At 33.5% G+C, this 72,089-nt stretch overlaps 1 protein-coding gene and 1 pseudogene across 1 annotated transcript; one reads left to right on the top strand and one right to left on the bottom strand.

Annotated features, from left to right (window-relative positions):
* Positions 1-21,459: 21,459 nt before the first annotated feature.
* On the bottom strand, positions 21,460-22,423 carry LOC148943912 (protein CFDP2-like). The gene is made up of 2 exons (XM_089101280.1): positions 22,174-22,423; positions 21,460-22,130 (listed from the first exon to the last, which is right to left on the bottom strand). Exons 1-2 carry the CDS (start codon positions 22,421-22,423, stop codon positions 21,460-21,462), a joined length of 921 nt encoding a protein of 306 aa, XP_088957406.1.
* Positions 22,424-41,512: 19,089 nt separating this feature from the next.
* Positions 41,513-63,650, top strand: LOC148943911 (long-chain-fatty-acid--CoA ligase 1 pseudogene; annotated as a pseudogene).
* Positions 63,651-72,089: the final 8,439 nt, after the last annotated feature.

Raw genomic sequence — 72,089 nt, 5'->3', positions numbered from 1 at the left:
TGCACATTCGATTTATCAATTGGATTTTTGGCAAGTGTTAACAATGACCTGTTTCGGAGCATTTTGATGGCATCATCGTGAGAATATGCATACAACGTTGATTTGAGATGCAAACCAGACAGACAATTTCTTCTGATGCTTGGGCCCTAAGTCCTTCCCCTATCCCTATACCCCTCCCTCTCTTAAACCCTCCCCCACCCTTCATACCCTCCCTCTCTCCTTTTACCCCCCACTCCACCCCAACTTTTTTTTAACATGATATTTTTTCAACTTTTTTTTACATCTCTTAGAATGACATGAAACATACTTTAAAAATAAAAAAATCATATTTAATATTTTCCAAATTCAAAATGAGAATTATATAGAAATGTTAGTCGTGACTTTTACTATAAGAAAAATATCGTTTGTAGTAGCACTTTTTTTTGGACTAAATTTTTTTTGGGACTTCGAAATTATTCAACTTTTTTCTATCGACATCATTTGTCGGATAACATGGACAAAATATATGTATTAGAATGAATAAATTCTTTATCAACATCTTTGGTCGGATACGTCGGTGGGTGTTACTTTATGACTGATTATACATATTGTAATATGGTTGGTGTTTTATTTAATTTTTTTTTTGTATGGATGTTTTATTGTATGGATATACGGTTGTATGACAAAAAAATCTCCATTTTTCATGATAGTTTTCAAGGCACCTGACAGATAAAACGGTCACCACTGACGACGACCACTAAGGATTGATCAAGGAACCAAATTTGCCTCTAGTCAAAGCATTCACTAAGCCCGCCTCCCTAGAATTGCCCCCACTCTAGTCTTCCTTGGGAAAATCGAGTTGCCGCGTATTAGAAAACTGTTTTTGAAGCATTCACTGCAGGTTGTCTCGTCTTGGCAATAATACGATAGTTAACCTTCAGTATTTCATTTTCTAAAAATTAGGTGGATTAACCTGTTGTTACATGGTGAGGAATAATAGACCAAAAAGTTTTAAAGTTTGATAGAAAATAATGTCACGAGCGTTTTCCACTTCTATTTCTGAAGGAGATCTTCTCTGGAAATTAGATGATCGATAGAAGAGAAGAGTGTGAGGCTAAAAAAGGCATTTCCTTGAAGGAAATTATAGGAAACTCTAAGCGTAGAGGAACTCTTGCGGGGGCACCAATTCACAAGAGTAGGAGGGAAGATTTTTTTCGGTCTAAAATGAAGATGCAACGATTATCTTTTTAAATGAAGGAAAGCGGGGCATTTTCGTTTATTTGAAATGAAAAGATTAAAAAAAAAATGTTCAACATCTAGGAAAAAGGAGTAACATGGAATTCTTGAATAAACCTCTAAGAATAGAGAAATGGAGAATATCTTGTAGAATTATAGGAAGTTCCAGGAGCGCCAATTCTTAGGCGATTTGATGTCGAGGAGGAAAGGGAATATTACCAATTTAGGTAGGAATTTAGGTGGCGAGTGATATTGATCTCTTTGTGCATATATTTTTCTTTATTTGAATTGTCTTGTTTCTTGCTCTCTTGACTATTCTTCATTTATTTCTCTCGTGACCTCATCCTTTTTAAAGTATCTATAGAAAATTGTATAACTGCCAGAAATACTATGTACTACTACAAATAGCTCTCTGCAGCACCAACCCGCTTGAGGCCAGCATAGCTACACACGCCCCTCCTACATCTAAGTCTAATTAGAGCTTCACTCTCTACCCCTTCCATGAAGTTACAGTTTCCTTCAAGTTCTTCCGTATGACCTCTCCTCACCAAATTCAAGGATGACGTGCTTTTCATTTAGCTCTATATGGATGTCCAAAAGCACTATATTTGGCAATGAACCATTTTTCATCCGTAAAACATGGCCTAGCCATCTTAACCTTTCTTTCATTACAAGCCTAGGAAGTGGGATCGGATCATATTTTTAATACAGCCTACTGTTTGGTATACGGTCAGTCAAAGGAGCATAATATTCTATGAAAATCCAAAGAACAGTGCTTATTTTAAAAAATATTTTATTTGCCTCTGAAAATCCTATGGAAACAGTATTAAGGCGAAGGAAGCGCGAGCAATACGGAATCAAGCTAAGTGGCAAAATACCTTAAGAAACATTATCTTTTTTGAATGTTTCCGCTTTTTTAACTTTAATACATAAAAAATTGTCAAGATTTTAAGGAATAAATATCCTTACATAAATATATATATATATATATATATATATATATATACATATATATATATATATATATATATATATATATATATATATATATATATATATATATATATATATATATATATATATATATATATATATATATATATATATATATATATATATATATATATATATATATATATATATATATATATATATATATATATATATATATATATATATATATATATATATATATATATATATATATATATATATATATATATATATATATATATATATATATATATATATATATATATATATATATTAAACCGTCAACCATATTCATTAGGATTCTTTTTCAATAATGTGCGAATTACGTTTTGCTCTTCAGAAGCCATGGGGGTTGTCAGCCATACTCATGGGAATTTGCACTCCTTTTGAGTTTGACTCGGTTATTTATTGTAATTTCTGTTAGTTTTGGGTTTCGTTTATTTGTTGATGGTGTGGTAGTTTTACACTTGGAAGATTATTTCACTTTATTTTTACTAATTTTTGGTTTAATGGAGCTCTTTAATTTTCTTTGAAAAAAACTTATTTCGTGGAAAAAGTTTTTAAAATAAATTATATAACAAGATATTTCAAGCAAAACCTGCAAGATGACTCCTAACAGCTGAAGCAAAAGACAAGGAACAAGCGATAACGAGAATCAAAAGAATTGCAAATAAAATCTGCGGTTAAAAGACAAGTCAAATGGAATGAAGGAAAGTATTATTTTAGCGTCTGTGAAGCATAAATAAGAAGTAAGAGTTGATTCCACGCCAGAATTTCTTAATTCAATTGAAATGGCTGATTTGACACCACATGACTTAAAGCCAAAGTACAACACGATAATTATACTAATGCGTAATTTAGATCTTTCAGAAATTACAACAAAATGTAGGAACGTGGTTTTTAGCGTCTGTGAAGGACAAACAGGAAGGAGAAATTTAATTAAAGCCAGGATTTCTTAATCCAATTGAAATTGCTGATTATCCACCCTATGACTTAAAATTAAAAGAATAAAACAATAACAATGCTAATGCATAATAGCAAAGTAACAACGTAATTGAAGCAAAAATATAATTACTGGGAAAAACTTGAAAAGTTTTTTGGGTATCTATGACGTCATGCGAAACTAGACATGCTGATAGAGGAATTCCAACAGCTATAGCAAAAGGCAAGGAAAAATGCCTGAAGCAATAATAAACAAAAATGAAGCACAATGAGATCTGCGGTTAAAAGACAAACAACAACGAACATTATATCGTATCGTACACGAAATCTGCGGTTAGAAAAGAAGCAACAGCGAGAATCACAACAAATCCCAGGAGAATACAAATCCTATAAAATGTATGCTTATGTGAAGCATAAATAGGAAAGAGGAGAAATTGAATTCATACTAGTTTCTTAATTCAACTGAAATTGCAGATTTGCCACCTCATGACTTAAAACTAAAGAACAACGCAATAATTATGCTAATCTATGATTGGAAATCACAATATACAATCCTGTCACGCACTGAGTGCCAGGGCCCGAGCGACGCTAGGGTTCCTGGTAGGCCTATTTATCTACTAACAACAACAAAATAAATAGCGAAGTAGAAAAAAAACACTAAAAAAGAAAACACTATTACAAAAAGCATATAGTTTCAGGCGAAGCCATGTCCAGGATTTTCGTTCAGATGGAGAGAATAAAAAAAAACTTTACAAAGCGCATCAAAAAGTTCTTTATATACAATTCGTTTCCTTTTTTTTACCAGACAGACAAATATTTTAGGTGGGGGGGGGGTCAATCCCAGCACTCCCTTGGTTAAGACATTGGGTTCTAGATAGTAGAACGGTGGAAATTTATTATTGCTGAAACCCGAAAGCTTTTTGCTTACAACAATAACTTCACTAAAAACATTATTCGTCTCAAATTGTGATAATATCTTTCTATTCCGGTACTATGGAGTGAGAAACAGAATGAATTTACAATACTCAAAATACTTAACGCAAAGAAGAGATATCTTTCTTTTTATCAGTGCCTTTTTTCTGTCAGTGTATTCTAATTTCGTTTTGTAGAGTCACGATTTCAATATCACAGAAAAGAACTGAGAGATAATCATGCCACAAGTGGCTAATTCTAAAATCAGAATTCATGTTCCTGAAGTCAGTGGATTTTAGTTCTGTCTTGTCTAATTTATTTTTCAGTGTCATTGAAGAGAATTTGAAGATAATCCAGCTACAACCACCGAATTCTGAAGTTACAACTCGTCTTCGTAACGTCTATGGGTAATAAACGTAGAACGTAAATAGAAAACGTAAACGTAAAAACGCAAACTTAAAAACGCAATAGAAAACGTAGACGAAACGTAAAACATAAACGAAACGTAAACTAAATCTAAACGTAAATCGAAAATGAAACTTAAAACGTAGATGAAACGGAAACGAAAAAGTAGACGAAAACGTAAAAACGTAAATAAACGTAAAATGGTAATAGAAGTAAAAACGTCTATGGGGATTAATTTTGTTTTTTTCGAGTCCTTGATTCTGCATGTGCTTTGCCTAATCCTGCGTACAATACTATTGAAAATATTTAATTATGCCACAAGTAGCTAATTCTGAAGCCAGAATTCATGTTCCTCAAGTCAGTGGATTTTAATTATGTGCTGTCAAGTCCAACTTTTAATGTACTGAAGAGAACTTGAAGACAATTTAGCTATAAGAGCTAATTTTGAATTTACAATTCTTCTTCGTAACGTCTATGGATATAATTTTGTGTTTTTGAGTCCTTCATTCCAATTATATTTTATGGAGTCCTACTTTCAATACAATTGAAAATATTTTGAAGTTGAAATTTTTGGTATATTAAAAATATACCAAAAATAGTTGGTAGTATTGAAAATACTACCAAAAGTAGCTTATCTGAAATCAGAATTCATGCTTCTCAAGTCAGTGGATTGCAGTTTTTTGTCCTGATCGCAACACTCTTGAAAAAAAAAATTAAATACCATCTTCCTTAAGGCAGATAGTTCTTACATACCCTGAACTAAAATATAAGCTCACAGAGGTCACAAGGATCCAAAAAATTATTGGAATTAATAATCTTTTATTCATCTTAATTTTAAAATAAGAGCTCATAATAAGTTTCAAAAGAGCTCGTCTGCATTAACAGCATTTGCTACTAACATTCATATGGCAAAGTAAGACGAGAGTTGGGATAGAAATGCTGAAGGGATTGTAAGGACTAATTTTAGCAAAAATTATACATTCAGGATGTCAGTGTCAGAGATACATTAATTCATGAGTAGAATCAATGGTGACAAGCACCCACTTGATGACCATACATATCATGTCTTGAGTCGTCCAACTGACTCTAACACAACGAATCTTTTTAGTAACCTTGTAGGAACTAATTTCACCAATAATTATTCATTCAGAATGTCATTGTCAAAGATATTCTCATGAATGTCATTGTCAGCCATATTCTCATGCCACCTCCCCGCCATTTTATACATTGCCTTAAACTTGTTTACATAAAAGTATCCTAATCAATCATTTTCTTCAGGTTGAGTTTAACTCGCTTAGCTAACTTAATATAGACAATGATTAGCTCACTTAACAATAATTCCTCAAGATTAAAAAAATTCCTTTCTCGGTATTTCAACCGAAAAATATGTTTTTCGATACTTCAATTGAACGAATTGAATATAAACAAAATTAACGACCCTAGATTTTGGAAAAAGATTTACCCCCTCCCCCTTATTTTCCCCAATTGACACTCCCTGAACCTATTCCAACAAATCACTAAATTATTCACCTCCACATCCCTAACGATCCAAATACTTTGGAAATCCATCAAACCATCATTAGGTAGTATTTTAGTAAAGATGGTGATTTCCAAAGAATATTTACACGATTTTCAACGACAAAGATTTTAAAAATCATATTAGCCAAGATGCAGGGTGTTTCGAAACTAAAAAAAAACTGAGGAACAGAAAAACAGGTCTTCAAACTACGATTAGGATATTGGATGCAAATAAATTGCTAGTTATCAAGCAGATATTTAACAGAAGGAATGTCTAAGGATTGTTTTTTTTTTTTTGTACTTAATTGACTGATGATACATCAAACATTAAGCGACCAAAAAAATATGACTGGTCAAACATAAAAATGCGATTCTATTCAACTTTGTAGGAGTACAATGAAAGATAAGTTAAGCTAGGTGGGGTTGTACGGTAGGAAATGTTTCCAAAACTTTTGGTCATCTAACTGGGGCTAAATAAAACCAGTACGGGTACTTGTTAAATAACCCAGCTACCACTATAGAGAAGAGAGAATGCTTGCAGTCAGGGTTGTGAAAGAAAACTTTTAGTGCATTTTGTCACTTTTTCATCTTGGGGAGACTGGGACACTATAAGGTCTGAAAAAGCCTAATAGACTGAACACAATAAGAACAATAAGTGTCAAAAATGGTACTTGTTAATTACACAGATCACACTCAAGAAGCGAAGTTAGGTTAATCATAATGAAATAAACCAAAATATGATGAAAATATAATATAAAATTATGGAAACTACAACAGAGAATCATGGAAATCAGGCCGTTCAGGACGTATTATGTTAAATACCTAACCTAATTACCTCTATATATTAAATATTTAGCAAAAATATACTTGCATCGTAGTTTCCGTCAATGAGACTAAGCTATTTATAACCTACTGCAGACAGACAAACAGGTTTTTCCCAGATCCTACAGATCAAAATTCTTGAGTGGGTCGGGATATTTAACAAATACTCCAGTACGTCCTCCTATGGGGTGTGAACCTGACAAATGAAACGATTTAAAGGAGTGTGAGGGAAACTTTTAAAAGATTGGGGTGAAGGAGGAGTGTGCACAGCTGAGTTGACCCGATAAGATTTGGTACTGCAATTAGTTGTTGGTAGTAGTAGTAGAATTATAAGGCAAATTCTACACCGTTTTTCAAGCCAACAGATTCTTCTACCAGTGAACTTACTAAAATCCCAACAACATCATGTTAGAACATAATGCAACATTACAGCTTTTAGATAGTACTAGATGATTATATTTCAAGCATAAAAACTTAGCATGGTTCCCATTGAATCTAATGAAGATTTCTCCATTGATTCTTTTTTTTTGTTTAAATTTTTGGAATTTGTTGCTTCAGTGCCTCCTAAAATAAGTTGCAGGCTCCATTATTATTGATTAATAGCTCTTTTATTCAGCAAGTCAAACGCATTAACAGTTGAAAATAATAGTCAAATAAAAAAAAACATAAATCGCTTCATGTGAGACTCTTGAACATCTTTTTTACCACTTAAATTTTGTATTCTATGTGTATGTTATTTTTTGGCATGTTGCATGTCATTAGTATGTTCTATGTTATTGATAGGTTATACCAAATTTTGGTATGTTCTTTCTTTGCAGTAGAAGATTATTAATGTGCCAACGCGAGACGATGGCTTTGTCATCAAATAACAGCTGAGATTACGCTTCTATTAAGCCACATTTTTGAAATTTACTTCTTTTTTTCGATTCACAAAAATATTATAAAAAGGTTACAAAAACAAATGAAAACTGAAAAATGTTCAAATATTTCAAATGTACCAAATGATCTAGGTATCCTATCGTTTCCGTTAAAGTTTCAAATCGTCACAAAATGCTTAGCCAAAAAAAGACAATAAAATTGTCGAGTTTTTTCGTAGCATTTAGGAAAAACTTTGTGGCTCTATTAAGCCATATTTTTGAAATTTGGTTCTTTTTTTTCGATTTTCAAAAAAATTTTGAAACGGTTACAGAAACAAATGAAAACTGAAAAATGTTCAAATATTTCAAATGTATCAAATGATCTAGGTATCTTAAATGTTCCGTCAAAGTTTCAGGTCGTCACGAAATGCTTAGCCAAAAAAAGACGATAAAATTGTCGAGTTTTCTCGTAGTATTTAGGAAAAACTTTGTGGCTCTATTAAGCCATATTTTTGAAATTTGGTTCTTTTTTTTTATTTTCAAAAACATTTTGAAACGGTTACAGAAACAAATGAAAACTGAAAAATGTTCAAATATTTCAAATGTATCAAATGATCTAGATATTCTATTGGTTCCGTTAAAGTTTCAGGTTGTCACGAAATGCTTAGCCAAAAAAAGACCATAAAATTGTCGATTTTTCTCGTAGTATCTAGGAAAAACTTTGTGGCTCTATTAAGCCACATTTTTGAAATTTGGTTCTTTTTTTCGATTTTCAAAAAACACTGATAAGGTTACAGACACAAATGAAAACTGAAAAATGTTCAAATATTTCAAAGGTATCAAATGATCTAGGTATCCTATCGTTTCCGTTAAAGTTTCAAATCGTCAAGAAATGCTTAGGCAAAAAAAAGAAGACAATAAAATTGTCGAGTTTTCTCTTAGAATTTAGGAAAAACTTTGTGGCTCTATTAAGACATATTTTATAAATTTGGTTTTTTTTTCGATTTTCAAAAACATTTTGAAACGGTTACAGAAACAAATGAAAATTGAAAAAGGTTCAAATATTTCAAATATATGAAATGATCTAGGTAACCTATCGTTTCCGTTAAAGTTTCAAATCGTCACGAAATGCTTAGTAAAAAAAAAACAATAAAATTGTCGAATTTTATCGTATTATATATGAAAAACTTTGTGGCTCTATTAAGCCACATTTTTGAAATTTGGTTCTTTTTTTAGATTTTAAAAAAACAATTAAAAAAGGTTACATAAACAAATGAAAACTGACAAATGTTCAAATATTTCAAATGCATCAAATGATCTAGGTATCCTATCGTGTCCGTTAAAGTTTCAAATCGTCACGAAATGCTTAGCCAAAAAAAGACAATAAAATTGTCGAATTTTTTCGTAGTATTTAGGAACAACTTTGTGGCTCTATTAAGCCATATTTTTGAGATTTGGTTCTTTTTTTGATTTTCAAAAACCGTTAAAGTTCCAAATCGTCACGAAATTTTTAGTCAAAAAAAAGACAATAAAATTGTCGAGTTTTCTCGTAGTATCTAGGAAAAACTTTGTGGCTCTATTAAGCCACATTTTTGAAATTTGGTTCTTTTTTTTAGATTTTCAAAAAACACTTCGAAAAGGTTACAGGAACAAATGAAAACTTACAAATGTTCAAATATTTCAAATGTATCAAATGATCTAGGTATCTTGTCGGTTCCGTCAAAGTTTCAGGTCGTCACGAAATGCTTAGCCAAAAAAAAGACAATAAAATTTTCGAATTTTCTCGTAGTATTTAGGAAAAACTTTGTGGCTCTATTAAGCCATATTTTTGAAATTTGGTTCTTTTTTTTTATTTTCAAAAACATTTTGAAACGGTTACAGAAACAAACGAAAACTGAAAATGTTCAAATATTTCATATGTATCAAATGATCTAGATATTCTATTGGTTCCGTTAAAGTTTCAGGTCGTCACGAAATGCTTAGCCAAAAAAAGACCTTAAAATTGTCGAGTTTTCTCGTAGTATCTAGGAAAAACTTTGTGGCTCTATTAAGCCACATTTTTGAAATTTGGTTCTTTTTTTCGATTTTCAAAAAACACTGATAAGGTTACAGACACAAATCAAAACTGAAAAATGTTCAAATATTTCAAAGGTATCAAATGATCTAGGTATCCTGTCGCTTCCGCTAAAGTTTCAAATCGTCAAGAAATGCTTATGCAAAAAAAAAATAAGACAATAAAATTGTCGAGTTTTCTCTTAGAATTTAGGAAAAACTTTGTGGCTCTATTAAGACATATTTTAGAAATTTGGTTTTTTTTTCGATTTTCAAAAACATTTTGAAACGGTTACAGAAACAAATGAAAATTGAAAAAGGTTCAAATATTTCAAATGTATAAAATGATCTAGGTAACCGATCGTTTCCGTTAAAGTTTCAAATCGTCACGAAATGCTTAGTAAAAAAAAAAGACAATAAAATTGTCGAATTTTCTCGTAGTATCTAGAAAAAACTTTGTGGCTCTATTAAGACACATTTTTGAAATTTGTTTTTTTTTTTATATTTTCAAAAAACACTTAGAAAAGGTTACAGAAACAAATGAAAACTGACAAATAATCAAATATTTCAAATGCATCAAATGATCTAGGTATCCTATCGTGTCCGTTAAAGTTTCAAATCGTCACGAAATGCTTAGCCAAAAAAAGACCATAAAATTGTCGAATTTTTTCGTAGTATTTAGGAAAAACTTTGTGGCTCTATTAAGCCATATTTTGAGATTTGTCTCTTTTTTTTCGATTTTCAAAAACATTTTGAATCGGTTACAGAAACAAATGAAAACTGAAAAATGTTCAAATATTTCAAAAGTATCAAATGATCTAGATATTCTATCGGTTCCGTTAAAGTTTCAGGTCGTCACGAAATGCTTAGCCAAAAAAGATACACTAAAATTGTCGAGTTTTCTCGTAGTATCTAGGAAAAACTTTGTGGATCTATTAAGCCACATTTTGAAATTTGGTTCTTTTTTTCGATTTTCAAAAAACACTTTGAAAAGGTTACAGACACAAATGAAAACTGAAAAATATTCAAATATTTCAAATGTATCAAATGATCTAGGTATCCTGTCGTTTGCGTTAAAGTTTCAGGTCGTCACGAAATGCTTAGCCACAAAAAAGACAATAAAATTGTCGAGTTTTATCGTAGTATTTAGGAAAAACTTTGTGGCTCTATTAAGCCACATTTTTTAAATTTGGTTTTTTTTTTTCGATTTTCAAAAACACTGAAAATTTACAGAAACCAATGAAAACTGAAAAATGTTCAAATAGTTCAAATGTATCAAATGATCTAGGAATCCTATCGTTTCTGTTAAAGTTTCAAGTCGTCACAAAATGCTTCGTAAAAAAAAGAAGATAAAATTGTCGAGTTTTCTCGTAGTATTTAGGAAAAACTTTGTGGCTCTATTAAGCCATATTTTTGAAATTTGGTTCTTTTTTTTTATTTTCAAAAACATTTTGAAACGGTTACAGAAACAAATGAAAACTGAAAAATGTTCAAATATTTCAAATGTATCAAATGATCTCGATATTCTATTGGTTCCGTTAAAGTTTCAGGTCGTCACGAAATGTTTAGCCAAAAAAAGACCATAAAATTGTCGAGTTTTCTCGTAGTATCTAGGGAAAACTTTGTGGCTCTATTAAGCCACATTTTTTAAATTTGGTTCTTTTTTTCGATTTTCAAAAAACACTGATAAGGTTACAGACACAAATGAAAACTGAAAAATGTTCAAATATTTCAAAGGTATCAAATGATCTAGGTATCCTATCGTTTCCGTTAATGCTTCAAATCGTCAAGAAATGCTTAGGCAAAAAAAAAGAAGACAATAAAATTGTCGAGTTTTCTCGTAGAATTTAGGAAAAACTTTGTGGCTCTATTAAGCCATATTTTTGAAATTTGTTTTTTTTTTTCGATTTTCAAAAACATTTTGAAACGGTTACAGAAACAAATGAAAATTGAAAAAGGTTAAAATATTTCAAATGTATGAAATGATCTAGGTAACCTATCGTTTCCGTTAAAGTTTCAAATCGTCACGAAATGCTTAGTAAAAAAAAATACAATAAAATTGTCGAATTTTCTCGTAGTATCTAGGAAAAACTTTGTGGCTCTATTAAGCCACATTTTTGAAATTTGGTTTCTTTTTTTAGATTTTCAAAAAACACTTAGAAAAGGTTACAGAAACAAATGAAAACTGACAAATGTTCAAATATTTCAAATGCATCAAATGATCTAGGTATCCTATCGTGTCCGTTAAAGTTTCAAATCGTCACGAAATGCTTAGCCAAAATAAGACAATAAAATTGTCGAATTTTTTCGTAGTATTTAGGAACAACTTTGTGGCTCTATTAAGCCATATTTTTGAGATTTGGTTCTTTTTTTTATTTTCAAAAACCGTTAAAGTTCCAAATCGTCACGAAATGTTTAGTCAAAAAACGACAATAAAATTGTCGAGTTTTCTCGTAGTATCTAGGAAAAACTTTGTTGCTCTATTAAGCCACATTTTTGAAATTTGGTTCTTTTTTTTAGATTTTCAAAAAACACTTAGAAAAGGTTACAGAAAAAAATGAAAACTGACAAATGTTCAAATATTTCAAATGTATCAAATGATCTAGGTATCTTATCGGTTCCGTCAAAGTTTCAGGTCGTCACGAGATGCTTAGCCAAAAAAAAGACAATAAAATTTTCGAGTTTTCTCGTAGTATTTAGGAAAAACTTTGTGGCTCTATTAAGCCATATTTTTGAAATTTGGTTCTTTTTTTTGATTTTCAAAAATATTTTGAAACGGTTACAGAAACAAATGAAAACTGTAAAATGTTCAAATATTTCAAATGTATCAAATGATCTAGATATTCTATTGGTTCCGTTAAAGTTTCAGGTCGTCACGAAATTCTTAGCCAAAAAAAGACCATAAAATTGTCGAGTTTACTCGTAGTATCTAGGAAAAACTTTGTGGCTCTATTAAGCCACATTTTTGAAATTTGGTTCTTTTTTTCGATTTTCAAAAAACACTGATAAGGTTACAGACACAAATGAAAACTGAAAAATGTTCAAATATTTCAAAAGTATCAAATGATCTAGATATTCTAACGGTTCCGTTAAAGTTTCAGGTCGTCACGAAATGCTTAGCCAAAAAAGATACACTAAAATTGTCGAGTTTTCTCGTAGTATCTAGGAAAAACTTTGTGGATCTATTAAGACACATTTTGAAATTTGGTTCTTTTTTTCGATTTTCAAAAAACACTTTGAAAAGGTTACAGACACAAATGAAAACTGAAAAATATTCAAATATTTCAAATGTATCAAATGATCTAGGTATCCTGTCGTTTTCGTTAAAGTTTCAGGTCGTCACGAAATTCTTATCCAAAAAAAATACAAAAAAATTTTAGAGTTTTATCGTAGTATTTATGAAAAACTTTTTTGCTCTATTAAGCCACATTTTTTAAATTTGGTTGTTTTTTTTCGATTTTCAAAAACACTGAAAAGTTACAGAAACCAATGAAAACTGAAAAATGTTCAAACATTTCAAATGTATCAAATGATCTAGGAATCCTATCGTTTCTGTTAAAGCTTCAAGTCGTCACAAAATGCTTAGTAAAAGAAAGAAGATAAAATTGTCGAGTTTTCTTGTAGTATTTAGGAAAAACTTTGTGGCTCTATTAAGCCATATTTTTGAAATTTGGTTCTTTTTTTTATTTTCAAAAACATTTTGAAACGGTTACAGAAACAAATGAAAACTGAAAAATGTTCAAATATTTCAAATGTATCAAATGATCTAGATATTCTATTGGTTCCGTTAAAGTTTCAGGTCGTCACGAAATGTTTAGCCAAAAAAGACCATAAAATTGTCGATTTTTCTCGTAGTATCTAGGAAAAACTTTGTGGCTCTATTAAGCCATATTTTTGAAATTTGGTTCTTTTTTTCGATTTTCAAAAAACACTGATAAGGTTACAGACACAAATGAAAACTGAAAAATGTTCAAATATTTCAAAGGTATCAAATGATCTAGGTATGCTATCGTTTCCTTTAATGCTTCAAATCGTCAAGAAATGCTTAGGCAAAAAAAAATAAGACAATAAAATTGTCGAGTTTTCTCGTAGAATTTAGGAAAAACTTTGTGGCTCTATTAAGCCATATTTTTGAAATTTGTTTTTTTTTTTCGATTTTCAAAAACATTTTGAAACGGTTACAGAAACAAATGAAAATTGAAAAAGGTTAAAATATTTCAAATATATGAAATGATCTAGGTAACCTATCGTTTCCGTTAAAGTTTCAAATCGTCACGAAATGCTTAGTAAAAAAAAGACAATAAAATTGTCGAATTTTCTCGTAGTATCTAGGAAAAACTTTGTGGCTCTATTAAGCCACATTTTTGAAATTTGGTTTCTTTTTTTAGATTTTCAAAAAACACTTAAAAAAGGTTACAGAAACAAAAGAAAACTGACAAATGTTCAAATATTTCAAATGCATCAAAGGATCTAGGTATCCTATCGTGTCCGTTAAAGTTTCAAATCGTCACGAAATGCTTAGCCAAAAAAAGACAATAAAATTGTCGAATTTTTTCGTAGTATTTAGGAACAACTTTGTGGCTCTATTAAGCCATATTTTTGAGATTTGGTTCTTTTTTTTATTTTCAAAAACCGTTAAAGTTCCAAATCGTCACGAAATGTTTAGTCAAAAAACGACAATAAAATTGTAGAGTTTTCTCGTAGTATCTAGGAAAAACTTTGTGGCTCTATTAAGCCACATTTTTGAAATTTGGTTCTTTTTTTTAGATTTTCAAAAAACACTTAGAAAAGGTTACAGAAACAAATGAAAACTGACAAATGTTCAAATATTTCAAATGTATCAAATGATCTAGGTATCTTATCGGTTCCGTCAAAGTTTCAGGTCGTCACGAGATGCTTAGCCAAAAAAAAGACAATAAAATTTTCGAGTTTTCTCGTAGTATTTAGGAAAAACTTTGTGGCTCTATTAAGCCATATTTTTGAAATTTGGTTCTTTTTTTTGATTTTCAAAAATATTTTGAAACGGTTACAGAAACAAATGAAAACTGAAAAATGTTCAAATATTTCAAATGTATCAAATGATCTAGATATTCTATTGGTTCCGTTAAAGTTTCAGGTTGTCACGAAATGCTTAGCCAAAAAAAGACCTTAAAATTGTCGATTTTTCTCGTAGTATCTAGGAAAAACTTTGTGGCTCTATTAAGCCACATTTTTGAAATTTGGTTCTTTTTTTCGATTTTCAAAAAACACTGATAAGGTTACAGACACAAATGAAAACTGAAAAATGTTCAAATATTTCAAAAGTATCATATGATCTAGATATTCTATCGGTTCCGTTAAAGTTTCAGGTCGTCACGAAATGCTTAGCCAAAAAAGATACACTAAAATTGTCGAGTTTTCTCGTAGTATCTAGGAAAAACTTTGTGGATCTATTAAGCCACATTTTGAAATTTGGTTCTTTTTTTCGATTTTCAAAAAACACTTTGAAAAGGTTACAGACACAAATGAAAACTGAAAAATATTCAAATATTTCAAATGTATCAAATGATCTAGGTATCCTGTCGTTTTCGTTAAAGTTTAAGGTCGTCACAAAATGCTTATCCACAAAAAATACAAAAAAAATGTCGAGTTTTATCGTAGTATTTAGGAAAAAATTTTTGGCTCTATTAAGCCACATTTTTTAAATTTGGTTGTTTTTTTTCGATTTTCAAAAACACTGAAAATTTACAGAAACCAATGAAAACTGAAAAATGTTCAAACATTTCAAATGTATCAAATGATCTAGGAATCCTATCGTTTCTGTTAAAGCTTCAAGTCGTCACAAAATGCTTAGTAAAAGAAAGAAGATAAAATTGTCGAGTTTTCTTGTAGTATTTAGGAAAAACTTTGTGGCTCTATTAAGCCATATTTTTGAAATTTGGTTCTTTTTTTTTATTTTCAAAAACATTTTGAAACGGTTACAGAAACAAATGAAAACTGAAAAATGTTCAAATATTTCAAATGTATCAAATGATCTCGATATTCTATTGGTTCCGTTAAAGTTTCAGGTTGTCACGAAATGTTTAGCCAAAAAAAGACCATAAAATTGTCGAGTTTTCTCATAGTATCTAGGAAAAACTTTGTGGCTCTATTAAGCCACATTTTTGAAATTTGGTTCTTTTTTTCGATTTTCAAAAAACACTGATAAGGTTACAGACACAAATGAAAACTGAAAAATGTTCAAATATTTCAAAGGTATCAAATGATCTAGGTATCCTATCGTTTCCGTTAAAGTTTCAAATCGTCAAGAAATTCTTAGGCAAAAAAAAGAAGACAATAAAATTGTCGAGTTTTCTCGTAGAATTTAGGAAAAACTTTGTGGCTCTATTAAGCCATATTTTTGAAATTTTGGGTTTTTTTTCGATTTTCAAAAACATTTTGAAACGGTTACAGAAACAAATGAAAATTGAAATAGTTTAAAATATTTCAAATATATGAAATGATCTAGGTAACCTATCGTTTCTGTTAAAGTTTCAAATCGTCACGAAATGCTTAGTAAAAAAAAAACAATAAAATTGTCAAATTTTGTCGTAGTATCTAGAAACAACTTTGTGGCTCTATTATGCCAGATTTTTGAAATTTGGTTCTTTTTTTAGATTTTCAAAAAACACTTAGAAAAGGTTACAGAAACAAAAGAAAACTGACAAATGTTCAAATATTTCAAATGCATCAAATGATCTAGGTATCCTATCGTGTCCGTTAAAGTTTCAAATCGTCACGAAATGCTTAGCCAAAAAAAGACAATAAAATTGTCGAATTTTTTCGTAGTATTTAGGAACAACTTTGTGGCTCTATTAAGCCATATTTTTGAGATTTGGTTCTTTTTTTTATTTTCAAAAACCGTTAAAGTTCCAAATCGTCACGAAATGTTTAGTCAAAAAACGACAATAAAATTGTAGAGTTTTCTCGTAGTATCTAGGAAAAACTTTGTGGCTCTATTAAGCCACATTTTTGAAATTTGGTTCTTTTTTTTAGATTTTCAAAAAACACTTAGAAAAGATTACAGAAACAAATGAAAACTGACAAATGTTCAAATATTTCAAATGTATAAAATGATCTAGGTAACCTATCGTTTCCGTTAAAGTTTCAAATCGTCACGAAATGCTTAGTAAAAAAAAAAAGACAATAAAATTGTCGAATTTTCTCGTAGTATCTAGAAAAAACTTTGTGGCTCTATTAAGCCACATTTTTGAAATTTGGTTATTTTTTTAGATTTTAAAAAAACACTTAGAAAAGGTTACAGAAACAAAAGAAAACTGACAAATGTTCAAATATTTCAAATGCATCAAATGATCTAGGTATCCTATCGTGTCCGTTAAAGTTTCAAATCGTCACGAAATGCTTAGCCAAAAAAAGACAATAAAATTGTCGAATTTTTTCGTAGTATTTAGGAAAAACTTTGTGGCTCTATTAAGCCATATTTTTGAGATTTGTCTCTTTTTTTTCGATTTTCAAAAACATTTTGAATCGGTTACAGAAACAAATGAAAACTGAAAAATGTTCAAATATTTCAAAAGTATCAAATGATCTAGATATTCTATCGGTTCCGTTAAAGTTTCAGGTCGTCACGAAATGCTTAGCCAAAAAAGATACACTAAAATTGTCGAGTTTTCTCGTAGTATCTAGGAAAAACTTTGTGGATCTATTAAGCCACATTTTGAAATTTGGTTCTTTTTTTCGATTTTCAAAAAACACTTTGAAAAGGTTACAGACACAAATGAAAACTGAAAAATATTCAAATATTTCAAATGTATCAAATGATCTAGGTATCCTGTCGTTTTGGTTAAAGTTTCAGGTCGTCACGAAATGCTTAGCCAAAAAAAGACAATAAAATTGTCGAGTTTTCTCGTAGTATTTAGGAAAAACTTTGTGGCTCTATTAAGCCACATTTTTTAAATTTGGTTCTTTTTTTTCGATTTTCAAAAACACTGAAAAGTTACAGAAACCAATGAAAACTGAAAAATGTTCAAACATTTCAAATATATCAAATGATCTAGGAATCCTATCGTTTCTGTTAAAGTTTCAAGTCGTTACAAAATGCTTAGTAAAAAAAAGAAGATAAAATTGTCGAGTTTTCTCGTAGTATTTAGGAAAAACTTTGTGGCTCTATTAAGCCACATTTTTTTAAATTTGGTTCTTTTTTTTAGATTTTCAAAAAAGCCTTAGAAAAGGTTACAGAAACATATGAAAACTGACAAATGTTCAAATATTTCAAATGTATCAAATGATCTAGGTATCCTATCGGTTCCTTCAAAGTTTCAGGTCGTCAAAAAATGCTTAGCCAAAAAAAAAAAGACAATAAAATTGTCGAGTTTTCTCATAGTATTTAGGAAAAACTTTGTGGCTCTATTAATCCACATTTTTGAAATTTGGTTCTTTTTTTTAGATTTCCAAAAACATTTTGAAAAGGTTACAGTAACAAATGAAAACTGAAAAATGTTCAAATATTTCAAATGTATCAAATGATCTAGGTATCCTATCGGTTCCGTTCAAGTTTCAGGTCGACACGAAATGCTTAGCCAAAAAAAAGACAATAAAACTGTCGAGTTTTCTCGTAGTATTTAGGAAAAACTTTGTGGCTCTATTAAGCCACATTTTGAAATTTGGTTCTTTTTTTTAGATTTTCAAAAACATTTTGAAAAGGTTACAGAAACAAATGAAAACTGAAAAATCTTCAAATATTTCAAATGTATCAAATGATCTAGGTATCCTTTCGTTTCCGTTAAAGTTTCATGTCCTCACGAAATGCTTAGCCAAAAAAGGAAACAATAAAATTATCAAGTTTTCTCGTAGTATTTAGGAAAAACTTTGTGGCTCTATTAAGCCACATTTTTGAAATTTGGTTCTTTTTTTTCGATTTTCAAAAACATTTTGAAAAGGTTACAGAAACAAATGAAAACTGAAAATATGTTCAAATATTTCAAATGTATCAAATGATCAAGGTATCCTATCGGTTCCTTTAAAGATTCAGGTCGACACGAAATACTTAGCCGACAATAAAATTGTCGTGTTTTCTCGTAGTATTTAGGAAAAACTTTGTGGCTATATTAAGCCACATTTTTGAAATTTGGTTCTTTTTTTTCGAATTTAAAAAACACTGAAAAGGTTACAGAAACAAATGAAAACTGAAAAATGTTCAAAGATTTCAAATGTATCAAATGATCTAGGTATCCATCGTTTCCGTTAAAGTTTCAAATCGTCACGAAATGCTTAGCCAAAAAAAAATAAATTGTCGAGTTTTCTCGTAGTATTTAGGAAAAACTTAAAAACTTATTAAGCCATATTTTTGAAATTTGGTTCTTTTTTTCGATTTTCAAAAACATGTTGAAACGGTTACAGAAACAAATGAAAACTGAAAAATGTTCAAATATTTCAAATGTATCAAATGATCTAGGTATCCTATTGTTTCTGTTAAAGTTATAAATCGTCACGAAATGCTTAGCCAAAAAAAAGACAATAGAATTGTCGAGTTTTCTCGTAGTATCTAAAAAAAACTTTGTGGCTCTATTAAGCCACATTTTTGAAATTTGGTTCTTTTTTTTAGATTTTCAAAAAACACTTTGAAAAGGTTACAGAAACAAATGAAAACTGGAAAATGTTCAAATATTTCAAATGTATCAAATGATCTAGGTATCCTATCTGTTCCGTCAAAGTTTCAGGTTGTCATGTAATGCTTACTTACTTACTTAGGTCCTCCTACGCCTGGGGGTGCATAAGGCAGCAACAGTGTTTCGCCACGACGACCTGTCCTGAGCCTTCAACCATAGCTCCTCCAACGAGGACCTCGCCAGCTTCGCCTCCTTCATTAGCGACCTGCCAAGGGTCATTTTTGGTCTCCCTGATTTGCGAAGACCGGGGGATGTCCAACACCATGCATCGTGCGGCAGCCTTCCTTCCCCCATTTTCACCATATGCCCCCAATACATCCATCGCCGCTTTCTAATAAGATCAAGGATGGGGGTATGATTTGTCATACGATAGATTTCATCATTTCGTATTCTTTCTGTCCAATGTATATTTAGGATAGACCTTAGGCAATTATTGTCGAATGCCTGGAGTCGTCGTTCTAGTTGAGCAGTGATAATCCAAGTTTCGCAGCCGTACATAAGGACAGAGACCACATTGCTATTATAAATTTTAAGCTTTAACTTCTGGGAATATTTATTATTTCTCCAAACATTTCAAAGGTAGCTGAAAGCAAACCCAGCCAATGTTATTCGGCACAGTATTTCTCTTTCGGGATTGGCATCTTGCGTAAGAATGCTGCCGAGATACTTGAACTCTCTCACTTCCTCAATTTCCTCGTTGTTAACCAAAAGTCCTTCGGCTAAGTCAGGTATGACTGCATTCGACATTGATTTGGTCTTGTTAGCATTTATGGAGAGTCCGACAGCATTTGCCATACGACCGAGTTCATTAATGTTGCGTTGCATATCTTCAGGGTCGTGGGTAATAAGCGCAACATCGTCAGCAAAATCACCATCATTGAGTTCTCTCAGTGTATTTAATTTTATACCGCCAATAAAACTGCATCCACGGATAAAAAAATATATCACTATGGCAAACAGTAATGGTTATAGATTGCTGCCCTGCCTTACACCTGACTGAACAGAAAACCACTCCGTTAGGCCACCCTCTGTCTGTACTGCGCACATGATATCATGATTTAGCGCTTTAATTATATTTACAATTTTGGTCGGAATTCTATAATGCACTAAATTTTCCACATGGTTCCGCGATGTATCGAGTTGAAGGCTTTGAGAAAATCTATAAATACTATAAGTAGCTGAACTTGCCATTCATTGGATTCATCCAGCAGGACTCTCAGGCTAAATATCAGGTCACAACACGATCTATTCTGGTGGAATCCGTGCTGCTCATCTCTCAGAACTTTCTCCACTTTACTTTGAATCCTGTTAAGAATTATTTGGCACAGAACTTTGCTGCCAACAGACTGTAAAGCAATACCTCTCCAATTATCACACTTAGTCTTTTGTCCTTTTTTGAAGAGTTTTACAATTAATGCCTTCGAACATTCACTAGGGACTTTTTCTTCATCCCAAACACGGGAAAGAAGTTCAAATATGGGTTTGGCTAGGGCGCTTCTATCGCACTTCAGTAATTATGGTGGTACGCCATCATTGCGTGCAGCCTTTCTATTTTTCAAAGTCTTTAGGGCCTCCGTGACTTCAATAAGTAAGAGAGGTCCAGGACATATTCCGAGATCGAACAGTGGTTCTTCAGGGATATTTAAAGTAGTTGTGGGAGGCATCTGATTTAGTACCTTGCTAAAATGCTCTTTCCAGCGTCGGACTATGTTATCAGTCTGGGTTAATAAAATGCCATCTTTGCTTTCAACTTGGGTCGACGACGCCTTTGAAATACCCGCTAACTGCTTCGTTATGGCATACACAGTACGGCTATCTCCCCGTCTAGCGGCTGCCTCAGCCTGTTCGGCCATAGTTTCGAGGTACATCCTCTTATCATCCCTGGTTGCTGCTTTGACATGCTTATGGAGACGCTTGTACTGCGCTTTCAGGTTATCTACATATTCTCTAGAACAAGTCGTGCTATGGTCATACTTATCTACGAGGATTTTGAGTTGTGACCTTTGATCAATGATATCCCAACTACTTTCTGATATCCACTGCTCTTTCTTCTTCCTGTTGTAGCCCACAACTTCTTTTGCAACCTCTTTCACGGTTTATGCAATTTTTTCCCACTGACTATCAAGCGACACTTCGTCCCTTAGAAGGGAAAACTTGTTTGACAAAGCTGTAGTATACTTTTGCAATACGTTCGGGTCCTGCAATTTCCTCAAATTGAAGATTTTCACTGGCCACTGGGGCTTTGTCACAGTTTTTAGTTTCAGCTTGAACTTGGCAACAGCAAGTTGGTGATCGGAATAGCAGTCGGCACCTCGGAAGGTTCTAACATCCTCTAGACATCGTCGCCTGCGCCTCGCAATTAGGATATGGTCTATTTTATTTCGTGTTACACCATCAGGCGATTTCCAAGTATACATGTGAATCTGTTTATGTGGAAACCATGTGGCGCCGACGATAAGTTCATGAGTCGCGCAAAAATCAATTAGTCGCACACCATTGTCATTAATTTCCCCCAGTCCATGTTTACTGAGGATAGTTGGGGCATAAGAAGCATCACCTCCAACTTTAGCATTAAAGTCCCCACACACAGTCACAATATCATGACGATGCGTTTTTGCAACAACATTCGATAACGCACGATAAAAGTCATCTTTGATTCGATCACAGGCATCATTCGTTGGGGCGTACACTACAATAACTGTCAATTTGGCCTGTGAAGTGGCGAAACGGGCACGAAGAATCCGCTCACCAATTGGTTCCCAGTCCACTAGGCATTTTTTGGGCCCGATTACTTAGTGCCATTACGACACCTGCTTCTTTTCTAGTCTCAAGTCCGGAATACAAGATGTGGTAAATCTCAGATTTCAAAGTCCCAAAACCAGTAAGCCTGGTCTCAGAAAGTCCAGCTATGTCAATACGGAACTTATCAAGAGTTCTCATAACACTGTTGAGTTTTCCTGGCTGTGTTTCTTGATTAACTGTTCTAACATTCCAATATCCAATACGAAAACAATCGGCCGTTTTCAAGAATCCAGTCCAGGGGCGTGCATTAGTCGTCATCACAGAAGAAGAAGAAGTCAATCCGAGGCTATCTGTTGCTGTTTCTTGAGTAATTAGTTTTTACGGTGGCGGGTTACTAGCCCACCGACCAACCAACGAATTGGAACAAAATGGTCAGCTTAGATTAGTATAAGCGGGGGTACCGCGAGCAGGTTGCTGACCACCGCCCATGTAATGCTTAACCAAAAAAAAGACAATAAAATTGTCGAGTTTTCTCGTAGCATTTAGGAAAAACTGTGTGGCTCTATTAAGCCATATTTTTGAAATTTGGTTCTTTTTTTTCGATTTTCAAAAACATTTTGATAAGGTTACAGAAACAGATGTAAACTGAAAAATGTTCAAATATTTCAAATGTATCAAAGGATCTAGATATTCTATCGGTTCTGTTAGAGTTTCAGGTCGTCACAAAATGCTTAGCCAAAAAAAGAAAATAAAATTGTCAAATTTTCTCTTAGTATTTAGGAAAAACTTTGTGGCTCTATGAAGCCACATTTTTGAAATTTGGCTCTTTTTTCCGATTTTCAAAAACATTTTGAAAAGGTTAAAGAAACAAATGTAAACTGAAAAATGTTCAAATATTTCAAATGTATCAAAAGATCTAGGTATCATTTCGTTTCCGTTAAAGTTTCAGGTCGTCACGAAATGCTTAGCCAAAAAAAAGACAATAAAATTGACGAGTTTTCTCGTAGTATTTAGGAAAAACTTTTTGCCTCTATTAAGCCACATTTTTTTAAATTTGGTTCTTTTTTTCGATTTTCAAAAACATTTGGAAAAAGTTACAGAAACAAATAAAAACTAAAAAATGTTCAGATTTCAAATGGATCAAATGATCTAGGTATTCTATCGTTTCCGTTAAAGTTTCAGGTCGTCACAAAATGCTTAGCCAAAAAAAAAACAATAAAATTGTAGAGTTTTCTCGTAGTATCTAGGAAAAACTTTGTGGCTCTATTAAGCCACATTTTTGAAATTCGGTTCATTTTTTTCGATTTTAAAAAAACACTGAAAAGGTTACAGACACAAAAGATAACTGAAAAATGTTCAAATATTTCAAATATATCAAATGATCTAGGTATCCCATCGTTTCCGTTAAAGTTTTAAATCGTCACGAAATGCTTAGCCAAAAAAAAGGACAATAAAATTGTCGAGTTTTCTCGTAGTATTTAGGAAAAACTTTGTGGTTCTATTAAGCTATATTTTTGAAATTTGGTTCATTTTTTCGATTTTCAAAAACATTTTGAAACGGTTACAGAAACAAATGAAAATTGAAAAAGGTTCAAATATTTCAAATGTATGAAATGATCTAGGTATCCTATTGTGTCTGTTAAAGTTTCAAATCGTCACGAAATGCTTAGTAAAAAAAGACAATAAAATTGCCGAGTTTTCTCGTAGTATCTAGGAAAAACTTAGTGGCTCTATTAAGCCACATTTTTGAAACTTGGTTCTTTTTTTTAGATTTTCAAAAAACACTTAGAAAAGGTTACAGAAACAAATGAAAACTGACAAATGTTCAAATATTTCAAATGTATCAAATGATCTAGGTATCCTATCAGTTCCGTCAAAGTTTCAGGTCGTCACGAAATGCTTAGCCAAAAAAAAGACAATAAAATTGTCGAGTTTTCTCGTAGTATTTAGGAAAAACTTTGTGGCTTTATTAAGCCACATTTTTGAAATTTTGTTCTTTCTTTTCGATTTTCAAAAACATTTTGAAAAGGTTACAGAAACAAATAAAAACTGGAAAATGTTCAAATATTTCAAATGTATCAAATGATCTAGATATTCTAACGGTTCCGTTAAAGTTTCAGGTCGTCACGAAATGCTTAGCCAAAAAAAAGAAAATAAAATTTTCGAGTTTTCTCGTAGTATTTAGTAAAAACTTTGTGGCTCTATTAAGCCACAATTTTGAAATTTGGTTCTTTTTTTTAGATTTTCAAAAACATTTTGAAAAGGTTACAGTAACAAATGAAAACTGAAAAATGTTCAAATATTTCAAATGTATCAAATGATCTAGGTATCCTATCGGTTCCGTTAAAGTTTCAGGTCGACACGAAATGCTTAGCAAAAAAAAGACAATAAAATTGAAACGGTTACAGTAACATTTTGAAATGGTTACAGAAACAAATGAAAACTGAAAAATGTTCAAATATTCCAAATGTATCAAATGATCTAGATATTCTATCGTTTCCGTTAAAGCTTCAAATCGTCACGAAATGCTTAGCCAAAAAAAAAGACAATAGAATTGTCAAGTTTTCTCGTAGTATTTAGGAAAAACTTTGTGGCTGTCTTAAGCCACATTTTCGAAATTTGGTTCTTTTTTTTAGATTTTTAAAAACATTTTGATATTTCAAATGTATCAAATGATCTAGGTATCCTATCAGTTCCGTCAAAGTTTCAGGTCGACAAGAAATGCTTAGCCAAAAAAGACAATAAAATTGTCGAGTTTTCTCGTAGTATTTAGGAAAAACTTTGTGGCTCTCTTAAGCCACATTTTCAAAATTTGGTTCTTTTTTTTAGATTTTCAAAAACATTTTGATATTTCAAATGTATCAAATGATCTAGGTATCCTATCGTTTCCGTCAAAGTTTCAGGTCATCATGTAATGCTTAGTAAAAAAAAAAGACAATAAAATTTTCATTTTTGAAATTTGGTTCTTTTTTTTAGATTTTCAAAAACATTTTGAAAAGGTTACAGTAACAAATGAAAACTGAAAAATGTTCAATTATTTCAAATGTATCAAATGATCTAGGTATCCTATCGGTTTCGTTAAAGTTTCAGGTCGACACGAAATGCTTAGCAAAAAAAAGACAATAAAACTGTCGAGTTTTCTCGTAGTATTTAGGAAAAACTTTGTGGCTCTATTAAGCCACATTTTTGAAATTTGGTTCTTTTTTTTAGATTTTCACAAACATTTTGAAAAGGTTACAGAAACAAATGAAAACTGAAAAATGTTCAAATATTTCAAATGTATCAAATGATCTAGGTATCCTATCGGTTCCGTTAAAGTTTCAGGTCGACAAGAAATGCTTAGCCAAAAAAGACAATAAAATTGTCGAGTTTTCTCGTAGTATTTAGGAAAAACTTTGTGGATCTCTTAAGCCACATTTTCGAAATTTGGTTCTTTTTTTTAGATTTTCAAAAACATTTTGAAAAGGTTACAGAAACAAATGAAAACTGAAAAATTTTCAAATATTTCAAATGTATCAAATGATCTAGGTGTCCTATCGGTTCCGTTAAAGTTTCAGGTCGACAAGAAATGCTTAGCCAAAAAAGACAATAAAATTGTCGAGTTTTCTCGTAGTATTTAGGAAAAACTTTGTGGCTCTCTTAAGCCACATTTTCGAAATTTGGTTCTTTTTTTTAGATTTTCAAAAATATTTTGAAAAGGTTACAGAAACAAATGAAAACTAAAAATGTTCAAATATTTCAAATGTATCAAATGATCTAGGTATCCTATTGGTTCCGTTAAAGTTTCAGGTCGACACGAAATGCTTAGCGAAAAAAAGACAATAAAATTGTCGAGTTTTCTCGTAGTATTTAGGAAAAACTTTGTGGCTATACTAAGCCACATTTTTTAAATTTGGTTCTTTTTTTTCGATTTTCAAAAAACACTGAAAAGGTTACAGAAACAAATGAAAACTGAAAAATGTTCAAAGATTTCAAATGTATCAAATGATCTAGGTATCCTATCGTTTCCGTTAAAGTTTCAAATCGTCACGAAATACTTAGCCAAAAAAAAGACAAAAAAATTGTCAAGTTTTCTCGTAGTATTTAGGAAAAACTTTGTGGCTCTATTAAGCCACATTTTTGAAAATTTGGTTCTTTTTTTCGATTTTCAAAAACATTTTGAAACAGTTACAGAAACAAATGAAAACTGAAAAATGTTCAAATATTCCAAATGTATCAAATGATCTAGTTATCCTATCGTTTCCGTTAAAGCTTCAAATCGTCACGAAATGCTTAGCCAAAAAAAAGACAATAGAATTGTCGAGTTTTCTCGTAGTATCTAGGAAAAACTTTGTGGCTCTATTAAGCCACATTTTTGAAAATTTGGTTCTTTTTTTTAGATTTTCAAAAAATACTTTGAAAAGGTTACAGAAACAAATGAAAACTGAAAAATTTTCAAATATTTCAAATGTATCAAATGATCTAGGTATCCTATCGGTTCCGTCAAAGTTTCAGGTCGTCATGTAACGCTTAGTCAAAAAAAAAGACAATAAAATTGTCGAGTTTTCTCATAGTATTTAGGAAAAACTTTGTGGCTCTATTAAGCCACATTTTTTAAATTTGGTTCTTTTTTTCCGATTTTCAAAAACACTGAAAAGTTACAAAAACAAATGAAAACTGAAAAATATTTAAACATTTCAAATGTATCAAATGATCTAGGAATCCTATCATTTCCGTTAAAGTTTCATGTCGTCACAAAATGCTTAGTAAAAAAAAGAAGATAAAATTGTCAAGTTTTCTCGTAGTATTTAGGAAAAACTTTGTGGCTCTATTAAGCCAAATTTTTTAAATTTGGTTCTTTTTTTCGATTTTCAAAAACATTTTGAAAAGGTTACAGAAACAAATGAAAACTGAAAAATGTTCAAATATTTCAAATGTATCAAATGATTTAGGTATCCTATCGGTTCCGTTAAAGTTTCAGGTCGTCACGAAATGCTTAGCCAAAAAAAAGACAATAAAATTGTCGAGTTTTCTCGTAGTATTTAGGAAAAACTTTGTGGCTCTTTTAAGCCTCATTTTTGAAATTTGGTTCTTTTTTTTAGATTTTCAAAAACATTTTGAAAAGGTTACAGTAACAAATGAAAACTGAAAAATGTTCAAATATTTCAAATGTATCAAATTATCTAGGTATCCTATCGGTTCCGTTAAAGTTTCAGGTCGACAAGAAATGCTAAGCAAAAAAAAAGACAATAAAACTGTCGAGTTTTCTCGTAGTATTTAGGAAAAACTTTGGGGCTCTATTAAGCCACATTTTTGAAATTTGGTTCTTTTTTTCGATTTTCACAAACATTTTGAAAAGGTTAAAGAAACAAATGAAAACTGAAAAATGTTCAAAGATTTCAAATGTATCAAATGATCTAGGTATCCTATCGTTTCCGTTAAAGTTTCAAATCGTCACGAAATACTTAGCCAAAAAAAAGACAATAAAATTGTCGAGTTTTCTCGTAGTATTCAGGAAAAACTTTGTGGCTCTATTAAGCCATATTTTTGAAATTTGATTCTTTGTTTTCGATTTTCGAAAAAAAAGACAATAAAACTGTCGAGTTTTCTCGTAGTATTTAGGAGAAACTTTGTGGCTCTATTAAGCCACATTTTTGAAATTTGGTTCTTTTTCTTAGATTTTCACAAACATTTTGAAAAGGTTACAGAAACATATGAAAACTGAAAAATGTTCAAATATTTCAAATGTATCAAATGATCTAGGTGTCCTATCGGTTCCAATAAAGTTTCAGGTCGACAAGAAATGCTTAGCCAAAAAAGACAATAAAATTGTCGAGTTTTCTCGTAGTATTTAGGAAAAACTTTGTGGCTCTCTTAAGCCACATTTTCGAAATTTGGTTCTTTTTTTAGATTTTCAAAAACATTTTGAAAAGGTTACAGAAACAAATGAAAACTGAAAAATTTTCAAATATTTCAAATGTATCAAATGATCTAGGTGTCCTATCGGTTCCAATAAAGTTTCTGGTCGACACGAAATGCTTAGCCAAAAAAAGATAATAAAATTGTCGAGTTTTCTCGTAGTATTTAGGAAAAACTTTGTGGCTATATTAAGCCACATTTTTGAAATTTGGTTCTTTTTTTCGATTTTCAAAAACACTGAAAAGGTTACAGAAACAAATGAAAACTGAAAAATGTTCAAAGATTTCAAGTGTATCAAATGATCTAGGTATCCTATCGTTTCCGTTAAAGTTTCAAATCGTCACGAAATACTTTGCCAAAAAAAAGACAATAAAATTGTCGAGTTTTCTCGTAGTATTCAGGAAAAACTTTGTGGCTCTATTAAGCCATATTTTTGAAATTTGGTTCTTTGTTTTCGATTTTCAAAAACATTTTGAAACGGTTACAGAAACAAATGAAAACTGAAAAATGTTCAAATATTCCAAATGTATCAAATGATCTAGTTATAGTATCGTTTCCGTTAAAGCTTCAAATCGTTACGAAATGCTTAGCCAAAAAAAAGAAAATAGAAATGTCGAGTTTTCTCGTAGTATCTAGGAAAAACTTTGTGGCTCTATTAAGCCACATTTTTGAAATTTGGTTCTTTTTTTTAGATTTTCAAAAAACACTTTGAAAAGGTTACAGAAACAAATGAAAACTGAAAAATGTTCAAATATCTCAAATGTATCAAATGATCTAGGTATCTTATCGGTTCCGTCAAAGTTTCAGGTCGTCACGTAATGCTTAGTAAAAAAAAAGACAAAAAAATTGTCGAGTTTTCTCGTAGTATTTAGGAAAAACTTTGTGGCTCTATTAAGCCACATTTTTGAAACTTGGTTCTTTTTTTTAGATTTTCAAAAAACACTTAGAAAAGGTTACAGAAACAAATGAAAACTGACAAATGTTCAAATATTTCAAATGTATCAAATGATCTAGGTATCCTATCAGTTCCGTCAAAGTTTCAGGTCGTCACGAAATGCTTAGCCAAAAAAAAGACAATAAAATTGTCGAGTTTTCTCGTAGTATTTAGGAAAAACTTTGTGGCTTTATTAAGCCACATTTTTGAAATTTTGTTCTTTCTTTTCGATTTTCAAAAACAATTTGAAAAGGTTACAGAAACAAATAAAAACTGGAAAATGTTCAAATATTTCAAATGTATCAAATGATCTAGATATTCTATCGGTTCCGTTAAAGTTTCAGGTCGTCACGAAATGCTTAGCCAAAAAAAAGAAAATAAAATTGTCGAGTTTTCTCGTAGTATTTAGGAAAAACTTTGTGGCTCTATTAAGCCACAATTTTGAAATTTGGTTCTTTTTTTTAGATTTTCAAAAACATTTTGAAAAGGTTACAGTAACAAATGAAAACTGAAAAATGTTCAAATATTTCAAATGTATCAAATGATCTAGGTATCCTATCGGTTCCGTTAAAGTTTCAGGTCGACACGAAATGCTTAGCAAAAAAAAGACAATAAAATTGAAACGGTTACAGTAACATTTTGAAATGGTTACAGAAACAAATGAAAACTGAAAAATGTTCAAATATTCCAAATGTATCAAATGATCTAGATATTCTATCGTTTCCGTTAAAGCTTCAAATCGTCACGAAATGCTTAGCCAAAAAAAAAGACAATAGAATTGTCAAGTTTTCTCGTAGTATTTAGGAAAAACTTTGTGGCTGTCTTAAGCCACATTTTCGAAATTTGGTTCTTTTTTTTAGATTTTTAAAAACATTTTGATATTTCAAATGTATCAAATGATCTAGGTATCCTATCAGTTCCGTCAAAGTTTCAGGTCGACAAGAAATGCTTAGCCAAAAAAGACAATAAAATTGTCGAGTTTTCTCGTAGTATTTAGGAAAAACTTTGTGGCTCTCTTAAGCCACATTTTCAAAATTTGGTTCTTTTTTTTAGATTTTCAAAAACATTTTGATATTTCAAATGTATCAAATGATCTAGGTATCCTATCGTTTCCGTCAAAGTTTCAGGTCATCATGTAATGCTTAGTCAAAAAAAAAGACAATAAAATTTTCATTTTTGAAATTTGGTTCTTTTTTTTAGATTTTCAAAAACATTTTGAAAAGGTTACAGTAACAAATGAAAACTGAAAAATGTTCAATTATTTCAAATGTATCAAATGATCTAGGTATCCTATCGGTTTCGTTAAAGTTTCAGGTCGACACGAAATGCTTAGCAAAAAAAAGACAATAAAACTGTCGAGTTTTCTCGTAGTATTTAGGAAAAACTTTGTGGCTCTATTAAGCCACATTTTTGAAATTTGGTTCTTTTTTTTAGATTTTCACAAACATTTTGAAAAGGTTACAGAAACAAATGAAAACTGAAAAATGTTCAAATATTTCAAATGTATCAAATGATCTAGGTTTCCTATCGGTTCCGTTAAAGTTTCAGGTCGACAAGAAATGCTTAGCCAAAAAAGACAATAAAATTGTCGAGTTTTCTCGTAGTATTTAGGAAAAACTTTGTGGCTCTCTTAAGCCACATTTTCGAAATTTGGTTCTTTTTTTTAGATTTTCAAAAACATTTTGAAAAGGTTACAGAAACAAATGAAAACTGAAAAATTTTCAAATATTTCAAATGTATCAAATGATCTAGGTGTCCTATCGGTTCCGTTAAAGTTTCAGGTCGACAAGAAATGCTTAGCCAAAAAAGACAATAAAATTGTCGAGTTTTCTCGTAGTATTTAGGAAAAACTTTGTGGCTCTCTTAAGCCACATTTTCGAAATTTGGTTCTTTTTTTTAGATTTTCAAAAATATTTTGAAAAGGTTACAGAAACAAATGAAAACTAAAAATGTTCAAATATTTCAAATGTATCAAATGATCTAGGTATCCTATTGGTTCCGTTAAAGTTTCAGGTCGACACGAAATGCTTAGCGAAAAAAAGACAATAAAATTGTCGAGTTTTCTCGTAGTATTTAGGAAAAACTTTGTGGCTATACTAAGCCACATTTTTTAAATTTGGTTCTTTTTTTTCGATTTTCAAAAAACACTGAAAAGGTTACAGAAACAAATGAAAACTGAAAAATGTTCAAAGATTTCAAATGTATCAAATGATCTAGGTATCCTATCGTTTCCGTTAAAGTTTCAAATCGTCACGAAATACTTAGCCAAAAAAAAGACAAAAAAATTGTCAAGTTTTCTCGTAGTATTTAGGAAAAACTTTGTGGCTCTATTAAGCCATATTTTTGAAATTTGGTTATTTTTTTCGATTTTCAAAAACATTTTGAAACAGTTACAGAAACAAATGAAAACTGAAAAATGTTCAAATATTCCAAATGTATCAAATGATCTAGTTATCCTATCGTTTCCGTTAAAGCTTCAAATCGTCACGAAATGCTTAGCCAAAAAAAAGACAATAGAATTGTCGAGTTTTCTCGTAGTATCTAGGAAAAACTTTGTGGCTCTATTAAGCCACATTTTTGAAAATTTGGTTCTTTTTTTTAGATTTTCAAAAAATACTTTGAAAAGGTTACAGAAACAAATGAAAACTGAAAAATTTTCAAATATTTCAAATGTATCAAATGATCTAGGTATCCTATCGGTTCCGTCAAAGTTTCAGGTCGTCATGTAACGCTTAGTCAAAAAAAAAAGACAATAAAATTGTCGAGTTTTCTCATAGTATTTAGGAAAAACTTTGTGGCTCTATTAAGCCACATTTTTTAAATTTGGTTCTTTTTTTCCGATTTTCAAAAACACTGAAAAGTTACAAAAACAAATGAAAACTGAAAAATATTTAAACATTTCAAATGTATCAAATGATCTAGGAATCCTATCATTTCCGTTAAAGTTTCAGGTCGTCACAAAATGCTTAGTAAAAAAAAGAAGATAAAATTGTCAAGTTTTCTCGTAGTATTTAGGAAAAACTTTGTGGCTCTATTAAGCCAAATTTTTTAAATTTGGTTCTTTTTTTCGATTTTAAAAAACATTTTGAAAAGGTTACAGAAACAAATGAAAACTGAAAAATGTTCAAATATTTCAAATGTATCAAATGATTTAGGTATCCTATCGGTTCCGTTAAAGTTTCAGGTCGTCACGAAATGCTTAGCCAAAAAAAAGACAATAAAATTGTCGAGTTTTCTCGTAGTATTTAGGAAAAACTTTGTGGCTCTTTTAAGCCTCATTTTTGAAATTTGGTTCTTTTTTTTAGATTTTCAAAAACATTTTGAAAAGGTTACAGTAACAAATGAAAACTGAAAAATGTTCAAATATTTCAAATGTATCAAATTATCTAGGTATCCTATCGGTTCCGTTAAAGTTTCAGGTCGACAAGAAATGCTAAGCAAAAAAAAAGACAATAAAACTGTCGAGTTTTCTCGTAGTATTTAGGAAAAACTTTGGGGCTCTATTAAGCCACATTTTTGAAATTTGGTTCTTTTTTTCGATTTTCACAAACATTTTGAAAAGGTTAAAGAAACAAATGAAAACTGAAAAATGTTCAAAGATTTCAAATGTATCAAATGATCTAGGTATCCTATCGTTTCCGTTAAAGTTTCAAATCGTCACGAAATACTTAGCCAAAAAAAAGACAATAAAATTGTCGAGTTTTCTCGTAGTATTCAGGAAAAACTTTGTGGCTCTATTAAGCCATATTTTTGAAATTTGATTCTTTGTTTTCGATTTTCGAAAAAAAAAGACAATAAAACTGTCGAGTTTTCTCGTAGTATTTAGGAGAAACTTTGTGGCTCTATTAAGCCACATTTTTGAAATTTGGTTCTTTTTCTTAGATTTTCACAAACATTTTGAAAAGGTTACAGAAACATATGAAAACTGAAAAATGTTCAAATATTTCAAATGTATCAAATGATCTAGGTGTCCTATCGGTTCCAATAAAGTTTCAGGTCGACAAGAAATGCTTAGCCAAAAAAGACAATAAAATTGTCGAGTTTTCTCGTAGTATTTAGGAAAAACTTTGTGGCTCTATTAAGCCACATTTTCGAAATTTGGTTCTTTTTTTTAGATTTTCAAAAACATTTTGAAAAGGTTACAGAAACAAATGAAAACTGAAAAATTTTCAAATATTTCAAATGTATCAAATGATCTAGGTGTCCTATCGGTTCCAATAAAGTTTCTGGTCGACACGAAATGCTTAGCCAAAAAAAGATAATAAAATTGTCGAGTTTTCTCGTAGTATTTAGGAAAAACTTTGTGTCTATATTAAGCCACATTTTTGAAATTTGGTTCTTTTTTTCGATTTTCAAAAACACTGAAAAGGTTACAGAAACAAATGAAAACTGAAAAATGTTCAAAGATTTCAAGTGTATCAAATGATCTAGGTATCCTATCGTTTCCGTTAAAGTTTCAAATCGTCACGAAATACTTTGCCAAAAAAAAGACAATAAAATTGTCGAGTTTTCTCGTAGTATTCAGGAAAAACTTTGTGGCTCTATTAAGCCATATTTTTGAAATTTGGTTCTTTGTTTTCGATTTTCAAAAACATTTTGAAACGGTTACAGAAACAAATGAAAACTGAAAAATGTTCAAATATTCCAAATGTATCAAATGATCTAGTTATAGTATCGTTTCCGTTAAAGCTTCAAATCGTTACGAAATGCTTAGCCAAAAAAAAGAAAATAGAAATGTCGAGTTTTCTCGTAGTATCTAGGAAAAACTTTGTGGCTCTATTAAGCCACATTTTTGAAATTTGGTTCTTTTTTTTAGATTTTCAAAAAACACTTTGAAAAGGTTACAGAAACAAATTAAAACTGAAAAATGTTCAAATATCTCAAATGTATCAAATGATCTAGGTATCTTATCGGTTCCGTCAAAGTTTCAGGTCGTCACGTAATGCTTAGTAAAAAAAAAGACAAAAAAATTGTCGAGTTTTCTCGTAGTATTTAGGAAAAACTTTGTGGCTCTATTAAGCCATATTTTTGAAATTTGGTTCTTTTTTTCGATTTTGAAATTTTTTTTTAAAAGGTTACAGAAACAAATGAAAACTGAAAAATATTCAAATATTTCAAACGTATCAAATGATCTAGATATTCTATCGGTTCTGTTAGAGTTTCAGGTCGTCACGAAATGCTTAGCTAAAAAAAAGAAAATAAAATTGTCGAATTTTCTCGTAGTATTTAGGAAAAACTTTGTGGCTCTATGAAGCCACATTTTTGAAATTTGGTTCTTTTTTTTCGATTTTCAAAAAAATTTTGAAAAGGTTAAAGAAACAAATATAAACTGAAAAATTTTCAAATATTTCAAATGTATCAAATGATCTAGGTATCATTTCGTTTCCGTTAAAGTTTCAGGTCGTCACGAAACACTTAGCCAAAAAAAGACAATAAAAATTGTCGAATTTTCTCGTAGTATTTAGGAAAACCTTTGTGGCTCTTTTAAGCCACATTTTTTAAATTTGGTTCTTTTTTTTCGATTTTCAAAAACATTTGGAAAAAGTTACAGAAACAAATAAAAGCTGAAAAATGTTCAGATTTCAAATGGATCAAATGATCTAGGTATCCTATCGTTTCCGTTAAAGTTTCAGGTCGTCACAAAATACTTAGCCAAAAAAAAGACAATAAAATTGTCGAGTTTTCTCGTAGTATTTAGGAAAAACTTAGCGGCTCTATTAAGCCACATTTTTGAAATTTGATTCTTTTTTCGATTTTCAAAAACATTTTGAAAAGGTTAAAGAAACAAATGGAAACTGAAAAATTTTCAAATATTTCAAATTTTTCAAATGATCTAGGTATCCACCGTTTCCGTTAAAGTTTCCAATCGTCAGGAAATGCTTAGCCAAAAAAAAGACAATAAAATTGTCGAGTTTTCTCGTAGTGTTTAGGAAAACCTTTGTGGCTCTATTAAGCCGAATTTTTGAAATTTGATTCTTTTTTTCGATTTTCAAAAACATTTTTAAAAGGTTAAAGAAACAAATGGAAACTGAAAAATGTTCAAATATTTCAAATGTATCAAATGATCTAGGTATCCTACCGTTTCCATTAAAGTTTCAAATCGTCAGGAAATGCTTAGCCAAAAAAAAGACAATAAAATTGTCGAGTTTTCTCGTAGTATTTAGAAAACCATTGTGGCTCTATTAAGCCAAATTTTTGAAATTTGGTTCTTTTTTTTCGATTTTCAAAAACATTTTGAAAAGGTCAAAAAAACAAATGAAAACTGAAAAAAGTTCAAATATTTCTTATGTATCAAATGATCTAGGTATCCTATTGTTTCCGTTAGTTTCAGGTCGTCACGAAATGCTTAGCCAAAAGAAAAGACAATAAAATTGTCGAGTTTTCTCGTAGTATTTAGGAAAAACTTTGTGGCTCTATTAAGCCACATTTTTGAAATTTGGTTCTTTTATTTCGATTTTCAAAAACATTTTGAAAAGGTTAAAGAAACAAATGAAAACTGAAAAATATTCAAATATTTCAAATGTATCAAATGATCTAGGTATCCTATCGTTTCCGTTAAAGTTTCAAATCGTCACGAAATGCTTAGCCAAAAAAAAGACAACAAAATTGTCAAGTTTTCTCGTAGTGTTTAGGAAAACCTTTGTCACTCTATTAAGCCGAATTTTTGAAATTTGATTCTTTTTTTCGATTTTCAAAAACATTTAGAAAAGGTTAAAGAAACAAATGGAAACTGAAAAATTTTCAAATATTTCAAATGTATCAAATGATCTAGGTATCCTACCGTTTCCATTAAAGTTTCAAATCGTCAGGAAATGCTTAGCCAAAAAAAAAAGACAATAAAATATTCGAGATTTCTCGTAGTATTTAGGAAAACCTTTGTGGCTCTATTAAGCCAAATTTTTGAAATTTTTTTTTTTTTCGATTTTCAAAAACATTTTGAAAAGGTCAAAAAAACAAATGAAAACTGAAAAAAGTTCAAATATTTCAAATGTATCAAATGATATAGGTATCCTATCGTTTCCGTTAAAGTTGCAGGTCGTCACGAAATGCTAAGCCAGAAAAAAAGACAATAAAATTGTCGAGTTTTCTCGTAGTATTTAGGAAAAACATTGTGGATATATTAAGCCACATTTTTGAAATATGGTCCTTTTTTTCGATTTTTAAAAAACACTTAAAAGGTTACAGAAACAACTGAAAACTGAAAAATGTTGAAATATTTCAAATGTATCAAATGATCTAGGTATCGTAGCGGTTCCGTTAAAGTTTCAGGTCGTCATGAAATGCTTAGCCAAAAATAAGACAATAAAATTGTCGAGTTTTCTCGTAGTATTTAGGAAAATCTTTGTGGCTCTATTAAGCCACATTTTTGAAATTTGGTTTTTTTTTCGATTTTCAAAAACATTTTGAAAAGGTTAAAGAAACAAATGAAAACGAAAAATGTTCAAATATTTCAAATGTATCAAATGATCTAGGTATCCTATCGTTTCCGTTAAAGTTTCAAATCGTCACGAAATGCTTAGCCAAAAAAAAGACAATAAAATTGTCGAGTTTTCTCGTAGGATTTAGGAAAAACTTTGTGGCTCTATTAAGCCACATTTTTGAAATTTTGTCTTTTTTTTCGATTTTCAAAAACATTTTGAAAAGGTTAAAGAAACAAATGAAAACTGAAAAATGTTCAAATATTTAAAATGTATCAAATTATCTAGGTATCATATCGTTTCCGCTAAAGTTTCAGGTCGTCAAGAAATGCTTAGCCAAAAAAAGGACAACAAAATTGTCGAGTTTTCTCGTAGTATTTAGGAAAAACTTTGTGGCTCTATTAAGCCTCATTTTTGAAATTTGGTTCTTTTTCTTCGATTTTCTAAAAAAAATTGAAAAGGTTAAAGAAAAAAATGAAAACTGAAAAATGTTCAATGATTTCAAACGTATCAAATGATCAAGGTATCCTATTGTTCCTGTTAAAGTTTCAGGTCGTCACGAAATGCTTAGCCAAAAAAAAAGACAATAAAATTGTAGAGCTTTCTCGTAGTATTTAGGAAAAACACTGTGGCTATATTAAGCAACATTTTTGAAATATGGTTCTTTTTTTCGATTTTCAAAAACATTTGGAAAAAGTTACAGAAACAACTGAAAACTGAAAAATATTCAAATATTTCAAATGTATCAAATGATCTAGGTATCGTAGCGGTTCCGTTAAAGTTTCAGGTCGTTATGAAATGCTTAGCCAAAAAAAAAACAATAAAATTGTCGAGTTTTCTCGTAGTATTTAGGAAAAACTTTGTGGCTCTATTAAGCCATATTTTTGAAATTTGGTTCTTTTTTTCAATTTTCAAAAACATTTTGAAAAGGTTAAAGAAACAAATGAAAACTGAAAAATGTTCAAATATTTCAAATGTATCAAATGATCTAGGTATCCTATCGTTTCCGTTAAAGTTTCAAATAGTCACAAAATGCTTAGCCAAAAAAAGACAATAAAATTGTCGAGTTTTCTCGTAGTATTTAGGAAAACTTTGTGGCTCTATTAAGCCAAATTTTTGAAATTTGGTTCTTTTTTTTCGATTTTCAAAAACATTTTGAAAAGGTTAAAGAAACAAATGAAAACTGAAAAATGTTCAAATATTTCAAATGTATCAAATGATCTAGGTATCCTATCGGTTCCGTCAAAGTTTCAGGTCATCACGTAATGCTTAATAAAAAAAAAGACAATAAAATTGTCGAGTTTTCTCGTAGTATTTAGGAAAAACTTTGTGGCTCTATTAAGCCATATTTTTGAAATTTGGTTCTTTTTTTCGATTTTGAAAATTTTTTTGAAAAGGTTACAGAAACAAATGAAAACTGAAAAATGTTCAAATATTTCAAATGTATCAAATAATCTAGATATTCTATCGGTTCTGTTAGAGTTTCAGGTCGTCACGAAATGCTTAGCCAAAAAAAAGAAAATAAAATTGTCGAATTTTCTCGTAGTATTTAGGAAAAACTTTGTGGCTCTATGAAGCCACATTTTTGAAATTTGCTTCTTTTTTTCGATTTTCAAAACATTTTGAAAAGGTTAAAGAAACAAATGTAAACTGAAAAATTTTCAAATATTTCGAATGTATCAAATGATCTAGGGGTCATTTCGTTTCCGTTAAAGTTTCAGGTCGTCACGAAATGCTTAGCCAAAAAACAGACAATAAAATTGTCGAGTTTTCTCGTAGTATTTAGGAAAAACTTTGTGGCTCTATTAAGCCACATTTTTTAAATTTGGTTCTTTTTTTTCGATTTTCAAAAACATTTGGAAAAAGTTACAGAAACAAATAAAAACTGAAAAATGTTCAGATTTCAAATGGATCAAATGATCTAGGTATCCTATCGTTCCCGTTAAAGTTTCAGGTCGTCACAAAATGCTTAGCCAAAAAAAAGACAATAAAATTGTCGAGTTTTCTCGTAGTATTTAGGAAAAACTTAGCAGCTCTATTAAGCCACATTTTTGAAATTTGATTCTTTTTTTCGATTTTCAAAAACATTTTGAAAAGGTTATCGTCAGGAGGAAAAGGTTCCAATCGTCAGGAAATGCTTAGCCAAAAAAAAGACAATAAAATTGTCGAGTATTCTCGTAGTGTTTAGGAAAACCTTTGTGGCTCTATTAAGCCGAATTTCTGAAATTTGATTATTTTTTTCGATTTTCAAAAACATTTTGAAAAGGTTAAAGAAACAAATGGATTCTAAAAAATGTTCAAATATTTCAAATGTATCAAATGATCTAGGTATCCTACCGTTTCCATTAAAGTTTCAAATCGTCAGGAAATGCTTAGTCGAGTTTTCTCGTAGTATTTAGGAAAACCTTTGTGGCTCTATAAAGCCAAATTTTTGAAATTTGGTTCTTTTTTTTCGATTTTCAAAAACATTTTGAAAAGGTCAAAAAAACAAATGAAAACTGAAAAAAGTTCATATATTTCAAATGTATCAAATGATCTAGGTATCCTATCGTTTCCGTTAAAGTTTCAGGTCGTCACGAAATGTTTAGCCAAAAAAAGACAATAAAATTGTCGAGTTTTCTCGTAGTATTTAGGAAAAACCTTGTGGCTATATTAAGCCACATTTTTGAAATATGGTTCTTTTTTTCGATTTTCAAAAAACACTGAAAAGGTTACAGAAACAACTGAAAACTGAAAAATTTTCAAATATTTCAAATGTATCAAATGATCTTTGTGGCTCTATTAAGCCACATTTTTAAAATTTGGTTCTTTTTTTTCGATTTTCAAAAACATTTTGAAAAGGTTAAAGAAACAAATGAAAACTGAAAAATGTTCAAATACTTCAAATGTATCAAATTATCTAGGTATCCTATCGTTTCCGTTAAAGTTTCAAATCGTCACGAAATGCTTAGCCAAAAAAAGACAATAAAATTGTCGAGTTTTCTCGTAGTATTTAGGAAAAACTTTGTGGCTCTATTAAGCCACATTTTTGAAATTTGTTTCTTTTTTTTCGATTTTCAAAAACATTTTGAAAAGGTTAAAGAAACAAATGAAAACTGAAAAATGTTCAAATATTTCAAATATATCAAATGATCTAGGTATCCTATCGGTTCCGTCAAAGTTTCAGGTCATCACGTAATGCTTAATAAAAAAAAAGACAATAAAATTGTCGAGTTTTCTCGTAGTAATTAGGAAAAACTTTGTGGCTCTATTAAGCCACATTTTTGAAATTTGGTTCTTTTTTTTGATTTTCTAAAACAAATTGAAAAGGTTAAAGAAACAAAAGACAACTGAAAAATGTTCAAAGATTTCAAACGTATCAAATGATCTAGGTATCCTATCGTTTCCGTTAAAGTTTCAGGTCGTCACGAAATGCTTAGTCAAAAAAAAACTCCTTTTACTTATTGTTTTGCCTTTTACTTATTGATTTTCCTTTTACTTATTGTTTTTCCTTTTATTTATTGTTTTTCCCTTTACTTATTGTTTTTCCTTTTACTTATTGTTTTTCCTTTTACTTATTGTTTTTCCTTTTACTTACTGTTTTTCCTTTTACTTATTATTTTCCTTTTACTTATTGTTTTTCCTTTTACTTATTGTTTTTCCTTTTACTTATTGTTTTTCCTTTTACTTATTGTTTTTCCTTTTACTTTTTGTTTTTCCTTTCACTTATTGTTTATCGTTTTTTCTTGTTTCTTTGTGGCGTTTATTATTTTGCTTGGGATTTTCAGCTTTTGATATTTTATGCTATGTTTTGTAGATTAGATAGTGAACTACTCTGTACGGGTTTAATCACTGAATAAAATCATTTATTCATCATAAGAACTTGTACGGTAGTAAAAACTAAGAAAAATATGCATTCTTGTTTGTATCTTTGAAAGGAGTAAACCCAAGGATAAACACAAGGAAGGACAGGGGGAGGGACTGAAATTTCTATGTCAGAATTTCTGATAAACGTCATGTTACGATATCCACTAGCATGGTATTTATATAGACAGGGGCAGGGACTGAAATTTCTATGTCAGAATTTCTGATAAACGTCATGTTACGATATCCACTAGCATGGTATTTATATACAGTTAATCTATATCTATAAGGTAATCTATAATTTATATGATTTTATATTTATATATATAATTATAAATTATAATTACAAATATTATAATTATATATAATAATATTTAATAATTATATTTAATTGTATGTAATATAATTATATTTATATTATATTCATATTATAAAATATAATTTATATTATAAATTATACCTTCTATTTATTATATAAAGTTATTTATTCTATATTATATAAAATATTGATATAATACTAATTGTATTATACTCGGTTATAATATATATAATTTATATTATATTATAAATGTAATTATATTTAATATAATAATACAAACTATATTTAATAAATATATTTAATAATAACAAATATTATAATTATAATTATAAATATAATTACAAATTATATAAATATAATAATTATAAATATAATTATAAATTATAATCTATATAATTATAATTTATATATATCTATATAATTTATATATATCTAATTTAATCTAAAATTTATATACAGTTATTTATATACAGTTGATCCTATTCATTTTGCAAATAATTATGACATTTCGCTAGATAATATCTACGAAAATTGACATTTTTCCAACTTTTCGACGAACCAAAAAATTTTTGAAAATACTTGAAAAATTTGGCGTATTTGAATGCGAGTCTAGGCGTCTCCACCCCTATTCCCGGAAAATTCTCTCATATTCCCCTTGGATAATTACTTAATGTCACAATGCAATTATTGTCGTCATAGAAACTTCGGAGAATACTCATTCGGTCGGAAATTGAGAGTTCTAGTCCTATTTTATAAGTTGAAATTGATTGGAGACTAACCAGCCCCTGTCCTAAAACTGATTTTGATATCTGGTCCTTTTGGTATCCCTTAATACATCTGATCAACATTTTGAGGTACCTATTTTGTACTTTCTCCGTGGCTGCTCAATTTTCCGTGTGGGGTAATTGTCCGAGGGATTTTTCCGTCGGGATGGGGGAATATATTGGGGGGGGGAGGGGTTCCCTTGACTGCATCTCTGCGGTCTACTGAAAAAGATGGTAAATTTCAGACTCTTTGGGAACCATGCTTTGGCAATATTTCTTTCGCCAATAATTCTACCAAAAGGCGAAAAAAATGAGCACAAAACCACTTACGCTGGACTGGCTGCTACAGCTTGGCTTACACCGCCAACTGTGTTCTCAACTTTTTGGTATCTGGAATTTTTGGAATTCTTTGTTGGCCGAGCTTTAAAAGGGAGGGGTTATTTTTCTCTCCATAGATAATTGTGTGATTTGCTTGCAAAAATACGTCACAAGAATAAACCAATCAAACAGTTTTATAATTTTGTTAATACGGCCAATATTGCTAATACAGCAATCGATTTTGATATTTTTAAGCTCTCCTATAATTTTTCCAACTAAAAAAAAAAATCCAACAGCAAAAACTTCAAGTATCTTGGACTTTCTACAAGCATAGAAAAATACCAAATAAAAACTATATCATACACAGGTGTTGGATTAGAAAATCTTAGCCCCTCCCTTTTCCTCAATCCCTTTTAAACAACTTTTCAGCCAAAACACATATTGGCCATTAGTAGAAGCAACTTTTTGAATCGTTTGTTTTCCAGCTTATTTCTTTTATATGTGAGGATGGAACCACCGACCGAGAAGAGATGCTCAACTGGTGCAAACTGGTGCAATGCATGCGTTATCAAGAGGGCAACATTAGAGAGATACGAGGAACTCAAACGCGTTTCCAACTTTCCTCCCCAAGACACTATCAGCTACTTTACAAACTATTTTCCTAAAATTATTCCATTCATCTTCAATATTGTTAAATTTTAGACTCTCCAGAAGCAAGATCACAGATCCGTTTTTATTCCCACGGGTGATTGTCCCAAAAGATCGAGAAAGGGCTCATTTGAAGGGCGCAACAGCTATTATGAAGGAAGGGCGGTATGTCATTTTGAAGGCGGGACGGGGGCGAACGACTCAGATTTCATTTTAGTCCCCAATTATTCCAATTCTCACTGAGCCTTCAGATAAATATAGAATGACTTTAAGGGAAGAGCAAGTAGAAACCTATATCTTATCCCTCTTGATTCCTGGGCTAATCCTTTATGATTCCTGGGCCAACCCTTCTTGATTCCTGGGCTAATCTCTCTTGATTCTTGGGCTAATGCCTCTTGATTCCTGGGCTAATCCCTCTTGATTCCTAGGCTAATCCCTATTGATTCCTGGGTTAATCCCTCTTGATTACCAAGATTTATTTTTGTTCTACACTTTTATAATTTGATTTTTGGGGGGGGGGGGGGTTAATAGCACCCCTCCCATTGCAGCTCTTTTTCTGTGCAGCAAAAAATATTATATTCACGTGACTACCGGCAGAGAGGTGAAAAAGCGAGGGGGACATCATGAGCCTCGCCAGGAAATTTCTTGGGCAGGGGAGGGCAAGTTTAACTAGTAGTTTTACTTTTAGCAATTTTAAATGATTATTTTTTTCTTACTTATGTATACCGTCAAAAATTTATTGAAATATACGTGTACCATGTATTTAGACATCAGAGAACCCTATTGCAGCGGCAACATATAATACGGTGACGTCATCAAAATATAAGATATATAGTAGGATTCCCATCCATTTGAATAATAATATCCTCCTCTATAATAATATCCATTAAAGGTATATAAAATTTAACAGCAAGAAATTGGGTCTTTATGGGGCCTGAAGCCCGCGTCTTAGCTCGTTTAGACCTAGGCGTGATTTGAAAAACGATCATAAATTGAATAAGAAGAACAAGTTTTTATTAACTAACATAAGGAGCAACATAAAAACTTAAAACAAACAGAAATTATTCTGCTTATGAGGGGGGAGTGGTGTCTCCTTCTCAACTACATGCTCTTTACGCTAAAGCATGGCTTTCTGTCAAAATACTTTAAAAACAAAGGCTGAAAAAGAAGGACCGGTGAGCTGCAATAAAAAGCTTTTTAAACCATTAAAAAACTTTAGCGTAAAGAGCAGGGGGGGTGGAGTGGGCATCCCCTTACATACGGAATGATTTCTGTTCATTATAAATCTTAATGCTACTCTTTACTTTCAGTTAAAAAATATGTTTTTTTTTATTTAATGCAATCCGTGCACACTTTTTGAAAAGGAGAGTAATTCTTCTTTTCCCTTCAACCTACGTCCGGCCGAATTAGCTTTTTACGCTTGTTCCACTATATATAAAGTTCAGCTTGATAAAATTTGCCATATTTTAGAAAAATGGGGAAAACAACCCTAAAACGGCAAGTGATCTTAATGAAAATTACATCATTGCATTAAGCATAATAGAGAAGCCACTGAGGAGGTTTTAAGCTCCTAACATAAAAAAAAATATGGAATTTTGCCCATTTTTCCAGAAGGAAAATCATTGATGCGTTGTTTTTTGTTTTTGTTTTTTCCAAGAGTGATTGTATTAAACCGATGGTCCTAGAAGACTGGGAGAGAAATCATTCGTAACTGAAAGTTCTAGAGGCTTTTTAAGGTGACTAAAAAGATTTGCCACGGGAAAGTGGCGTTTCGAAACATTTTGTGTTACCAGAATACGATTTCGCTCCATGGAGGACAAAGCTGCTATCGATTAAAAAATCTGTGGTAGCCTATCGAATTAAAAAAAAACTAAATGTAAAGCTTCTCAGTTGCGGATGAAATAATGCTACCCAGTGCGCATTCGTTGATGCAGTCACGTTCGGATACAAGCCGTACGTGACTTTTTATGCGAACGTGACTATAAAGTCCCGTTCTGACGGTACCCGATACCTTATACGTAAATAGGGCTTGATAGTAGAAAGGGGGGTGCTACTCCTACTGGCACACCATATATGGGCATAGAACCACGTGGTTTATGGACTTTGTCAGTGAGAATTTGAAAAACAGGAATTTTGTCACATTTATGGATGGTTTTATGGATTTTCTCAGTGAGAATGAAAAAACAGGAAGTTTGTCACATTTATGTCTGTTTTCATGGATGGTTATGTGTGTTGATTATTTGATGTTTGTATGGATTATTGAGTCTCATGGGGGCAGGTCAATGACACTTCCTTCTTGTTGTTGCTCGATGCAAATGCCAAGGTCAATGTTGTTGTTGTTGTTTTGAACAGAGTCATTAGAGAGAACACGTGGTTAATAGGGTCAATGTTGTTGTCGTTCGAAGCAAAGTTAATGACACTACCTTCCTGTTCGAGGCAGATGTTATGATCCTGAAATAGTATTTGTTATTGTTATTCGAGCCAGATGTTATGAGGTTCCGAGAAACAGTTAATGACACTTCCTTCCTGTTTGAGGCGGATGTTATGATCCAGAAATAGTTTTGTTATTCGAGCCAGATGTTACGAGTTCCCGGGAAACAGCTAGATCCCCCTTCTTAGCCAATCAGCGAGTCGGTTACATCCCCCTTCTCAACCAATCAGAGGGCTTGTTACATATGGTTTTCCCCGTTACATAACAACTCGCCCTTGAGATTTCGTATATAACGGACATGCAAGGTGAATAAATTATCAGAAAGTATTTTGACACAGTGCAAACAACCTGACAATGGATAAATTTGATGAGCTTGAGGCCTTGGCAGCCGCAATTAGCAATGTAAGTGCATTTTTATTTTCAAACAAATTTTCCTTGGACATCCTCCAATATATTCAGCTAAAATGTAAATATATTCCTTTACCCACAAACCATACTGAATGCAAAACGTAAATATATTCCTTTACCCTCAAACCCCCCCCCCAAACCATACAATCCTTATAGTCAATGTAAATATATTCCTTTACCCTCAAAACCTACCCCCCCCCACAACAAACTATACAATCCCAAATTCTCGCAAAAAGAAATTCTCTTTTCGATAAATTCCTTCCCTCTATATTTCCAGCTAAATCCCCCCCCCCAACAAACCATACTGAATGCAAAACGTAAAATATATTCATTTTACCCTCAAAACCTACCCCCCCCCCCCTCCCCAACAAACCTAACCACCAAACAATCTTTATATTCAGCTAAAATGTAAATATATTCCTTTACCCTCAAACCATACTGAATGCAAAACGTAAATATATTCTTTTACCGTCAAAACCTAACCACCGCACAAAGAAATACCTTTTTGATAAATTTGGCCTTTCTGTAAGCCTTATCAACTTCTGCATATCTCTTAGCTATTAACCCACTATGTTTTGACAATACATTCCGCAGGGTTATAATTACTTTGTCGTCCCCTCTTCCGATGTGTTTACAAACGCGGTCAAGTCAAAGGGTTTCTCCGTCAAAATTAAAACACTTTTAAGCAATAATTAGAATTTTAGTTTCGTAACCTATATGGAAGGAGATAAATAGATTATGTTTAACGATATATTTCTGATATTCTGTGACCGGGAGGAGTGGGCAATACATCGCTTCTAACAGCTTCTTTGTAAGTAAAAGTAAGTGGGATTCTGTTTGTAGACATATACTCAAATTTAAAATAAAAATAATTCTTAAATATATAATTTTTTCAAGCCTTCAAAAAAGTTTCTTTTATATTCCCGGGCGTGAATACAGGATTTTTGTTGGTGGCTAACACTTTTATTAGAAATAGAAAAGATAATTGCTTCGCTTTCGCTTGAATAAAACGCATGATTAACTTTATGAGAGGGATGGCTTAATTTTCCTAAATTTAGGGGGAGAGAATATGGGTTTTGTGCTTTCTTAGTGATAAACTAAACAAAATAATGTTTAATAACTTTCTTTCTTTAGAAAGGGGCAAATTATTTTGATTTGATTTTTCTTCTCTTCTTTAAGGCAAATTATGAAGAATTTGCGGACACTGCTTTGATGAGACCTATGGCTGGCGCAAATAGTGAAGAATGCGTGCCCCCTTCTTCCAAGAAAGCGAGGGCCAATAATGCGCCCCCTGTCATGCAATGTGATCGCTGGCCAAAACCCCCCAGCTCCACACTACCTGCCCAAGTGCAGTCACCTACGCAAGCCACTCTTAATCGAGCCACAATGCTGTCTGGCCAAACACTAAAAAGAGAGTGGGTGAATAGCTTCAATGCCGAAACACCACCTACACAAGCTTTTTCAACTGGCTCAGAAGCTACCCCGGCTGCACAAGTCACAGCTCCTGTACAAGAAATTAACGTCACCAGTCCCTTCGCCCTCCAACATGCACTACCTGGTCCTTCGAGCATACAAGCCCAGACGGATTATGCAAATGTAAGTATTTTTTCCTACCTTTCTAATTTATAGAAATATATAAAAACAAAACTTTTATTTTCAACCCAATATAAATTTATCTCTGTGAGATATTAACCCCATATTACATATCTAAATGTAATTTTTGCAAAGAAACCACTCTTTTCTCTGTTGCTATCGCTTCACATATAGTTTTAGATACCTTTGAAACTCAAAATACTATTTTTTTTCTAATCTTTACTGTTTTCTCTGCTACTATCACATATATTTTAGATACCTTTGAAACTGAATGTTCTTTTTCACGTAATTTTAGAGAGAGATTATCCCCTCTGTCACATATTGACGTTCTAATTTACACTGAATATGTCTATCGTGCCAAAGATTTTAGCGAGGGAAAACCGACTTAACGGTTCAATCCTGGAACACTCGCGCGGCGGCTTACAATAATTGCGAGCTAATGAAGAGTTCGCCGAACTTATAGAACGGGATTAGAGGGAAACTTGGACTTATGCAGTCTAAGCAAATATTTCAACTTTTTTGGGGCATTAGGTAAACGGCTGGGACCCGTGGAGCCGGTGGGCCGGGGAAGCGTTGCGGGAAGCGATGCGGGCCCCCGAGAAGTGCCACAGGGGTGCGCTGTGGCTCCGAAAAGCGCCACGGGTCAGGGAAGCGTCACAGGGGTGCGCAACGAGTCAGGGAAAGCGCCACGGGTGGTCCGGGACGCGCTGTGGGGTAAGGTTAGGGGGGGACGTGCGCGGGGGGGAGCACCGAAAAAAAAAAAAAATTTTACACTTTGAAAATAAACGAACAAATTGTTGCCTTCTATGTCATATCTTAGATTTTCTTCAGTTGAATTAACCAAATTTTATTAAGCAATAATAATCCAAATTTTAAAAACAGTAGGGCTGATTTGAACACTGAAAATAAGCTATTTTTTCATTTATAGGTTGCATTGGTCCCATATTCGCCGTCCAGTGAAGAAGGGGAGGAACCACCACTGGAGTTTCAAGACAATTCACTATGGGGCGATAGCATTGAAGTACCTGACAATATTGATGAGTTTTTAAATAATTTTTTTAAAGTAGATAGTAGCACAGTTGAACTGGTAGACTTGAGCCCTAATACTTTAAAAATTTTAAAGTATTTTACAGGTAACCCTCAAACCACCTAGAACCTCACGACTCCACTAAAATAAACTGACGTATAGCTTGCGCCATATTTTGTTAGACAGGTGGGGGGAGGGTGTCATATACACGCGGGGGAGGGGGGCCCACCTCTCCCAGACTTTCAGCTGTCCAACAGAATTTTAAATAATATAGTTGTTTTCAATGTAATGTTTGGTGATCCCTGTAATACACTACTGGGGGGAAAATTTGTTTATGACCCTATAGAAATTGTGCATGCCTATGCAGACAAAATTCGTCCACTTCTGGAGAATCAAATTCAATTATGGGGGAGGGATTCAATTAAGGTTTCAATTGTTTTAAAAGTGTTTTATTTGAATGAGGGGAAAAGTGAGGTTTACTATCATTTTATACATTCCGAGATGCGCTTAATTTATCCAAATTTAGAAAATTTTGAGGGTGCTTTCATGGATTGGGTCGATCAAATTATAACGCATCTCGAGAACTATAACGAAAATGGAAGTGGCTCAGTAGTTTTATTTATTGAAAATTTAAGCGTAAATATATGTAAATTTAAGAAGGATTTTATTTTAAGAGGGGGTGGGGAAAGAGCAATAGTCTTAGATTATAATCCAGATCTAGAGGGTTGTCAAGGTGTCCAGAAGATCCATTTTGAAACAGATCAAATGTATTTCAGATATGCTATCCTCATATCAGCCTTTCAGCCTCTAGCAGATGACGCTACTAAGAAGAATTTAGGTCACTGGGCTATACTTGGGAAGGACGGGTCCCTTTTCCCAGTTGTAGATTTTTCATGTTTGGAGGGGAAATATCCAGTAACGCTACGATCTATTGACATGTTTGAAAAGGCTAATGCCCACTTAAATATTGGCGTTACTGTGGTACAATATGAAACAGAATTTGAAGATGGGGTTCGTTCTAAAAGATGATTTGGTTAAACACTGGGTTTGGTTGCTTTACACGCCACCTAGTCAACCGAACACAATCGGTCATTTTAACCCTATCACTGACATTAGTAGAGTTCTGGGGGGTGGTAAGCATAGGGGGGTACGTTTCTACTGTCCAACATGCTTGTCGCAAGTCCGTAGTGATATAAAACTACGGGGTCATATGAGGCATTGTAGACGCCATGGCTATCAGTCAGTGGAAACGTTTTCAGGGAAGAGTGCAATTCTATGATTCAAAAATTTTCAAAATACCCTTCTCCAGTGCAACAAAATATCTTTGGACTGTGAGGCTAAGTTGGTGGAGGTGACCGATCCCCAATTTCCAAACCGAGTCAAAGAATATCAGGCTATTGCAGTGTCCTACGCCCCCGCGCAAAGAGATAATTCGAACACCATGCAGGTGTTAGAAATAGTTGAAACCTTGGATGAGGGGGAGTGCATGGTCAAGGCATTGACTAAACTGATTGGCACGGCTAATGGTGCTATTTCTCGTTTGAGACATACGCATTATCCAATGGTGTTGTCTGCAGAGGATCGTATTGCGAATAAAAAACAAACCCTAGGTGGGGTTGGTCCGGGGTAGGGGTTCGCGGAGGATAAGGGGACAAACGGGATAAGAGGGGGGAGGGGGACAGTCAGAGACCATGTCAATTTGTGGCAGGAAAGCTCCTCGGGAGGTAGTAATTTTAGGGTGGTAGCGCATCAAGAGTGGAATTTAAACGTGATCCATATGTTTTTTATCCCTGTTTTTAGCCACAATTCCAATTATGATTTAAAATTTATTTTACCGGCGCTGGCACGTATGCACAGGGAAGGAGGGGGAGTAGATAGTCCATGGTTGAATAATTCATTTACCTATAACATCATTCCCAAATCAGCCGAGAAGTTGTTGCTTCTCGAACTGAAATGGCAGGTAGTGGATAATGAGCGTACGTGCTGGAATAAAATTAGGTTTTTAGATTCTTTTAGTTTTTTCCCCAAGGCATTGAGTCAACTCATTCAAGTGCAGAAAAGCGACAATTTTGATAGCTTTCCCTTGCTTAAACAGCACTTTCCAGACAGTGAAATGTATGACCTGTTGACCTGCAAAGGTATATATGCATATGATTATTCCTGTTCTGGCGCACGCTTAAGTGAGGAGAAACTACCTCCAATTGAAGCTTTTTACAATTCACTGACCAACAGTGAATGCACAGCCAAAGAATATGAGTTTGCCAAGAAGGTGTGGTCCAAGGGGGATTGTAAAAATGGGTGGGATTATTGTAGACTGTACTTGGCCAGTGACGTTTTAACTCTGTTGTATATAGTCTGTAAGAACACAGACCAGATCTATTCAGAGTTCGGGTTAGATATAGGATATTATTTTTCTACACCCCATTTAGTGATGGATTTAATTTTAAAAATTAGCAGGGAGGAAATAGGCCTAATCACTGATGTAGATCAGCACCTTTTTGTAGAGCGTTCCATGCGGGGAGGGTATGTTTTTCATGGGGACCGCGTCTTATCAACCGATCCGAGCGGACAAAGCACCGGTGCAAATTCAAATGCAGTGTTCTTGGACATGAACTCATTGTACCCCTCGGCAATGTCTCACTACTCTTTGCCGTGTGGGAACTATCAATGGCTTGAAAATCCTTGTGAGTTCCCCGACATTACCATCGTCGAGAACAACGAGTCGTAAGAATGGTTCTGTGACGTTGATGTTCACAGTCCACTGGCGATTCACGACACGGTCAATGATTTTGTCTTTCCCTGTATCAATCGACCATTGAGCAGGGACTCTCTGAGCCCATACAATCGTTCATTGGTTGAGGATATGGGGATGCACTGGACTCCCTCTAAACAGAAACTGATTGCTGATTTGGACCCTAAAGAGAATATCGTTGTTCACCATGTGCTTTTGCACTGGATGGTGAGCAACGGTTTCAAGATCACTAAAATACACAGGGTCCTGCAGTTCAATCAGCGACCCTCCTTGAAAACGTTTATCGACACCTTTGTCGATAAACGCTCTAAGGCAAATTCAAAGGTGGAGAAGGAAATGTATAAGCTCATTCTAAATTCAGCGTTTGGCAAAATGTGTGAAAGCTTACGTAATAGATCTTGCTGCGAGCTCGTGACTGACCCTCTAGAGTGTGCACGAATTATTGCCGACCCCAATTTTACATCATTCACGAGCATAGAGGCCGGCATGGTTCTTCTACACAGGCGAAAGCGAAATGTGGTACTGAACAAGAATATGGCAGGAGGCAGTTAAGTACTGGAAATGTCAAAAAAGCTAATGTTGTCGTTATTTTACAATGTATGCAAGGTGCAATGGCCACGGGAGGGGGAGGTTCAAGTTTACTATGGTGATACAGATTATCTGCTGTTAAAGGTAAATGAGACTGAATTGGATTTATTGGGTGATTTGCAAAATGGGGTGCACATCAGCTCGCGGATGGATTTCACCAACTAGAATCCATCACTCTACCCCGAGCTGGTGAAACGTCAAGCCCCCAACCAACTATTAAAATTAAAATCAGAGACGGGGAGTGATTTGATATCCAGGGGGGTGGTCCCGGGTCCCAAAGTCTATTGCGTTGAAACACATAGTGGGGATGAAAAGAAGGCATGTAAAGGGGTGCCTACAGATTTTGTAAAGAGCACTTTCAACATGAGTGTTTACAGAGACTGTGTAGAAAGAAGCCTAGTGCCAAGAGCACAAGTGCTTGCAATTCGCTCTCTACAGTATAGAAATTATACTGTGAGAGTGGAGAAGAATGCAATGTCATGTATATCCGACAAGGTCTATCTGCTCGAGAACGGTGTGACTGTTCTACCCCACGGCCACTATCGTATTTCAGACCGAGTTGAATGCATTGACTATCGCAATCAACTTGGTCTGGATAAATTAACCTAACCAACTACCCTCCACCACTCAACCTTTACATCTAACCCACCCACTAACCCACCCTCAACTAACCCATAGCAGTGACGACAACTATTCTTTTTCACTCCCGCGGCTCCCGGGGGGCGGGGGGGAGGGGTGTCCCTTCCCGCGGCCGCCCAGGGGGGGGGTCCCGCCCGCGGTCGGCCAGCCTTCGGCCCCGCGGCCCTGGGGGGGGGGATCCCACCTTTAAATTCATCATGTTCAACTGTGCTATTGTTCCAAGTGTGTGTATTTTGTTGTATAGAAAGTGTTATTGTATAGAAAAGTGTTTAAAGACAAAAAGTGTTGTACAGAAAAGTGATGGACAAAAAGTGTTGTACAGAAAAGTGTTTAAAGACAAAAAGTGTTTTTAAAGACAATAAGTGCTTATTTATAAAGTGTTATCATTGCAGTTCATGTTGAACAAATAGAGTTTTCATGTTGACCATGAAATTTTGTCAATTGTTGAACAAGTGTTATTTTTATCGTTGTTCATGTTGACTGCAAATATTTTCATGCAGTGTCGAAATAAATGCTGCCATGAAATATTTTTTTTTTTGTTCTTGAATAGATAGATCCATGGGGGAAATTATTACTACTTATTCATTGAGCACATATGATTTACAGTTAGTTGCAGTCCAACTGTTGTCAGCAGCATGTATCAATTTAAAACACCCTTCAGATCGTTTCTGTGTGGCCCCTCAATGTCGGGGAAAACAAGACTTTTAGCTAGAATAATTCAAAATTGCGATAAAATGTTTTTGGAAAAGCCGAAAAAAATCTACTATTGCTATAGTATTTGGCAAGAGTCCTATGATAAAATAAAAGCTATTGTCACAACCATACCAATACAATTCATACGAGGACTTGATGTTTTCAATAGTATTGAATCGAACTCGTGGTTGATTATTGATGATTTGGCTGAATCCATTGAACAGTTCTCACAGGAAATGCTACAACTGTTCAATGTTCGCTCCCATCATGAACACATTTCCGTTACCCTGGTTCTACACAATCTGTTTCATCAGAGCAAATGTATGCGAACCCTTGCTTTGAATTGCACTGTCTATATTATCTATCGAGTCGTCCGTGATTCTAGCTCACTCATAACACTCAATAATCAGATATACCCCGGCGCCCCTAAATTTATGTTGTCAGCGTACACTCAGGCGACTAGCAAGCCCTACGGTTACAGTTTGCTGGATCTTAATCAGAGCACTCCCGAGGATCTACGTGTAGTCACCGACATTTTCAACAATGAAATTACAGTATATCTTCCGGTGAACAGTAGAAAAGACTATCAGTCGCCATTATGACACTGAAGAAACTACACGAACAACGTCATCTGTTTTACGTTTTAAGCACTTCAAAACCATTGCTTAGGAAGGCTATACTCAAACATGGGGTTGACAATGATTTCATTAATCTAATATCCGAACTTTGTTTAAATTTAACTGAGGGCAATGTTCAACTGCCATATGGTGTTAGACAACAGACAAAGCAACATCGTTCCACTGTACGCGCCTGGGATTTTAAAAACATGGCAAAAAAATTAAAAAGAACACGGCTCCTTCAGGCGGGCGGTAGCTTTTTCACACTTTTACTACCGATAATTTCAGGACTTGTAAACCGTTTTCTCTAAATGGCAAAACCCTATAAATTGACACCATTTGAACTTGTCCTCTCGCCCATCGAACATTTTGAAGACAATCTAAGCAAATTCATTAACGATGAGAATATTGCCGATGACAAAAAACTGCTTTTACTTCAAGATGCATTGCGACGTGTGGACAAACATAAACCATATCGTGAGAGACCTGCCACCATCACCACAGATCCCCCTAAACAGGAAACATCTCCTCAAGATAATGTACAATCAAAGGAGAAGGAATTGAATTCAATTGTATTGAAAATTGGAAACCTATTGCCTTTGACCTATCGAGATCAGAGTAAAAGAGTATTATCTTATCTCATGTTGGAAACTGTTGGTGAACATCAAGTTAAAGTCGAGAGCACAGGGAAACGAATTTTAATTCAAGGAAAAATTTATAATCTAGTTGATTTAATTTGTGATATGGTGACGAATCGTAAAGGACTCTTATCCTTTGACGATAATCTATACACCTTTCTGTGTGCAATAAACTTTCCCAAAAGTCTTATTGGTAATAAGCAAATTCTAAAGAAACTAAGAGAATATAGTCCACCAGCAACAACACCATTTAAAAAAGAAGAAGATTCAGTATTTGAAGATACTATCAGCAGCAGCAATGATTTTACAACACTTGTGACTGCTATTCAAAAGTGAGGACGAATAAATTCGCCCGCCAGTGGGCAAAAAGGGAGTGGACGTTAAACTACATGTCTACGCTCGACATTGTTGAAGTTCTGAAAAGTGTCTATGACAATATTGACGAAGTGGGAAGTTTAAGTTATCCCAAAACGCTTTCTAAAGTCTCCGGCACCACATTGAAAAAAGTAAAAGAGTATCTAGAAAATGAACCAAGTTACACACTGCATCGGAATCACAGGCTTTGCAGCAAACAATATCGACAAACTAAAGCCTTTTCCCCTCTGAATATAATGCAAATGGATCTTTTAACTCTAGACGCACTTCAACAACGTCACAATGCACCCTACAAATATATTCTAGTGGCAATCAGTATCTTTAGTCGCTATGCCTATGCCATTCCACTACGGTCAAAGAGAGGTGTTGAAGTTGCTCGGGCCATTGAAAGTATTCTAGAACATGATTCATATAGAAAAATTCAATCGGATCGTGGTAGTGAATTTGTTAATCCACATGTGCAAAAGGTTCTTTTGAAATATAATACAACACTTTATCATAGTCATAGTCCGATAAAGGCTGCATTAGCCGAACGATTAATAAGAACGATTTGTCTATTAATTTCAAGATATTGAACATTGAAAAATACACCGGCTTTTATTCATGATTTAGATAAAATCATGCAGATATACAACCATCGACCCCATCGATCTCTGTCCAACTCTACACCAACGGATGTTCATTATAGTGAAAATACATTTGATGCTTTTCTAAAGCAATATTCCAAGGGTGAAAAAGAGAAAAAAAAGAAGAAATTCAATGTTGGTGATACTGTTCGAATTAATAGAACCACCAATATTTTTGAAAAGGGGAATTATTTATGGAGCACCGAACTTTTTAAAGTGTCTAAAATCCTGGACACCGAACACACGACATATCGACTGCGAGACAAAATCTATGATGAGAGTCTCTGTTTCTCTTATGACTATGAATTTCGAAAAGTGGTAAGCACATCCGGAATTTATAAAAGTATGAATATATTAAATAGTAGTACACGCACATGCAAGAGAAACTTGCGTTTTCGATGGATCAGATACAACTCGGAGGTAGTTTCTTGGATTAGTGCTGAAAACATAAGTAATGACCACTAATTTTTCTATGAATTTCATGTCCAATGTTTCAGATCCTCTCTACAATGATTTGAATAGAACAAGTGATTTTTGGACGAAACTCTCCCCCACCATCAATTTCGACGGAAAGTATGAAGTGGCTCTTGTCGACTGTATTCTTAAAAATACCTATGACATCCTGAGAAAGGATCGTAAATATGAAATAAAAATTATACCCTATGATTGGCCGACACCACCAGGTGATCAAGAACAAATTCAAAAAATCCATTGGATGGATTATCCATATATTGAATTACCCTACGAGGAACTCACCTGCCTGAATGATTTATGTCGTTCTATTAATAAAAGAATATCCGCTCGTAAAAAAGGTGCTTTTCATTTCAACTATTCGAAGGAGGAGGGCAAGATCTACATTAGTTCACTTATTGCCAGTGAAAAGGTTATTCTGAATGATAATCTAAAGGATGTTCTTGGCTTTAAGCTCAATATAATCAATGGTAAAAGTGCTGGAAACACTAATTTCATTTTCGCTGACTATCCGCCTGCCTTCTCCACAGACACCTGCATATTTCTCTATGCTTCATTTGTGGAAACATCTCGGGTTGGTAATTCAAATGTTCCCCTCCTACCAGTTCTTGAACGAAAAACCAATCAAGAACATATTCATCACTACAATATAAAGCATCTTCAGTATATTCCCGTAAACACTTCCTATTTGGAACTCTGTCAGTTAACACTAAGAACCGAAGTGGGTGATCCAATAGCAATTTCAAAAGGTTTGGCTGTGATTACATGCCATTTTCGACCCATCGTTCAACAGCAAGATGCCTCATAGAAAAGTGGTATTCACTTGTCCTGATATTGACTGCTATGTTAATACTCTTGGCCCAAGAGAACAGGGCAATGGACTGGACCATTGCAAGGGGCGTACTACAATGTCTGGCTACGGTCTTGGCAGCTGGTTTGCTAAGCTGTTTCGCTCTTCACTACCTCTGGCTAGAAAATAAATTGTACCGGCTGTGACAGATTTTGCATCCTCTACACTATACGATTTGGGCTCTGGCAAGGATTTTAAAAAAAGTGCTTCGGAAAATCTTAGGTCCAGTGCACGAACCCTTGGTGAGAGATTAAAACAAAATGGTAAAGGTTTGAAAAGGTCAAGAAACACCGCATCACTCATCAGTATCCGCTCAGGTCGGAAACATAAGACACCCCTTTTGTCAAAGAAAAGATAGCCGACACGTATTGTAAACAGAAGCCCCAGGATGAAAAGTGTCAGATCTAAACTAGATTTCTTCTCCTAAAATGTCCTACCAACTGAATAAGGATTCCCAACCTTCAATCACCGCCTCATTGAATCTATTCAATGCAGAAAATGTTGATTTGAGTGTCAAGCATGGATACTATGAAAAATTTTATCCACAACACCGCCTCTCTAATAATATCCACTGTCAAATTTATTCCAATGAATACTACTTTATGGACATGTCTTCGACATTTATAGATTTACAAATGAAAGTCTGGAAATCTAATAATGCAATGCCGATTCGGGGCGATGGGATATCCTATGAAAACTGTATATTACATAATTTATTTCGTCAAATTAGTGTCTACATCAATGGCACGCTGGTGAGCACAAGCAACAATCTCTCAAATTATACAAGCTATATGCAATTCATGCTGATGACACCCAAGTCATACAAGTAATTGAGAGGCGCCTCCAATGGATATGAATACATTACCAATACTTATACTAAATTTTCGCTTAAATATGCTACAACTACTGAATTACATCTAGTCGGGAAAATATATAAGGACATATTTAATGTACCCCAATGGTTTCCACCCAATGTTCAAGTGGATATAAAATTGACGCTTGCACCCTCCAATTTCATATTGAGAAAAGAACTTGCTGGCAATCCCGATGTAAGTCTCTCCCTCACCTCGGCAATACTTCATGTACGTAAACAACAGGTTATGAGTTCTGTTGCTTTGGCCGTGAAAAAACTGAGATCAAATGGTAACAATATTAAACTACTTGTTCCTCATACAATCACCACTCAGCGTCATATTGCAATGGGCTCACGCACCTTCACCGATTCATCCATTATCAATGGCGAAATCCCCTTGAAATTGGCGTTGGGATTTGTAAAAAGCGCTAGTGCAATAGGATCGTTGACTAAATGCCCACATAAATTCGAGATGTTTGGACTTTCATCTCTTGTAGGAAAAGTAAACGGCATCCCACTCTACAATCTATCTTTTGAGAAATCCTATAGAACGTTGTACGAGCTGACCCTGCAAACCCTAGATCATGAGTCACAACTATTTGAAAATGGTATAACCGAAGATATGTTTGCTAAAACACATGGTATCATTGTACTGGATTTGTCGGGTACACAGGATATGAGTATAGTACGTATGGGGAGTGTGCGTTTAGAGTGTACATTTACAGACCCATTGGCTGAGAGTATTGCCCTAATCTCACTAAATCAATATGAAGCCTATTTGGAAATCACTCCCGAAGGCAGTGTTCTACTAAACTTGGCGCCATGAACACCAGTCAAGTAATCAGTGTATTTAATATGGACCCCTACATGTCCTAGTAAAAATGCAATTGTCTACCCTCGGACTATCTAGGAAAAATTTAAAGTGTCAACAACACCTTGATTATTGTTAATAGCAGTCCGTCGACTGTGCTGACGGGTCATTGGCTGTGCATCTTTCAAACAATGAAGACGATTGAATTTTTTGATCCTCTTGGTCTACCTTATACATTCTACACACCCCACATCAGCAACTATATTGAGAGCAGTGGGAAAACTATTATTCAAAATCAAAAGAGGGTGCAGGATCTAACGACTAAAAGCTGTGGCTTCCATGCACTACTATATTTTGTGTTCCGATGTCGCGGCTATACTTACAAGCAGTTTCTCCACATTTATGTTGACAATACACGTCTGAACGACTTTCTACTGGAAAATATCCTCTCAGACCTATATAATATTGATTTCAGTGCCCTAAGAGTAAAGTGCTTAAAAAATGTTTGTGAATTTGTTTATTAATAAAATGCGTATATATACAGCAATGTCTTTAAATATTCACTTTTAGATTTCATCCTCTTCTAGGCAACTGTCGTGAACCACTAATGCCGATAAATCATTTGGTTTCACTGCTTATTGATCTTGATGGGCGGCGTATTCGGGGTTATATTGTCTGAAGGACCGTGTTGCTTTACTCTTGTCATTTCTCTGCGTGTAGTCAATACTTTTATTAGAGTTCATATTATTAAATTCATGAGTTTCAGTCTGGCTATTAGACGCAATAACAAGAGGTGTGTTTTCAAATGGTGAATCACATTCCGTCACTGCCAAATAAAAATCACTTGGTTTATAGTCATAGTAGGTGGTGTCGTCACAACGATGACGTAGAAACCAAATTGTCTTGTTACCCCAACAGTTGAATCGTAGACCAGATTCCTCTTCCCAGAATAATTTAAATCCACGACGATACCAATCTCGTAGAAATAAACTAAATCACGTTTAGGATTCTTTCCAATCATAGCGGGGTAAGTATTCTCCCACTGATCACATTTATCATAGTGACAATTGGAACATAGGTGGCCTCTAGGGTGTGAGTCACACACCCCCTCAAGACATTAATTACATCCTTTAATTTGTACTGCATAGCATCTAAGTAATTTGAAAGGATTACATAATTTACACTTTTCATTATAGTCATCAATAATTGTACAATTCTCGCATTAAGTCAAACTGCCGAGAGTGTACATGCACAATGGGCATATATAGAACATTTTGGTTTCCGATGTCAACTCTCTCACAGCTAAAACGAAACTGATCCTCTTCGCGCCATAAATTCAAAGTGTAGGAAAGGGGAGAGGAGTAACTCTGTGACGTTGTCTCTTTCGAAGGAGGAGCCATCTACATTGGCAATGAAAGTATATCCACGATATCATTCTGACGTGTTGTGATCAAGATATCAATAAATTGAGTATAAGCATTTGAATCACATTTTAAAAGTTGAAGAGATAAGTCGAGAAAATCATCATCCAAAATCAAATGTTTTTCTATAAACACTGATCTAATTCTCTCTTTCTCAAATTTATTCATTTTTCAATTCTTTCACTCTGACTGTTGACTCTAGACTGACCCTGATTCGTCAGCTCTAACCAGAAAAGCATGTACAATTAGTGATAGAGTTTATTGTCTTCAATATGTTTCACTAATGTACTTAAAGCACATTGAAGTCTATTCACATGTGCTATATCAACTTTTGCAGCGAAACATAATTGATCCTCCATTTTAAATTTGCTCAAGGATATCACATATCTTGCATATACTGCATCCCATTCCAGACAAAGCCGCGATCCTTTCGTGATTTCCACCGCAATGTTTGGTTCTCTTGTACTATTATCATCAACTCCACTATCAACTTCTAATAGTGTAAACATTCCACTCATCGCCATCAACACAAATATATATCCAAATGAGTAAAGTCAAAACTGTTCTCACTCCTTTGAATTCTATTCACAGACTAATAAAACTATAGCAAAAAACCCGTTCCTTATATTCCCTCCGCCGCTAATATGTAACCGACCCTCTGATTGGCTGAGAAGGGGGATGTATCCAACTCGCTGATTGGCTGAGAAGGGGGATCTAGCTGTTTCCGGGAACCCATAACATTTGGCTCGAATAACAATAACAAATACTATTTCTGGATCATAACATCCGCCTCGAACAGGAAGGAAGTGTCATTAACTGTTTCTCGGAACCTCATAACATCTGGCTCGAATAACAATAACAAATACTATTTCTGGATCATAACATCTGCCTCGAACAGGAAGGTAGTGTCATTAACTTTGCTTCGAACGACAACAACATTGACCCCATTAACCACGTGTTCTCTCTAATGACTCTGTTCAAAACAACAACAACAACATTGACCTTGGCATTTGCATCGAGCAACAACAAGAAGGAAGTGTCATTGACCTGCCCCCATTAGACTCAATAATCCATAAAAACATCAAATAATCAACACACATAACCATCCATGAAAACAGACATAAATGTGACAAACTTCCTGTTTTTTCATTCTCACTGAGAAAATCCATAAAACCATCCATAAACGTGACAAAATTCCTGTTTTTCAATTTCTCACTGACAAAGTCCATAAACCACGTGGGTCTATGCCCATATATTGTGTGCCAGTCGGACTGGCACCCCCATCTCTACTCTTGATGAGTTTATGAAAACTTTATTTGCTTAAACTATTGCTTGTTTATTTACAATAACAAGCTATGTCAATTATAAATTTGCTAGGTTCTGACTTACTTTCACTCCGTGTTGTTTAAGTTAAATAAGAAAACAAATGTCCCTTAAAGGCACTTCAGACAGGAAAAAGCTTCTGATGTACTCCTTTTCGATCGCGAGGGGTGAACTGGTACAACGTATTATACTTGTCGCTAGGAGTATCACGTATGGGAGAAGGGGCATCACTCCCCCATTGTTTCAGCCGATCGGATAAAGATTTGACTTAGTAAATTAGCGGTGCTTCGAGCCATTATTTTTTAGGCTCAATTGTTTTTTTATTTATTTTAGGGCATATGAGGTAATGAAAATATAGGAAGTGAAATCAATGAAATCAGTGAAACAGTCTCAGTCGGTTAAGAATGAAAAATGAATAAATCTTAATATCACTATCACTCTAATCGGTCGGTTAGAGTTCTCCGAAACTAGTTCTTCACTGAAAACATAAAACCAACGCAAAAAAAAAAAAAAAAAAAAAAAAAAAAAAAAAAAAAAAAACAGGTTTAAGAGCAGAAAAACCCTCAAACAGCCTCGGATCTTTAAAACTCTAATAAGCTCAGCTTTCAGAAAAGCATTTCAGTTTCAGTTTAGAGAATATTTAAAGTTAAACCCTTTTGCAGCACCAGTTAACTTATGATACAAGTTAAGTATTTTTTTTTATTCATTATGCAAATAATATTAGGAAATCCAGTTTATGACGACATTTCAAGGATTATGACAATATTTCCGGTAATGTGGTAACGGAGCCACTCGGACATTACTCTATATCCAAGAGAAGCGGATTTTCAAAACATAGGTATGTTATATCATTTTGTTTGTGAATTAAATAAAAAAATTAAAAATTCTCAATTGAAAGTAACGAGCAACATTAAAACTTAAAACGAACAATGATTATTAAGCATATAATGTCGGTTACCCCTCCTTAATACCTTGCTCTTTATGCTAAAGTTTGACTTTTTGTTCCAATTATTTAAGAATGGCCCCTGAAACACAAGGGTCCTTTAATTAGAACAATAAATAAGCCTTTTTAAAAGTTTATAAAAAACAATTTGGCGTACAGAACGAGGTATGGGGCAACCATCCTAATATGCGTAACAATTTCTTTTTGTTTTAAGTTTTAATGTTGCTCCTTACTTTCAGCTGAAAACATGTTTCTTTATTTAATTTCTAATCGTTTTTTAAATAATACCGGGAAATCCGGCTCCTTCTCCACGGAAAATTCCTTCCCTCATGAGAAATTCATCCATAGAATGATCCACCCATGCAACCCCTCTTTGCTAGAACCCCCCCCCCCCAAATATCTGTATACTTATCAATAACCAAATACTATATGTAAACAATGGGCAAACTTCATAGCATGCAGCATTTTTCCTTGGGACTGCGGGGGTCAGGCCATCCTCAAAGACATAGTTATTAGATATTTCAACTATTCTGAACAAAATGGCTACCTCAAAATTTTGATCGAGAGACTTTGGTAAAAGAGGGCGTGTTAGGGGGGGGGGGGGGCTAGCTGCTCTCCAAGATTTTTTGTCACTTAAAAATGGCACTAGAACTTTGAATTTTGAACCTTCTTTCGATCTTCTAGGATTATTGGTGCGATACGATAGCCCCTAGAGAAAACAAACAAAAAAATAATTTTTTGAAAATAAACACACATCCGTGATCTTTCTTTCTTTTTTCTAGCAAAATACGTAAAATTCACATTTTTGCATAAAGGAGCTTGAAACCTCTGTGGTAGGGTTCTCTGATATACAGAATCTGATGGTGTGACTTTGTAAAAAATAGGCAAATTTTCTCGGGCTCTTAACTTTTGATAGGTAACATCTAACTTGATGAATTTTATATGCTTTGAATAAGGATCAAAATTCGATTCTTTTTATGTTCCTATTGTTATCAAGAATCTGTTTCCTAGAGTTTCGGTTACTATTGAGCCGCCTCATTACTTACGTTCAGTTCGTTACCACAAACTGTTTGATACATAGTTTAGGTCAACTGAAAACCATCAGTTTGTCACGTTAGAGGGGGGGGGCTCAAAACTTCCTTTTTATGGTTTTAGACCATGAAAATCCATATTCTTTGTCATTTTCGACCCTCTTTGGACAAAACTCTATATTCGGGGGCAAAAAAAGGGCAGAAAGCACCACCTTGCTAAGGCATGCTCTCTTCTGTTACTTAAAAAGGACACTGAATATGGTCAGATCCTTTCGAATGCTGATTATGGTTATTTCCTCTCAAGATGCTAAGACTAAATGTTCGTTACAGTCACCTTTGCAGGGAAAAGTTTTTTTTTTTAATTTGGCGTCTGATACTACCAAAAACTACGTAACTGCACATAGAGATCTCTAGCATTAAAATTTAATTCCAGATTTATTCTAATTTCTTAAGATATATATGGTCGTGTAAGTTCCCATTTAGCCGATTTGGGAGGCCGCATTCGTCTTTTAGTTGTTGGTTCAGCTCCTCTAGCTGGAAATGTTCTTACTTTTATAAGATGCGTGCTGGGATGTGTCGTTGTTGAAGGTTATGGCCAGACGGAATGTGTAGCTCCTGCAACACTGACGATTCCAGGTGACGCCAAGCCAGAGCACGTAGGCCCTCCCCTTCCGTGCTGTGCCATAAAGCTTGTTGACGTTCCTGAAATGGAGTATTATACTGCTGGTGGTCAAGGCGAAATCTGTGTTAAAGGAACAAACGTTTTTATGGGATACTACAAAGAACCAACAAAAACCAAAGAAGTCTTGGACGATGATGGATGGCTTCACACTGGAGATGTCGGAACTTGGCTGCCGAATGGAACCTTGAAAATAATTGATAGAAAAAAACATATTTTCAAGTTGTCCCAAGGAGAATACATAGCCCCAGAGAAAGTGGAAAACATTTATCAGAGCAGCGCTTATGTGGCTCAAGCCTTTGTCCATGGTGAAAGTCTTACGTCGTGTGCCGTAGCGGTAGTAGTACCTGACATCAACACAGTGAAAAGGTGGGCTCAGGTGCAAGAGATTGAAGGAACAGTGTCAGATATCTGCGCCAATCCAAAAACCAAAAAGCTAATTCTAGACGACATCCAGGACATAGGAAAGAGAAAAGGATTGCAGTCGTTTGAACAGGCGAAGGACATTTATTTGCATCCAGACTTGTTTTCAATCCAGAACGGCCTTCTTACACCCACTTTAAAGTCAAAGAGGCCTCAGCTAAAGCAATATTTTAAGACTCAGATAGATGATATGTATAAAAAACTGAATTAATTTCAATATTGTAGCAGACTGTTTTTTAATTGTTATTTATTTTATGTACTAAGAATTACTCAGGATTTTGAAAAAGTAAAATTCATTGTTTCATAATTGTCCAAATTTAATTACGTTGCACCTTCTGTGAATGAAGACTTTTGTGTGGTAAGTGAATATTGTTTATTCCTTTATTTACTTTTATTTCTTTATTTATTTATTCCTTTATTTACTTTATTTACTATGTTCATCTAAAAATGAAAGACTTTTTAAGAATTTAAAGAATATTTTTGCACAAGAAATAGACGATCTGTTTTGTTTTAAAAAATGGATCACAAAACGTAAAAAAAGTTATCTTTTTACATACTCTGACGATATCTTAGGGTTAAAACAAGTGGCCCCGTCTCCGGAAAAAGCTTAGTAGAGACCTAACCAAAGGTCATAGGAACTGGATATTTAAAAACGCACATTAAAAAAACCACCAGGTGAGAAAAATTTGCCGTTTAAGCAACTATTATTTAGGTTCATCTTAATAGTAAAAGTTCACAGCAAAAATGAATTTATGGAAATTTCAAAAAGGAAACTTAAAACCCTCAAAAATGGTACCATATCAAAATGAAAAGTACACAACTGGAATGACCATGGTCGAGAACCCCTACCAGAGGCTTACAGCCCCCCTCCCCCGCCATTTTAAGAACCTAAGAAAAATAATCTGTTAGCTGAAGTAACACTTTTGTGCCATTTTTTTCTTCCCCCCCCCCCCCGTCGCTAGTGGGGTATTGGGGCGTAGAGAGGTTCTTATAGAACAAAAAACTTCTTCAAACCGAGGACAGAGTTTTGAAAAATTACTTCTCTCGTATCTCACGTCATATTTGAAGACACTGTTGCGTCATTCCTTAAAGTATCGTTCTTCAGGTCATAACTAGTTAAAAAAACAGGTTTGACTTTTTTTAAACCTCCTGGTTAAGTTCTAAGACCGTAAAAATCAAATGACTATCTTAAAACTTCTGTTCCCTAGCATTTTGACTCTCTTTTAAGTACGCATATACACAAAAATGAAGTTTTTATTTGGAAAAATTGCATCTTACTTTAATCGACCCACTATTGACTCTTGAGAAGTGCACTACAAATTTCAATTTCCAACTAAACGAGCCGTCTCATAACTTCTTACAGTCATCCGGTCTATGCTGAGTGGTTGGAAGAAAGTAAACAAAACAATACATGAAACCACATTGTTCTTCTTCTTCTTCGGATTTTTATGGAAACGCTTTCACACAATCGAGGCATTAGCCTGGTCTCTGTAGGTAGCAAATTACTTTGTAATATGATACTTTCTAGACTGAGAGATACTGCAGACAAAAGTGATAAGAGAAGAACAATGCAAATTTAGAAACGGTAGAGGATGTGTCGACCAAACTTTCACTCTTCGGTTAATAATTGAGAAGTGCGTGAGTTATCAAACACCTTTGGTCCTCAGTTTTATAGATCATGAACAAGCGTTTGATATCGTTGATAGAAGAGCTTTAGCGAAAGGTCTTATCCTTGCATGGTATACCAGACAATCACATTAAAGTGATTAGTGCTATGTACGAGAATAACACTCCTGCGGTGAAGGTAGCTAATAAGGTTAGCAGCTAGTTTCGTATTAAATCTGGAGTTAACAGGATTCTGTTTTATCCCCCTTTATATGGGTAATTTTTATGGACTTTGTCTTAAGGAGCACAGCTAAAGGCAATGGATTGCGATGGATTTGAATAGAATGGGATGGAGGAGGGAGTGTGCGTAGCTGTGTTGGCCTCAGGCGACATGGTGCTGCGGTGAGCTGTTAGTAGTAGCAGTTTCACACAATCTCATCACTAGAATCAAATCTCGGTGCCAAACAGTTCTTTGATAGTCCAAGACAGAGTAATCCTATTAAAGGGCAAAAGCTTCAAAATATGGTTCTCTCTGACTAAATTCTAGGCTGGAACTTACTCCTAGAACTTTCTTAGGTATTACGCAACTATTAAGACTTTTAAGGTACGTAAATTCTCTACACTGTTGCCACAACTGAATCGTGAATTAAAGCAATGACTAAAAACTGACTATGTTTTAGTTTTTAAATTTATATATAAATAAGAGGCTTAGTTTCCCAGTCAGTGTTCGATTCAGGGAACAACATCAAGCGCTTCAGAAATAGCAGAAAATATATAATTAGCCTGGCATTGGGATCTACAAGATTTTTCCAAATGGAGTCAACAAGATAAATAAAGTAATTGGAAGATGGAGTGGATCTAAGATTACCAAATTGATCAGTAAGAGATGGAGCTAAAACTTTTCTTTTAGCTATCTGCATAGAATCCTTATACACTTTTGAGAAAATAAGAATGAGGGAGATGGAAAGGATCTAAAACTAGTTTTTCTATCTTTTCCGTCAAGTTATTGTGTCTGCTGATGAAGGATGACAGGTTGCCAAAGATTGTTCTTTTCGGCCAACCGTGTAGGGCTAAACAAAAATCTGGTCATACCAAAAGCTGATAATACCAAACTCTTGCGCATGAGCAGTGGCCGTCTCCCGACAATAACCCTTAAAAGATCTCTCCGTGGACTTTGTCCACGAGGAAGCCGCGAAAACAATTGGATGGAGAACTCTGACCGGGTCAAAATAGCCCAGTTATCATGCATCACACCTGATAGAGCGAAATACCGAGCTTTTGTGTAGTGAGTTGGCAGTTGTGGCCCAAAAACATCCCACGGAGATGGACAAGACCTAAGTGAGCAAGTACACAGGCATTCCATTGGATTTGTCCATTCTAGGATATTTTATTCGCCTTAGTTTCACCACTGTAAAATCCCTTTGAAAAAAAAACCATTAGTCTTCGCGGGCGCTATCTAAGATCTACATTCAGCTTTCGAAACGATATTAGATGGCTCATTGAAGAATAATGAGTAAAATTACAAATTATAAAGATTGGCAATTATATTGTTAGAAGAGAAATTTCATAAGTTTCCTCGCTTAAATTTACTGCTCCACAGCCTGGAAATTAAAATTTCATCTTTTTCTTTTTAAGATTTAGGCTACTTTGGTTGTTAGGCTCATTTAGTCTAGCCTGGCGTTCAACAAAACTTACGCAATTAACTGCAATAAATGCAAGTCTTGTCTCTACTGAAACTGAAAGCGGTTTAGAATTGTACCAAAAATTCTCTGCTAAAGGATAGAATTTTGGCTTAATAAAGGAAACAACAAGAGAATACAAATTGCAATAAGTCATAATAAACACTTTGGGACTCAACTAAAAAAAAGAAAATTAACTACAATAAGCACTCTAGAAAAGGGGCTTTTAACACTGGATATATGAATCATGTCATTTTGATTTGTTAATAAATCAACCAATTAACATAGAGACAGGAAATGAACAGAAACCAGATCCACACTATTCATTACATACCGTAAATCCAGAATAGCGTTAAAACACACTAGAACTGAAAGGAAGGTTACTCCCATGCCATGATATAATTTGGAAAAATCGACAGATTTGGAAACTATTTTTATTAAAAAGACGGCAATGCCTAGCGAAAAACATAATTGTGCGAATTCAAAGTGCAGTGACTTTTTTTAGAATAGAATATTTTATTCATAACACATACATAGATAAATGTCACAAAACACCACACATGCCTTAATCATATAGGCTCAAAGCCGTACCCAGGATTTTTTTTCGGAGGGGGTTTTGCTCAAATATTTTTTTGGGGAGGGGGGGACACAAAAAAACCTCCAAAAACGAAACGTATACAAAATTTGTTTATATCCTTTTTTGTTACGTTTTTACGAGTCAAAAAAACATTTCGGGAGGAATTCAAAGCCCCCTACCCCCCCCCCCTCTGGGTACGGCCTTGTATAGGCTCATGATTCCCAATGTGGGGTGCAGGTCCCGCCAGTAGGGCATGGCAATATTTTGATAAGTCATGGGAGGGACGTGCACCATTCGACTGACTATACTTTAGAGCCTTAATTTTGAAAAAAAAAACATTTTTCATGTGAATATGTCACATTTAAATACTATTAAAGATTAGGAAAGATACACGATAGCATTGCTATGACGTTATACATAGTGTACAAGATTTTGTACTCAGGCGATATTTTTCACTAGCATAAAATATGCTTAGATTACGACCCAAAAAAACATACCAAGTTTAATAGCCTTTTACGCTTCCTTCAGTAAAATACACGAAAAACTTTGAATAGAAATATCCAATTATCACGACAGGTGGGAGTCATCAGGATTTAAGAAATGCCTAGGTTGGGCATGGCCCAAAATCAGTGGGGAGCCGCTTATACAGGCCAAGTGACAAACGAGAGAGAAATTTATTAAAACAAACAACAAATAGATTTTAACGGCCATCACAAGAAGTAAAAACCTAATCCGAAGGGGCAGCTTAATATGCCAATTGAAGCTCAGAGAGGAGAGAAAATAACAAAATGAAAAATAAAATAAAAAAAGGTGAAAAAACGAGGATTATGTCAGCCAGTGGCGAACCATGAAGAAGAAGAAATAAGTAAATATTTCGACAAGGACCTCCGCCAAGTCGTCCTCAGTGCTAAACAAAAAAGAAAGAAAAGAAAAAAGAAATCAACAAAAATCGAACCTTTCGAAGTTTGCTTGACAACGACAGAACAAAAACTAAATAAGAACCAGGTTACAATCAATGAAAAATAAATTTACCAAGATGATTGAGCAAAAGTCCTTTGATTTGCTATAGCTTTAGCTGGTCTACAAATTCGGTCATCATTTGATGGGCAAATAGGTTCTCTCAAGTGGCCTTGTTCGGAGGTCCTTGTCGAAATATTTGCTTATTTCTTTTTCGTCATGTTTTGCCACCGGGCTGACAAAATTCTCGTTTTTTCACCTTTTTTTAAATTTATTTCCATTTTGTTATTTTCTCTCCTTTCAGAGTTTCATTTGTCATGTATAGCCAGTGTGGTCTTAGATTGTAGTTAAGCTTAATATGCACAAAAAAACGAACAGCCAGCTAGTAGCACATTTAGCAATTCCTAATTATCAACAATTTCATCAAAAGTACACTTTAGAAGAGGAACCCTGCGTTATTATTCTTTTAAGCTTCTTTTAAAAATGACACTTCTTACCACCAAATCAAAAATTTTCGTTGCCTCGCATCTTAAAACATCTTTTTAAGATTAATTATTTTCTAGCCAATTTGTGTGACAGACAAATCAAAAGGAAAATTCATGGTTTAAGGGTACTTTGTACATTTTTACGGCGCTTTGCGCTAGAAAACAATGTTCTTCACCGAATTCATTCTTAAGTAAATATGTAAAATGAAATTCCTCAGATTCTGAATTTCAAAGAAACTTAGACCCTTTGCTATACAGTACTTTCTTTAAGCATTCTCTTCTTTTAATAGGTTTTCAAAGGGATGCAACATAAAAACAATTGTACTTTTTGATAACTTATTTCGAAAATTTCTTTCACTTTGCGGCAGAAAATACTTTTTCCAACCCATACACTTGCTTCATTACTTTTTGTTTTAAGAATACGAGTGGGCATGCTTTTGATTATTTAGGCACGTTTTCATGGTCCATTCCCAAAGGAAAAGGGGTAGTGACAACCTCGACTATCAATGTTTGAGCAAGAGTAACGCGTTTCCGGATCGGATAGCCTGTGTTGCAACCTCTTTTTTTGACAGACTCCCAGCTCCCCACTCTTTTTCTCTATTACTTTCACCGCCCTCTTCTTTAGACACTGCATCGGTTTATTCAGATTCTTCAGCAAGTGTATCTTCATTTCCGGAGTTTTCAGAACAAGGAACAGAAAGACTGTCTCAATCGTTTTCAACAGTTGGATCGACATCTTTCACTTCATCAAGGAATTCCAAGCAATCTTCTTCAGGGATGCTTCGAGTGGACAAAAATCTAAGAATGTGTGCAAAAGATGAACGAAGACAATGTTAAAAACCTGAAGTTCAGGAAAGGGTTCATATCCTACAGGCTTCCGTGATATTGTTCCCAGAATCAGTCACAACACAGAACATTTTATCTGTCATTGAAAACTTTCTGATTGCAACTTGAATTGCTGAAAGGAGGTTAGTAGTTGTATGAGAATGCTTATGCCTCTTGAAGTATGAAAGATACTGGTGCAACCTGTGCTTATTTTTCATCTTTCTGGTGTAATAGGCAGTGATACCTATAAAGCCAGATCCGTTTGCAGATCAGCAGTGAAAAGTCAAGCTAGTCTGAGTGGCAGATCTTAAAGCAACCTTCTCAACTTCTTTTCTTCTGGCATCAAAACTTGTGGGACGATGGACGGTTTCCCCATATGTTACTTCAAGGTCCTTGTTGTTTTTTTTAATAAGCAGTTCAAAATATAGCTTATCAATCGTAAAAAGTTGCAATCTATACTTAAACAAGGTTTTGCAGCAGAGCATTCGCAGACCCGCTTGTTTTGATCGATTGTAAATAAAAAAAAAGCGTCGTATCTCTGCTCTTCTTATTCCAAATTTCACTAATCCATTGCCCTATGTTTCACTTGCTTTACTATCTGGAGCTCTCTCAAGGGAAGTAGCCGGACTTGATATATTTTTTTAGTTGGTTTGGTTTTGTTATTTTCTGCATCAGCCGCGTATACTTTATCTTTGTAAATATCAATTGTGTGCTTCCTTTTAAGATAATATATAAATGTCATGGCTGAGATTCCCTTAGCTTTTAGAGACGCTCTTCAGAAGTTGCACCGAATACTTCCTTTGCTTCCTTTTTCCGTAGGGTATCCAGAGAGATGTCTTGGAACATCCAAGTCGTCATCAGAAAATGACATCATGCTTGTCTTACAAAGGCTGATTTTAGGATTTTTCACAAAATTAGAAGCACCTTCCAGTAGCCTACCATTTAGAAAATTGCACCCCCAGCCGAATAGCCGACTTATTTCACCTCAACGGGTAATTAGAAAAAAAGTGGTCGATTTCTTTTTGAGCGGCTTTGGCTGCGTAATAAGTCAATAAAACGTGTTAGCAAACAAAAACAAGACATCAGCTCCTGACTACGGTTTCCTAAAAACTTGGACCGTCTGTAGTACAGCATTATAATATACAGTATTATAAGGTTATTTCATTTATTATTCTTGAAGTGTATTGTGTATTGACCATGGCCCAATAGGGCTTTTAGTGTTAATAAATCATATAATATAATATTAATTTTTACGGGAATTTACTTGTCTATAATATGTATTTAAAAGACAGATACAAGAAATAGTATACTGCTTACTGACATTTTTTTAAAATTATTGTGCTGTATGGCAAAAACTACCGTGTTCACCAGTAGATTTGTTATTCTATATAATGAGAAAAGTGTATCAGCATTTTCTGAGACTTTGGCCAGCTAGGCCAGAATCAGCTAGCCAAGCCACTGTTTCAACTCTAGGCTTTTCCCTGAAAGGGTTTCCATTGATTATATGTAGAGATGGTAGAAAAAGTATATTTGGCATCTTGAAAACGTATATGTTGTTATGTTGATGCAATAAAAAGTGCCAGAAAAAACATATATTTTTACTGGATAAGGCTTCAATACACTTACTCTCCTCTCTGACTAAACGTTAAAGAAAATTTGCAATTAATAATCGGTATTTATTATGTATAGGCTAGTATGGTAATCATAGCAAGTTACTGTTATCTAGCAGCATAAATTCCATAAAAATTGTTGAATTAAAGTTTTCCCGGTTAAAGGTGTAGATTACTTCCCATGTTATGTAGGATACATAGGCCCTACCAATAGAGCCAGGATATACAGTAATAAGTGACTTTTTTTAATCCTGCTTAACCTAGACTGTATCTGTACACCTTGGCTACTCAATTTACTGAATAATATACACTAAAATATAAGTTGTTTTAGTGGAACAAAACTGCACCTTTACCGTTCTCCCATTTACACACCTTCCTACTCTCATCTGACTCCTAAGCCCTAATTTTGCCTAGCTTAAACAATCTAGCAGCATATTTGATATGGTAGACACACTGAGTGCCATCATTTTACTTACTTCTGCTTTATATTAACGCTCCAATTCCAAAAACTGTGTGGGGCGTAACGACGCTTCTTCAAAATATCAAATTACGATTTAAAACACTATTTTGTAAGTTCGAAATTTCTTGATATCTCATTTTCGAATCAATAAAGTAAAATCGAGAACAGAATAAAAACAGTTAGAAAAAAAACAGAAATAGGACAAAATAGTAATTGTGAAGACAGAAACAGAACAAATAAATAAAAAACAGGTCATCTGTTTCTGTTCTGTTTCTGTTTTTTTTGTAAGAACAGAACAGAAACAGGTACTTTAAATACAGAACAGAAACAGAAAACAGAAACAGTGCCCATGCTTAGTGACAATGCAATTATTGTGTCTTAGAAACTTCGGAGAATACTTATTCGGTCAGAAATTGATAGTTCTAGTCATGTTTTATAAGTTGAAATTGATT

The sequence above is a fragment of the Artemia sp. Qi Xiang Cuo genome, chromosome 15 (genome assembly GCF_049724085.1).
Source record: "Artemia sp. Qi Xiang Cuo chromosome 15, ASM4972408v1, whole genome shotgun sequence".
Classification (NCBI taxonomy): Eukaryota; Metazoa; Arthropoda; class Branchiopoda; order Anostraca; family Artemiidae; genus Artemia; species Artemia sp. Qi Xiang Cuo.
The sequence above is the reverse complement of the archived record's forward strand: the minus strand, read 5'-3'. Positions and strand labels throughout refer to the sequence as shown.

Excerpts from the sequence above, each read along its gene's own strand:
- LOC148943912 (XM_089101280.1), bottom strand. The coding sequence starts at position 22,423 with ATGACGACTAATGCACGCCCCTGGACTGGATTCTTGAAAACGGCCGAT. Across the intron at positions 22,131-22,173 it reads TGAGACTAGAAAAGAAGCAG|TGGACTGGGAACCAATTGGT; the intron begins GTGTCGTAATGG and ends AAAAATGCCTAG.